Source organism: Malus domestica, chromosome 10 (assembly GCF_042453785.1).
Source record: "Malus domestica chromosome 10, GDT2T_hap1".
Lineage (NCBI taxonomy): Eukaryota > Viridiplantae > Streptophyta > Magnoliopsida > Rosales > Rosaceae > Malus > Malus domestica.
In genome coordinates this window covers 32,671,542-32,743,630 of record NC_091670.1, presented here as the reverse complement: position 1 = coordinate 32,743,630, position 72,089 = coordinate 32,671,542, and the positions used below count along the sequence as shown (strand labels likewise).

The 72,089-nt window shown below is 39.1% G+C and overlaps 2 protein-coding genes, 1 long non-coding RNA gene and 1 pseudogene across 8 annotated transcripts in view; 3 read left to right on the top strand and 1 right to left on the bottom strand.

The window, feature by feature from the left end:
* The window catches only part of LOC103445907 (G-type lectin S-receptor-like serine/threonine-protein kinase CES101), a 16,472-nt gene extending 14,317 nt beyond the window's left edge, over nt 1-2,155 (bottom strand). For 2 of the 6 annotated variants that reach the window (XM_070807133.1, XM_070807136.1), the window contains exons 1-4: nt 873-2,155; nt 663-794; nt 385-587; nt 85-295 (exon numbers count right to left, since the gene is read on the bottom strand). In XM_070807133.1, the coding sequence (XP_070663234.1) occupies nt 85-295; nt 385-587; nt 663-794; nt 873-2,079 (1,753 nt within the window). In that variant the 5' untranslated portion in view covers nt 2,080-2,155. The remainder of the gene's footprint in view (nt 1-84; nt 296-384; nt 588-662; nt 795-872) is intronic. The other 4 variants (XM_029110056.2, XM_029110059.2, XM_070807135.1 and 1 more) reach the window with 3 other exon arrangements.
* A 40,534-nt stretch (nt 2,156-42,689) lies between these two features.
* Nucleotides 42,690-43,961, top strand: LOC103412279 (large ribosomal subunit protein P2y-like). The gene is made up of 3 exons (XM_008350868.4): nt 42,690-42,849; nt 43,414-43,652; nt 43,804-43,961. Exons 1-3 carry the CDS (start codon nt 42,762-42,764, stop codon nt 43,828-43,830), a joined length of 354 nt encoding a protein of 117 aa, XP_008349090.1. The 5' UTR covers nt 42,690-42,761; the 3' UTR covers nt 43,831-43,961.
* Nucleotides 43,962-46,248: 2,287 nt separating this feature from the next.
* LOC139188965 (uncharacterized) lies at nt 46,249-50,999 on the top strand. The gene is made up of 2 exons (XR_011572411.1): nt 46,249-46,389; nt 50,926-50,999. It is a non-coding gene; the product is annotated as an uncharacterized lncRNA (long non-coding RNA).
* Nucleotides 51,000-51,882: 883 nt separating this feature from the next.
* Nucleotides 51,883-55,301, top strand: LOC103445905 (G-type lectin S-receptor-like serine/threonine-protein kinase At1g67520; annotated as a pseudogene).
* Nucleotides 55,302-72,089: the final 16,788 nt, after the last annotated feature.

Genomic DNA, 72,089 nt, shown 5'->3' with positions numbered 1-72,089 from the left:
TAATTATCTGTGTATTTTTGATATATCACATAAACCCAAAACAAAATTAAATCAAGCAGTAGGATTAAAGGGAGTGTTACCAACCGAATAAAAAGTAGTCCAAACTTTTGTTTGGCATATACTCGTATATAAGCATCCTCTCTTCACCATGAATGCAAAATCCAAAAAGTTTGACAAGGTTTTTATGTTGGAGTTCATATATGAGTATCAATTCATTCTTAAACTCCAACGTTCCTTGCCCTGAACACTTTGAAAGCCTCTTAACTGCTACTTCTTGTCCTGTCACCAATTTTCCCTGAATTAATGATGCACAACAACTCACCTGATCAGCTTTAAGTTTGTGCATCAGTGGACGAAATAACACTTTATGATTTAAAACCTTACCTTATAAACCGGACCAAATCCCCCTTGTCCGAGCTTGTTTTCTTGTGAGAAATTACATGTGGCAGCCATTACAGATGCATAACTAAAGACACTTAAATCATGTCTCATATTTCCATCATTTTGACGTGCATTGGCATCAGTAGGCCGATCAGATCTCATTAAGTCAAGCAATTCATCCTCAATGATATTTGTCTCTTTCTCGCCTATTTAAATTAAGATAGAAAATTAATTTTACATTCATGACAAAAAATTTCATTGACGTGAATAAGTTTGTGTACCTGAAAGTGCAAATTTTCTTCTTCGTACTACATAGCAGGCGATGCAGGGGACCATTAGTAGTAGAGTAGCAACTGTGATACCAGTGCCAATAAATATCCGCTTTTTTGTACCTGCATTGATGAGTAAATGTACTTTCCATTTAATTGCATATACTAGTGTGCGTTTGTGTGTGTGAGGAAGGTATGATATAGAGACATATAGAAATTTACCATTACTGTGAGGTGACTTTGTTTTCAACATATTGAAATTTTGTGTACTATCACCGGTGAAGTCTTGTATGAACTCCCAGTTTATTCCGGTATAATATTGACATCCAGACTCATCATCTGCATTTAGAAAGGTGTATCCGAGGCACTCGCAATTTTTCCAACAAGAATCTTTACAATCACTAATACTTAGACTTTCATTAGAATCACTAGGGAAGGTTGAATCTGGGGTGGAATTTGTGGTGGTTGGTTTAAAGAAACCAGTTTTTAGCTCAAATATGTCACCAACATGTCTGCAAGTTGGCTTCTCCGCCCATCTCTGGCACCCTCCATCTGTGTTATAGCCATAACAGTTATCTGCTCTTGCAATATCAACTCCTCCATAGTCAAATAGCAGTCCACTTGAGGTTAAATACCATTCTGATGCAGAAGTCTGGCTTAGAGAGTAGTAAAAGAAGTAGTCTTCGTTTTTGTTCGAAACAATGCTAAAATTATACCTCCTCCTCAGCAGCTTAAATCTCTTATTTGTGAGGGCTCCACTAGTCCAGTAAACCACTCCGCGTCGCTTAATCTGCAATTCTTGCGTTTTGTAGTCCCATTCAAGAGTGAAAGGCTCCGGCTTTGGGTTGTAGTCGCTTGACCATGAAGTAAGTGACAACATGTGCCCGTTTCTATGGTTAACACCTAACATCATGCCTGGATAAAGGGTATCTGTTGGATGATCAAAACTTTGCCACAAAATCCGATTTTTCGATCCATGGATAGTGTTCACTTCTTGTAGGATAAAATTGCCAGAATCCAGTAGAGTAGCCACCACAGTACTAGTGTTAGTATTTGCAGTTTCTCTACTAGCAGAGTAAAGCTCCAACCGTGTCCTGCCTTGGTCCATAATTTTCAATGTTTTGTTCTTGTCCAAGGTAAGAACTCCTGTTGGGTATAAAACAGGTTTGTCTCGGCTAGCAATCCACCCTGTGTTACTAGTATCACGTGCCCATATGCACAACTGGCTGGAATTCGATTTGTCATATACACAGAAACCTAAGCAGAAGGTTCCCATTGCAGAACATAACCAAGTTGTGGAGTTGAGAGACTCACCTGGTTTGAGTGTGTCACCTGGTTTGTGTGTCACCTGTGCACTTGCAGCAGTATAATAATAAGTCCACACCACTAAGCTTGAAAATATGAGCAAGCAAGTTCTGCAGCTACCCATGAATGACTATAGAAAAGTATTATCTGCCTAACCTTTGTTCTTTGTTGGTTGTAACTGAGTGAGAAGCCCTAAATCTAAAGCAAATTATTAGGTCTGAAGTCATTTAAACTTTAAAGTTCAAGTGGCCGACAAAACTTTTAAGAAGATAACCAATCAACAAAATAGATGTAGAACAAGACAGAAGGACCACTTGTACCACTGAAACATACACGCACACAACTTTGGGTAAGGTTTCTTAAGATTGGAGGTACGCATGTTTCACGCACGTAAATATGTTGTTTGACAAACTAGCTAATTTTAGCTATATGTATTGTCTTGCTTATGTGAATTAAATTGGTTAGTAAACAAGACTGCATCAACTTTAAAGGAAATAAACTGTTGCGTTTGTACTGTGCAGAAACTCGATTCTTTTGCAGAGCCACTGTTGTGCAAGAGAAACTGGTGGTCTTGGAGATGAATATATATTAGTGAGTGGCGTTTATTATCATTATTAATGGTCACATGTTTACCTTTCTTTGCTCTCCGATTTGCTAGGTCTTTCTAACTGGATGATCGAACTAGATTCGAATAACATATTTTCAGAGGTATGCAATCACCAAAACTTGATTCTTGTTCTAAATTCATACATATGTTGGCATATCTATTTTCAATATCTGGTTACAAGTCATAATGTATTAGGATTTTACGTAGTTGGTATTTTTATGTTGAGTGACCTTAGTGGCATGTCTATTTACAATCTCTGCTTCTTGTTTAAATAACTCTTGGAGTTTTGTTCTGGTTGTTTCCCTTTTAATTCAACTTTCGTTGAGCGGAACATGTCTGTTTATGTTGATTATGTGTGGTCTATTTGAGGTATTTTCATCATTGGATAACTTTTGATTTATATTATTACGCAAGATGAAAATGGAGCTGTTGCAATGGTTAAAAGGGCTGATATGAATATTTGAGTATATGGTTATATTCGTTTAGTTCAATTCTCTTTGTATAAAAATTTGAGATATCGTATGGTTGTAATTGCTTGAATGATGTTATGACATTGGTGATTTGTAATAAAAGAAAAAGTTCTTGGTCTAGTTAGTGTTTTCAAAGTGATATTTGATCGTATAACAATGTATGTCATAAATGTAATAGACGTTTCCTATATATGTCGCCAAATGCTATGAAAAACATTTCATAGCAATTTCTTTATGGCAGTTGAAAAATGCTATTGCAGGTGGAAAACTTGAATAAAATGCTATTTGACCCCTTGAAATTGGCCTCCTGAACTATTTTTTTCAGTAAATTAACCCCTTGAACTATAAAAAATTAGCCAATTGACACCTTATCGGTAGATTTCCCACTATTTTGTCAAATTCAAAGGAAATTTAGTCTTTTCTTCATTAATTCTTACTTCTCAATTATAATCACTAATGAAATTATGACATGTGAAGACAAAATAATGTGTAATGACAATGTGAGATGGTCCGTTATGTAACTATTCGGTTTTTATTTTTTTTTATTTTTTTTATTTTTATGTTTTCTCATTATGCTATATGTTTTTGAATTATTCTGTGTCCATATGTCAAAATTTTATTGGTGGTTATAATTGACAAGTAATAATTGATGATGAAATGACTAATTTGTCATTGAATTTGACGGAATTGATTCTACAATCTAATGGCAAGGGATTAATTGGCCGATTTTAAATAGTTTAAGGGGTTAATTTACCAAAAAAATAGTTTAAGGGATCAATTTCAACTAAAATGATAGTTCAAGAGATCAAACATCAATTTACCAGTAAAGCTTTCTATAGCATGGCCTACTATAGGCCTACTATAGCATTTGAGAAAATGATATAGAACACTTTTTATAGCATTTATTGAATGCTACAAAAAGTGGTTTGTAGTGCAGTGAAAAAGATCCAGATCGTTCAATTTTTTTTTATTTTTGTGAAGTGGACCAGTAGATTGAGCTAATGAAAAAAATAAAAATAAAATTGAGTAATTTGCAAACTCGAACACAAATCTGAAGTGGATTTCAATCCTTCTAAAAGCAATATAGCCACACGCTAATAAAGTTATTGGACGCAACCTCAATTCCATGTATAATGGTAGAGCTCAACTCAGCTCATTTAGAAATTTTCGAGCAAAAATCGCAGCCATGGCCGGTGATGGCTGGGTCTATGGGTCTTCTTCGACGCGATTCGAATTCGATTTGGGGACGTTGGGAAGGAGCAGGACAGTGCCAATCCTAGTTTTCTCCCCTTCTTTCGATATGGGGCTCTGTGCAAGTGTCCCGTCTCTTTTCCCCTTTTTCTCTATTGGCCGTCGTCCCCTTTTATTTTTTGGACTTGGATTGTCTGCCCTCCCATTTCGATGCCCTCCTCGTGCCCTTCTGTTTTGTGTGGTCACGGTTAAGCCACGTCAACATTTTATATTGTTTTTTTATAAAAATAATAAAACAAAAAGAAATAGTAATATAAAATGTTGACGTGGCTTAACCGTAACCACACAAACAGGAGGGCACAAGGAGGGCACCGAAATAGGAGGGTAGACAATCCAAGTCCTTATTTTTTTCCCCTTCTTTTTCTCTTTTGGCTGTCCTCCCTTTTTCTTTCTATCCACCTCCTTTTTCTCTTTTCTGTTCTTTTCTCCTTTTTGCTCCCGTTTTCCCCCGTTCCTTCAAGAGCATCCTAGCACTTTTTTTTTTTTTTTTTTCTCTCGCTTTTAATGCAGACAGATCAAGTTTCTTAGCTCAAAGAAGATGATGTCGACGAGAATTTTCGTTCTCTTCTGGGTAAAGTGAATAAGTGAAAAAGAAAAGGACAACGAGGTACACGTGATTAACGATATCAATAAAAAATATGTTTGACAAAATTAAATCATTGAGGGAAAATAAAATAAAAAACCTTAATTATGGCTTATTATATTTACACCTCACATATGGTTGAATAAATCTCACATACTTAATAAATCTCATATTTACTTTTTCAATTAAAATTTATCTTAATACACCTCATTTACTTTCCCATATTACCCTCTCAACCCCATTCTCAACATACACCTTACATTTTATATATACAGTCCACATTCTTTATACACCCTACATTCTTCACGTCTTATAATACTCAGTCACAATCAAGATTGGAGGAAGATGTGGCTGCTGAGACTCTGTTGAAGGTGGCAGACGAGGTAATACGCTGAGGTTTAATGACAAAAATTCGAGGGTAAAAGCAGCAAGGGAAATGAGAACAATCAGATGGTCTCTTGTAATGTGAATGGCACTAGGACTTTGCCCAGATTGCCAAAAACGTAGCTAAATGTTGATGTAGTTTCCTTGCATTTTCAGATGTATGAAGAAAAAAAACATATTTATTTATTGGTGTTGAATTGCAGAACAAAGATTATGTTTACCTATTTTATTACTATTATCATATCATTAAATTGGGGTTATGCCGTGAGACGACATACATAAGAGAAAGTTCACCCATGGACATTGCTCGGGGGACAGGGGAGAGGAAAGGGCCCAAGGCCCTGTTAACTAGCTCCAGCCAGGAAGAGCCCGAGCTGTTGAGAAGGCCCGAGCTCCAGGCCTGTCAACTTTTCACAGCCCGAGAGCCCGAGTGGGTGTGACGCCAGCGTTGGCGTCAGCCTGGTGTTTGCCCCTTTTTTTATTTTTTTCTGCCAGGCACGTGCACCCCACTTGAGCGTGGGGGTGCGTCGCCTGACAACTTTTCAGAATTTTCAGCGCCTTTTGCAAAAGTCAATGTTACCGTTGGGAAGCCACGTGGCTTCCCACGGTGCGTTCGATCCCAATGGCTCTTTAATACGAGCCGTCCGATTTCCAACGGTAATAAAAAAAAGCCTGATTTAATATCAACCGTTCGATCTGAGATCAACGGTTGATGTTAATCTGCTTTATAAATTAAAAAAATAGTTTTAAAATTTGGAAAAGTTATTGTTGTGATACGTGGCACAATCTGGAGTGTTGGAATTCAATTTTTTAAAATCCAACGGCAGAGATTAATTATTTGAATAAAAAATTTTAAAAAATTGTAAAAAATCCGAAAAAATATCTAAAATAACGCTCCACATCCTTCTTGCACCAAATAAAATTACATAAACAAACCAAATAATAAAAACCTCACTAATGAACTAAAATAAAACACACCAAATAAAATTACATAAACAAACCAAATAATAAAAACAAACCAAATAATAAAAACCTCACTAAATGAACTAAAATAAACCACACCAAATAAAATTACATAAACACACCAAATAATAAAAAACACACTAAATGAACTTAATTATCTTCAGCTTGTTTCAATGCCCACTGGTGCTCTATCAAGTCATTTTGCGGGGCATTGTGCATGTCTGGCCTTTGAAATGCAGTATATCGTTGAATGACCCTTTCATTGTAACGTCTATCCCTTTCTAATGGTTCATGTTGCACGGGCTCATCGGTAGCGTCATGAGCACAATATATACGTGTTTTTGAATTGTTCATCGTGTCTGGCTTATATTCATCAATGGCTTCATAATCTTACTCATATTCCACAATCATGTTGTGAAGAATGATGCACGTCATCATAATGGATTGAAGCGACTCTACATCAAACAATCTGGCAGCACTTCTGATGATCGCCCAGCGAGCTTGGAGGATACCGAAACAACGCTCCACATCCTTCCTGCACCCCTCTTGACATCTTGCAAATTGTTTTTCCTTTGCACTTCGCGGACATGGCACTGTTTTGACAAATGTTGACCACCTTGGGTAAATGCCATCAGCTAGGTAGTATGGCCCATCGTACATACGTCCGTTGACCTCATACGTGACTTTTGGTGCCTTTCCTTGCAGGACATCGTTGAACTCTAAGGATTGGGCAAGGACGTTGAGGTCATTTTGAACTCCCGGAACCCCGAAAAAGGCATGCCAAATCCATGTATCAAAAGATGCCACCGCCTCCAAAATGATACTTTTTGCTCATTTTCTGTCTCCATAAGCGCCTTGCCATGCACTTGGACAATTTTTCCACGTCCAATGCATACAATCTATGGTCCAAATCATCCTAGGAAAACCTCCCATCTTGGCCTTCTTCAAAAGCCTTTCCAAGTCCATGTGAGTAGGTTTCCGGAAGTACTTTACGATGTAGATAAATTCGATTGCTCCGCAAAACCTCATCATGGACTCAAGAATGGTTGATTTCCCCATCCTCATTATCTCATCCACTTGGTCTGCAGATGCTCCATACGCAAGCATCCGCAGTGCAACAGTAATTTTTTACTCGAGAAGGAGACCCATAACACCACAAGCATCATTCTTTTGCACAAAGTAAGAATCATGGTTGTAAACAGAAATCATGATTTTGTTGAACAAATGTCGTTCCATTCTAAAACGACGTCTGAAGTACGTATCAAGAAATGCACTATTATGGACAAAATAATCATCCAACAGCTCCTTACCTCGTTGTTGCCTGCTTCTATCAAAGTTTCTGGAACTGGTGGGCCTGCATATCTGAGCCATAACTTGGATGACTCGACGGGAATGTGAGTCTCTGGCCATTCTTGCTTCGTTATCTCTCCTTCTCCGCTCCTCATCCTCTTCCTTCTCATTTTGGGTTATATGGAAATTGAACATTCCTTCAGATTGGTTAAACAATTCTTCCTCTTCTTGATCGATTTCCCACATCATGCTTGAAGAAGAAGACATTGTAAGTAGAAACTATGAATAATGATACAGATTTTGATTTGGTGAAGAAGGAATCAGAAACTATGAATAATGATAGAGATATTGAGAAAATTGGTGTGAGATTTAAAAGGATGGATGATGGATTATATGGAGGATTCTGAAATGATTAGGTTGTAGATAGTGCCACGTGGCATGCCGTCATTCGTTAAAAATCTGATCGAAATCTATCCTAAAAGATTATGAAAATATAACGACACGTGGCACGATGGCATTGGATAAAAATCTTATCGAAATCCATCACCAATAATTATCTTTTCGGATAATGACACATGGTGCAACGAGAACGATTTAAAATCTGATCGAAATGTTTCCTCAAAGATTCTGAAAAGATAACGACACGTGGCACGATGACATTGGATAAAAATCTTATCGAAATCTATGACCAAAACACGTGGCCCAACGAGAACGATTTAAAATATCTTATCTGAAATTACAAATAAATTTATTTAGTATTTATTTGTAAAAAAAATTAATAATATTTTATTGCCTATTGCCAAGGCTATTCAAGTGCAAGGGTGAAGATGCAAAAGACAGTTACTGTTCATTAGGACAGTTACTGTTCACAAGGTGGATTGAATAGTGGATTGCCTGGGGGGAAGGCTCCAAGGGTAGAGTTGCTCTAAGGAAATATCGTTAATTTCTGCGCACTCCATTCAAGTTCTAATCCGGCAGTTTCATCATTTTGCTTGCATTTGTTGGGAAGACAAAAAAAGTACATAAATAATACATTAAAAGTGATTTGAGGTTTATTTAGAAATTAAAAAAAAAAAAAAACCTAATAAGGTCAAAATTGGCATTGCATAGTAGAGTGTATAAGTCATTTAATATCAAATTTGAATGTGGGGTGTATTCAACAGTACGTGGGGCGCTAATAAAAAAAGCCTTAATTATTGTAAGGCTTTTTAACTAATTGAAATGGTCTTTAAAATTGGCATAACTCATGACTTTGGTCCCTAAGATTTGAAACTAATAAAGGTGGTCCTAAGTTTGTCCACCCTTAATTATTTTGGTCATTCCATGAAAAATGTCCATTAAATAAGGATAAAATGACAAAAATATCATCAATTTTTGTCAAATTATTTTGTCTCATTATTTGTTAAATGACAGTATTTTTGTCATTTTGGTTCTTATTTAACAAAAATGTTCACCAAATGACCAAAATGATTGATGGTGAACAAATTCAAGGACCACTTCTATTGATTTCAAATCTTAGAGATCTAAGTGAAGAATCATGCCAATCTCATAGACAATTTTGACTAAAAAAATCTTAATGTAATAGCAATCATATGGATGCCCGCACATTGATAAGAGAAGAAGAAACAAGTGGTAGATGACAAAACCACCAACAATTTACTTACAACAAATCACTAACAAAGTGGTGATTAGTGAATTACAAAACCATTAACAATTCACCTACAATAAATCACTAGCAAGTGGTGGATGACAAAGATGTTTGGTGCAAAGAACGTTGAATCGTTTAAAACTAAATTGATACTCATATCTGAAATTTGACATACAAACCTTGTTCAACTTTTGTGGTTTGGACCTGTTTATAAGGTAAGGTTTCAAAGCTAGTAGCATACTACTTGATGAAAATATTAACCCTAAAATTTCTGACTTTGGTGTGGCAACAATTTCACGCATAATGAACTCGAAGGAAACACAAATAGGATTTTTGGGACATAATAATTAGTTATAAATAAGAAGTGCATTCTCATTACTAATCATGCATTTATGTATTTACAAACTAAATCATGCCTTCTTTTATATTTGCAGTGGTTACATGTGTAGACATCAAAATTTCGGTAAATAAATGTTGACCAATAAATCAAAGTTTCAACGTTCATGTATTACATAAATTTTACACGTAGCGTGTGTCTAAACAAAAAATCGAGAATCATCGGAAAAGTCATCAAACAGGACACGTGTCAACACCTGGCAGAAACGACTTATTTCATCTGGAATATTATATTCAAAATTAGGCATTGGAAAATTCTATAAATAGAAGCCAAATTCATTCATTCATTTCATTTCACCAATTCATATTACACCTTGAAGCTCTGAAGCTCTGAAACTCTGAAGCTCTCAAGCATCCAGGTTCCCGAAGAATCAAGAAAGCCTTCTTCGTTCTTCGTTCATCGTTCTTCCAAGATCAAGCCCCGACGGCCCCTTTGAAGAACTTCCACCAATTCAAGATCAAGCCCTAAAGGCCCTTGAAAAACTTCCACCAATTCAAGATCAAACCCCAAAAGCCCTTGAAGATCCGTTCATCACTGTTCTTCAAGATCAAACCCCAAAAGCCCCTTGAAGATTCGTCATCACCGTTATTCAAGATCAAGCCTCAACGGCCCTTGAAGAAACGCTCATCCTTAAAATCAAGCCCCAACGGCTCCTTGAAGATCCGCTCAAATCCACCTTCAAGATCAAGCCCATGGCCCTTGAAGAACGTTCATCCTTAGATCAAGCCCAACGGCCATTTGGATCAATCGCACATCCACAAATCAACACCTTACGGAGATCAAATCATAGGATCAAATTTGAGAGAGATTGTAACCCAAAATCATCAAATACAAATATTATTTTGTGCACGTTGTTCTTGTCTCTTTCCTTTCAGGAAATTTTCATGTTCACTAATTTGGCACGCTCAGTGGGACTATCTTTAGCTCTCATCTCTTTCTCCGTTCAAGAAATTTAAGCACACTTCCAAAATTAATGGCATCAAGGAAGGCTCAAATTGTTCCCTCAACTGGCGTAAAGAACAAGAGCGTCCTCGTCGCAAGTGGTGTCACTTTGGGCATCACGACTCGAAGCAAGACAAGAGCTACTTCTGCCGCCTCTTTCACCTCTGCATCAACTCTGCCAAGGGAACAAGAGCACCCAAGGCACGAGCCTGTGATCACCTTAGCCTCACTAAGGGCACCAAGGGGGGAAAGCCCAAGGAAATACTCCGAATCCATGCTCTCTGATGCCGATTCAAGCGGTAGTTCAACCATGCAAGTCATGACTACTGGAGCAACTTCAATCGATGAGTAGCTGGCTCAAATGAATGAAGCAATCGCAAGGCTAACCCTAACTGTGAAAGAAAAAGACTTGCAAATTGCAGCACAAGTCAACCGATTGGAGGTGCAGGACGGCGAGAAACCCGACCCAGAGGATGATCTACTAAAGGGAGGAGTTGGCGGAAAAGATGAGCCTTCAGCGAAGAAAATCGATGTGAAGCCGGAGCCAGACCAAGCAGCGGCACTCATGGGATCTCTTTCTATCCAGCAACTGCAAGAGATGATCACCAACACCATCAAGGCACAGTACGAAGGGAGCTCTCATGCCTTCACGTTGTACTCGAAGCCTTATTCTAGGAAGATCGACGCCTTAAGGATGCCGATGGGCTATCAATCGCCGAAGTTTATGCAATTTGACGAAAAAGGAAACCTGAAGCAACATGTCGCACATTTCGTCGAAACTTGCAACAATGCAGGGACGGAAGGAGATTACCTCGCCAAGCAGTTTGTGCGTTCGTTAAAAGGAAACGCCTTTGAGTGGTACACGGACCTGGAACCCGAGTCCATCAACAGTTGGGAACAGTTAGAAAGGGAATTCCTCAACTGCTTCTACAGTACATGCCGTACTGTGAGCATGCTAGAGCTGACGAGCACGAAGCAATGGAGGGAAGAACCAGTCATGGACTACATCAACCAATGGCGTAATCTAAGCCTCGACTGTAAGGACAGGCTCTCCGAGATTTCTTTAATCGAGATGTGCATCCAGGGCATGCAATGGGGTTTACAATACATCCTTCAAGGTATCAAACCACGAACTTTTGAAGAATTAGCCACCCGTGCCCATGACATGGAACTGAGCATCGCCCATCATGGAAAGAATGAGCCAATCACCGATTTCAAAATGGATAAGGTGTTTACTTTAAGAACAGACAATCATGGGAAAAAGCCCGCCAATGAAGCTTTTACCACCAATACCACCCCTATCAAGACCTCGTCCACACCCGTCAAAATCTCCTTCAATAACAAAGCAAAGGAGATAAAAAGAAGAGAGCATTCCCACACCCAAGATAGGTACAAAAACACCTTGAGGGAACTGGAGCAGAAGGTATATCTTTTTCCGGACTCCGGCATGGACGCAATGCTGGACGACCTGCTGGAGAAGAAGGTGATTGAGTTGCCTGAATGCAAACGCCCCGAAGAGATGAATCACGTTAACGATCCCAAGTACTGCAAGTACCATCGTATCGTGGGTCATCATGTGGGCAAATGTTTCATCTTAAAAGAACTTATCATGAAGTTGGCACAGCAAGGGCGGATTGAGCTCGACCTAGAAGACACAGCCGTAACACACACCACTACGATCGTGTTCGGATCCTTTGATCCCGTGCCTCTTCAAGAAATGCCCGACCATTCCTATCATTGCACAAGCTACACGGCACCTTCTACACAACCATCATTAGGGGCAAATGACTAGGATGCACGTATCGATAATGAAGAAGGGTGGACATTGGTGACCTATAAGAAGACGAGGAAGCCAAGACCACAAGCTATAAGGCCAAAGGGGGAGCAAGCGAGAAAGCACCGCCGCCGCAACCATAGGAAGCCTAAAAGAAACATAAGAACTGCTAAGCCAACATATGTTGGGGAACCTATGGAGCAAGAGCCACGTATTCCTGTCTCCTTGCATGAATACTTCCCGGAGGACTTCTTTCAACAATACACTATCACTGCATGTCACATGGTCGAAGCAGAAATGGAAGAACCCTCAAAAGGCAAAACTGTCATCGCTGAGGGGGAAAAGACTTTTACAACTGAAGAAGGTCTGCCAACACGCTTTAGCATCGAGGGAGCGGTTCAGTTGCCAAAAAAGATGCGAAGTGCACTAGCAGCGGTCTTGACAAGTTCCGACGACCATGAAGTGCAAGAAAGCAAGAACGCAAGCTTGAAGCTTCGGCCACATGAATGTGCCACATGTTATGCCGCCGAGGACACAATCCACTTCACCAACGAAGACTTGCTACTAGGATCCAAGCCTCATAACCGTCATCTCTTCGTCTCTGGGTACGTAAAGGAGCATAAAGTCAACCGCATGTTTGTGGATGGCGGATCAGCCATAAATATCATGCCAAAGTCAACAATGACCACAATCGGCATCAAGGTGGATGAACTATCCCTAAGTCGTCTACTAATCCAAGGTTTTAACTAAGGAGGACAAAGAGCGATGGGCATGATCCGAGTAGAGATGACCATTGGTGAACTCAAGTCAAGCACAATATTTCACGTGATTGATGTAAGAACTTCCTACGGTTTGCTCTTAGGAAGACCTTGGATCCATGTGAATGGAGTAGTACCGTCCACCTTTCACCAATGCTTAAAATTTTACCGAGAAGGAGTGAAGGTGATCTATGGCGACACCAAACCATTCACCGAAGCCGAATCACATTTCACAGACGCCAAGTTCTACATGGATGAAGACATGGTGCCCGAAACTCTTCCAAAAGAGATCAAATCCATGGGCAAAGCAACACCTAAAAAGCAGGAGTGGCAAGCCATGCCCAAGAAGCAAGAAGAAGAAACTATGCCATATTCAAGCAAAAACGACGATGAGCTTGCTAAACCTGCAACAACCAGAGGGAGTAGGATGCCATCAAATGGACCAAACATACCCGTTTTTCGATACATCCCGACGTCGAGAAGAAAGAATGGTCAATCCTCGTTTGAAACTGCAGCAAGCAAAGTCGATGCACAGCGGCACATGGATAATGTAAAGTTGCTCAAAATGAATGCAGTTTTGCCTCTGACACAGCTAGGCGACACTAAGGTTGCAAGACCACCACAAGGCTTCATAAAAGGCCTACTAAAAGGGGTAGAACCAAGCTTTCTCCCAACCAAGAGGACCGAAGAAGGTTTTGATCCAAACGCCTACAAACTCATGTCGAAAGCTGGGTACAACTTCATCTCCTCTGCAAATTTGGGAAAGAAGGATTTGAACACCGTCAAAGACAACGAACGTGATCTCATTAAAACTCAGAAGAAGTTGGAGGAGTATGGTTACGGGGTTAACAACAACAAAGCTGGACTTGGCTTCACACCAAATGCACCGGTGAAGATCTCCAGCAAGGTAAAAAATGCTAGCGCTCAGCACATCAGTGTGAGCATTATACAAGATAAAGAGAAGCCTCAACCTGCCCCCTAGACGTCAGTATTCGATAGAATAAATCGTTCAAAGCCTAGAGTTTCGGCACCTAAACTCATTGGCGGTCAAAACAGAACTTCCGTCTTCAAAAGGCTTAACACATCAGCATCTCAAAGCTCTGTTTTCAAAAGGTTGTCGAAACCTAAGAAGCAAAGCAATACGACCAACTTTCCTCCACGACAGTCAGTTATGAAAAGACTTGAAGAAGCCAAAGAGCCTTCCAGAAGGAGAAATACGACACCAGAAGTAGAAAAGATCAATTGTCTGGCAGAAAATGATGACGTTCGAAGTTCCATTCCTTCAAGAATGAAGCGTCAAGCAATTTTGAAGGTTAACACAGTTAGATCACTGAAAGTAAAAAGGCGCACCATCATCCACACTGGATAATCTTCATGCCAACAAGCTCAAGAGGTCAACACCAAAGAAGAGGCCCAAGACGTTTTCCACATCACAATCCAATTAGGTGAAGAAGATGAAATCCTCGAGGAATATGTCATTGCAGCACCATCACAACTCGAAGATGGGGGGCAAGCCACAGTTGACAATCTCAAAGAACTCAACTTAGGCACAAGTGAGGAACCGAAGCCTATCTTCGTGAGTGCATTACTAAGTGCAGACGAGATAGAGAAGTATTACCAGCTGCTATTAAAGTACAAGGACATCTTTGCTTGGACCTACAAGGAAATGCCCGGCCTCGACCCTATCATTGCTGTGCATCATCTTGCAGTCAAGCCTGGAACGCGACCATTAAAGCAAACTCAAAGACGCTATCGATCCGAGCTCATCCCACAAATCAAGGCCAAGATTGACAAGTTGATCGAAGAAGGCTTCATTCGAGAGGTGCAATACCCCAAATGGATCTCCAACATCGTCATAGTCCTTAAGAAATCTGGACAAATACGTGTTTGCGTAGACTTCCGAGACCTCAATAATGCTTGCCCAAATGATGACTTCCCTTTACCAATCATTGAAATCATGGTGGACGCAACCACTGGCCATGAGGCACTATCATTCATGGGTGGCTCTTCTGGATACAATCAAATTCGTATGGCTCTTGAAGATGAAGAACTAATAGCCTTCCACACTCCAAAAGGTATCTAGTGCTACAAGGTAATGCCCTTTGGTCTGAAGAATGCTGGAGCTACATATCAACGCGCAATGCAGAAGATCTTCAATGACATGCTACACAAGAACGTAGAATGCTATGTAGACGATGTGGTGGTCAAGACAAAGAAAAGATCAGATCACTTGAAGGATTTGTGAGTAGTGTTCGAAAGGTTGCAAAAATACAACCTCAAGATGAACCCGTTAAAGTGTGCATTTGGCGTCACATCTGGAAAGTTCCTCGGCTTCATTGTTAAACATCGTGGCATTGAAGTGGATCAATCAAAGATCAAGGCCATTCAAAGCATGCCCGAGCCAAGAAACCTGCACGAGTTGAAAAGTCTACAAGGACGGCTAGCCTTCATCAGACGCTTCATCTCCAACCTTGCAGGGCGTTGTCAACCGTTCAGTCGACTCATGAAGAAAGATGTTCCGTTCGTATGGGACAACGCATGCAACAATGCTTTTGAAAGCATAAAGAAGTATTTGTCAAGTCCACCTATCCTGGGGGCACCTGTACCAGGGAAATCGCTCATATTATACATTACTACTCAGGAAAGTTCAGTTGGAGCACTCTTGGCACAGGAAAACGAATCCCAGAAAGAAGGAGCGCTCTACTACCTCAGTCGAACGCTCACCGGCGCTGAGTTGAACTACTCCCCAATAGAAAAAATGTGCCTTGCCTTGATGTTTGCCATCCAGAAGCTCAGACATTACATGCATGCTTACACCATCCACTTGGTTGCTAAAGCTGACCCGGTCAAATACGTCATGTCCAAGCCAGTTTTGACAGGGCGACTAGCTAAATGGGCATTGCTTCTCAATCAATACGAGATCATCTACGTCCCAGCTAAAGCCGTTAAGGGACAAACGCTAGCAGACTTCCTTGCCGACCATCCAATCCCAGCCGATTGGAAAATCTCAAACGACTTGCCCGACGAGGAGGTGTTCTACGTCGACATATTCCCGACATGGACGATGTTCTTCGATGGATCTGCACGAGCAGACGGAGCGGGGGCAGGACTAGTATTCATGTCGCCACAAAGGCAAATACTACCTTATTCATTCCAACTAAGCGAATTATGCTCCAACAACGTCGTTGAGTACCAAGCACTGATCATCGAGCTTTAAATGGCAATCAACATGGAAATCCCAACCCTTGAGATATATGGCGACTCCAAGTTCATAATCAATCAACTCCTGACTGAATATGAGGTGAGGAAAAATGATCTCGTCCCATACTTCCGGCTGGCAACGCAATTGCTACAAAGGTTTAAGGCTGTAACACTAGAACACGTGCCAAGAAAAGAGAATCAAATGGCAGACGCTCTCACCAACCTAGCCTCGAGCATGATATTAGGAGAAGACGAAGCTGCAAACGTGCCAATCTGCCAAAGATGGGTAATCCCGCTTATTACTGAAATGGTACTCAGTGATACAAACGTTATTTCAATACTTCCGGTCAACGTTGAAGAATGGAGACAGCCTCTGATCAGCTACTTGGAGCATGGAATACTTCCAGATGATCCAAAACACCGCTCTGAAGTATGTCGACGAGCACATCGCTTCCTCTATTACAAAGGGACACTCTACCGGCGATCTTTTGAAGGAGTACTTCTGAGATGCCTAGGCGAGGAAGAAGCCAATCAAGCCATGGAAGAAGCACACTCAAGAATATGTGGAGCGTATCAGTTCGGACCGAGGCTTCATTTCCAGCTCAAAAGAATGGGTTTCTATTGGCCAAACATGGTAAAGGACTGCCTAGAACACGCCAAAAGGTGCCAAACCTGCCAATTTCATGCCAACTTCATACATCAACCGCCTGAACCATTACACCTCACAGCTACTTCATGGCCATTCGATGCATGGGGATTGGACGTCGTAGGACCAATTGCGCCTAAGTCATCTGCAAGAGAAGCTTACATCCTGGCTGCAACAGATTACTTCTCCAAGTGGGCTGAAGCCATACCCCTGAAGGAAGTCAAGAAGGAAACTGTCGTCTGTTTCATCAAGGAACATATCATCCACCGATATGGTGTGCCTCACTACATTGTCACTAACAACGGAAAACAGTTCTCCAACCAACTCGTGGACGAGCTCTGCGAGAAATACAAGTTCAAGCAGCACAAATCCTCCATGTATCATGCTCCGGCCAATGGTCTCGCAAAAGCATTCAACAAGACATTGTGCAACCTCCTGAAGAAGGTAATCGGTAGAACAAAGAAAGACTGGCATGAAAGAATAGGCGAAGCACTTTGGGCATACAGGACGACATATAGAACGCCTACCCAAGCTACACCTTATTCTCTCGTATATGGCATAGAAGCTGTTCTACCGCTCGAAAGTCAAATCCCCTTGCTAAGGATGGTTATACAAGAAGGCTTGACTGATGAAGAGAATGCAAAGTTGCGCCTTCAAGAGCTGGAAGCCCTGGATGAGAAAAGACTCGAAGCCCAACAACACTTGGAGTGTTATCAAGCACGACTCTCCAAGGCCTTCAACAAGAAAGTTCTCCCTCGTTCTTTTGAAATGGGAGATCTCGTCCTTTCATTGCGTAGACCTATCATCACAACTCACAAGACAAAGAGCAAGTTCACGTCAAAGTGGGATGGACCATACGTAATACAAGAAGTCTACACCAATGACGCCTACTTAATCATGGCGGAAGACGGCTTGAAGATCGGCCCTATCAATGGCAGATTCTTGAAACGCTACTACCCCTAAAAAAAACGACAACTCCTGCTCTTTGTTCGCACAAGCCTAAACTGCATGAACCAAAGCTCCTGGCCCTCAAGAGCATAAATTGTGCACGGCAAAACCATCATCAAGATCACCATCAAAACCATCATCAAGATCATCCATCATTCATTTGCATTACGTCATGACTTGATCCCTCCTCAACCGAGGGTACGTAGGCAACTTGAAACTTCAAAACTTCAAGTACAGTCACATCATCAACAAAAAAAAAACATAAACGCTTGGAAGAATAAAGAGCAAATTCAAAATACGAATACTTTATTTCTTTAAAGGAATGAGTTGGCAGGCGACATGGTCGGTATGCACGGCGACGTCACCTCCAAGGAAAGTTGTAACAAAAAGCACTACACAGTAAATCTCCGTTGCAGTCTTTTGCACAACCCCACACGGTAAAAGTGACGTACTGGAACGAGCTCCAAGCAACAACAGCAGTGCATTCTGGCTACCATGATCAAAATTGACGAAGAACTTCAATAACCGCCGTTAAACGACTAGCCGATCATGAAGTTCGACGCCTTACATTCTGCCTCAAGCTCCAGTGACTCCGCCATCTCTGCAACAAATCCCCGCTACAGTCTCTAGCTCAACACTGGAACGAGCTCCAAGTAACAACAGCAGTGCATTCTAGCCACCATGATCAAAATCGACGAAGAACTTCAATAACCGCCGTCAAACGACTAGCCAATCATGAAGCTCGACGCCTTACATTCTGCCTCAAGCTCCAGTGACTCCGCCATCTCTGCAGCAAATCCCCGCTGCAGTATCTAGCACAGCACCACACGGCAAAGGCACCACCGAGGGAAAACTGTGATCAAAGGCACTACACAACAAATCCCCGCTGCAGTCTCTATCACAGCACCACACGGCAAAGGCACCACCAAGGGAAAACTGTGATCAAAGGCACTACACAGCAAATCCCCGCTGCAGTCTCTATCACAGCACCACACGGTAAAGGCACCACCGAGGGAAAACTGTGATCAAAGGCACTACACAGCAAATCCCCGCTGCCCCGCTGCAGTCTCTATCATAGCATCACACGGCAAAGGCACCACCGAGGGAAAACTGTGGTCAAAGGCACTACACAGTAAATCCTCGTTGCAGTCTCTATCACAGCACCACACGGCAAAGGCACCACCGAGGGAAAACTGTGGTCAAAGGCATTACACAGCAAAGCCTCGCTGCAGTCTCTCACACAAACCCTAGGCAGCAGAAAGCACAGATATGCCCACGTCCTGCTCACTCCGAATACCACGTCTCTGAAAGCTTCGTGAGGGTCCTGGCACCATGCTATGTCTTCTCAAAATTAAAGGTTCCTAACATTTACAAAAAATCACCAAAAAAAAAGAAGAAAAAGGGAATCAAGGTTAGCAGGTGGAACTCAAGGCCCGAGACATAATTTCTTGTACATTGGGCTTTGGCGATGGCCTCTATTCCACCACTTCAATCCTCAAAGTTCAAGAAAAGCAGAAACCCAAATCCAGGCTCTGGCCCAGGTCTCAAAGCCCAATCCGGGTTTTCTCCTCCAACCGTGCCTTGGACTTGCAGCTCACTACACGCCACGGGACGACCCAATGCCATCATCGATTCCACTCCCGTAGCAACACTTCGCCAAATTCCTCACCGCCATCATCATCCCCAGCTTGATCAGAGCTCGCAGTACAGTTAGAGTAGCCACAACCGTTTCTCTCTTTTCCCTACAAACTCCTCAAAGTCTCTACCTTTCTCTCCCCCCGTCACTCCCGTCGTAATTCGTCTCAAGCCCTTCCTTCTCGACCTGCAGCTCCAACGATTCGAACAGCACAGTCTAGTACTTCAAATGAGCTCTTGAACCAGCTGGCGAATTCGGCCTGGTTCAAATTCGCTTTGTGTTAGCCCAAAGTCACGATCTGCAATTTCAGAGATTTGGCCAGCTTCAGACTATAATTAACCGTTGTTGGTTTCTCATCAAATAGGTTGTATAATTGGAGCATGAAATTCACGGCCAAGGCCTAATCCGGTTCAAATCGGAAGCACAACTCGTCAAGCTCGTTTGTCGGAGTCAGAATCAGTTCGAACCTGAAGTTCAGCTCCAGAAACTTTGCGAACTCTCGGAGCCAGACCAGAAATTCGGTCCTGCCCGCCTTCTTTTTCTCCGCCGTGAGAACAACAGCCGCAACAACTCAACGCCCTACAGCAACCTTCTTCCTCCTCTGCAAGCCTTCTCCTTCTGCCCATCAGCTTCAGCAACAAGTACAGCCCCTCCTCCTTCATCTTTTCTTGGACTCGGCTTGGGTTTTCACCCACGAACCCAGCTTGCAGAGAGCACCATATAAAGAAAAAAAATATAAAAAGAAAGGAAGGTGTTGGCCGACAAAAACAAAAAATATATATATATATAAAGGTTCCAGGAATGGTGCACGGCACCATGACAAAAGAAAAAAAAAACAACAATAAATTTTTTTTTAAAGGTTGCAGGAATGGTGCATGATAGAAATAAAAGAAAATATCTATATATAATATAAAGTGTTTTGGGGTGGTGGATCAACACCATTCTGAAAAGAAGAAAAAAAATATAGGGTGGAATCTGGGTGCATCAGGCACCATCCAAAAGAGATAATAAACAAAAAAAAAAGAAAATGATTAGCCATCATTTGTTAAGGAATGATTGTAAGCACCGCTGAAAGCAAAAAAAAAAAAAAAAGAGCAAACAGGAGGGAGCCTTCACAAAGGTTGCTCGTGTGAAGCCTCACCACTCGGCGAAGCTCCAGGAAGAAGAGGCGCAGGAGGTTGACTGTTTGGCGCATCATCACTCGGCGGAACCCCAGGAGGAGGAGGCACCAAAGGTTGATAATTTGGAGTTTCATTACACGGTACAGCTCTAGAAGACGAAGGCAAATGCTATTGGAACAAACCCACGAACCTCTGATGATCAAGTAAAATCTGACCATCAGATTCCTGCATCTGGTCAATCTTTCTCTTCATGTTTGTGGCATAGTTATGTGCGAGCCTGTGCAACTGTTTATTCTCATGCTTGAGCCCTCTAATCTCCTGTTTGAGACTCATAACTTCAGCCGCCAATGATTCAACTTGACGGGTTCGAGCAAATAGATGTTGTGCCATATTAGACATAGAACCTGCACACTACACACTGAGAGCCAGAGAATCCTTAACAGCCAACTCATCAGACCGTTTGGAAAGCAGTCTGTTATCTTTGGGAGTGACAAGTTTCTAGGCCACCACCGCAGTGGTCATATCATTCTTCATCACCGAATCCCCAACGGTAAGAGGACCCGTAGGGGATATCAAGGATGGGCGCCATATGTTGTCTGGAGAAGGCGGGACTGCCTCTTCACCAAGGTTCAAGTCAAAACGATAGTCGGAGGGTCCAGACATTTTCAAAGGTGTTAAAGAAAGAAAAGGTTGGACAAATCAAGATCTTAGAAGTGCAAGAAGGGAGTTTCTACAGGCAGAAATTCAAGTGTGCTTTAAAACGAACTGCGTGCTTCTATAAAAATCAACACTCGATGGGATTTCAGAGATCGAAGAGGCGAGCTCAGAATTCGAAGAGGCCAATTCAAAAATCGAAGAGGTGCTAGCTTTCTCAAAAGCTGGGCTTGCTCGGAAACCATGGGCCAATCTTCTTTTCCAGACTTGTCTGCACTTGTCACATGCAACCTCTGCACTCGACGGAGCTCAGAAATCGAAGAGGCCAATTAAAAAATCGAAGAGGCAAGCTCAGAAATCGGAGAGGCATCTTGCTTTTCCAGACTCAATAGCACCCATCACACGCAAACTCAGCTTTGCGGAAATCACGGGTAATTTGTCGAAGCGCTGATCCCAGATATCGAAGAGGCACCAGTCTTTTTCAGCCTCGTCAACACCTGTCACATGCACACTCAGCTTGGCGGAAATTACGGACAATTTATCGAAGATTTCTGATGAAGAAGAAAGCACGTGAAGCCATACTGATCAATCACTCAATGGTTGCCGACACAAGTGAAAGAATAGTACCTCTACAGGTATTAAAGAACTTCCTATAACTGTTCACCTTCACCCTCCATAGCAAGGCAGACATACAAAACATTTCTTCATCTCCGAGAATGCCTTCCCAACGAAGCCTCTCGAGTCGCTCAGTGTTCCTTATTCTTTGGGGTACCTCTGCAAACAAATGACACCAAAGTAAAAGTATCTCATATCACCAGGGTAGAAAGCAAGAGTATCTCATATCATGCTTTCTCTTTGTCCTTTCCTTTGTCCTTGTTCTTACCTACAAAGACAAGGATAAAGAAAGCAATATGCCAGAACCTCCACTCAAACTCGGGTAAGGAACCGACTGCTTGGAACCCTTCCCTGATTACTTACCTAGCCGTGCTCTCGAATACTCATTTTCAACATCTTATGCTTCCTCTTCGTCTACCACATCTGCCTAAGGAATAGACAAGGGAAGTGAAAATGATACATTGAAGCATGTGGAGACAAGCACAACAAAGCACGTGCCAATTCATCCGCTACTTCTTCAAAATCAAAAGTATCTCATATCATCAAGGTTGCAATCACTCTGGGTGGAGGACTCGTTTTGACCTTCAAATTCTTGAGTCGACTTGCTAGGCGTTGTGGGCTGCACGTGCCAATTCACCACCCTTGAATCAAATCCTTAAAGATCAAGTCACCGACTGGAAGAAGAGCCCATCAATCTTGAAGATCATACCGTTGATCAAACTGCTCAGGTGTGAATTAGAAAGATTGAACAAAGCAACAAGTTGTCACCTTCACCTCGTGCCTGCTTGCCATGTGTTCAAGTCAACCTTCAAGAATCAAGCCTCAACGGCCCTAGAAGAAAGCCTCCAGCCAAATTCAAGATCAAGTGTCTACCACTCTTGAATCAAATCCAGTTCAAGAATAAGCCTGTAATGTTGTTTTGCGTATGATTTTTGAATGAAATGTATTATATTTAATTTTTCAATGTTAATTTTGTCTATAACATTTTGTACCTTTATTAATGGGACCCCCCAAATTTAAAATCCTGGATCCGCCACTAGATTCATGTATCAAAGATCAATTGTTAAGATACGTTCATGTTGGTCTACTATGCGTGGAAGAAAATGCAGCTGATCGGCCTACCAAGTCAGATGTCGTATCTATGTTGACAAATCAAAGCACACCGTTGCCATTACCTGCAAAGGCAGCATTTTTAAATATGGTTGAAGATGGTTCGAGTGGAAAAAAATCAGAAATTCTTTCATCAAATGAGTTATCCAATTCCATTGCTGTACCGCGATCAAGTTGCATACTATTACGTTTATGGTTTGCCTGATCTTTTACTTGCTTTTGTATGTATGGTGGAACTAATTTAGTTCGAAAATTACTTTTTCCAGACAAACTAATGTACCTGTGGAAAGATCAACTATAATAGCTGCTGGCATTGTGTGCCTTCTATTATCTGCTGTAAAACGTTCATTTATATATAATTCAACAGGTGAAATATCGAGACGAGCAGTACTTCATTCAAGACGAGCAATACCTTTATGTGTTTAAACAATCTAACTGATCAAGATGAGCAATACTTTTATGTGTTTAAAGAATCTAACTGATCAAGACGAGCAATACTTCATTCAAGACGAGCAATACCTTTTGGAAAGTACATAGATTTACCAAAAATACTGACATCAGTTGAAATATCAGGTGAAATATCGATGATGTCACAGAAAAAATAAATTTACATCAAGGAATTATGGAGTGCATAAACTGAACTGAGAACTTCTATTACAAAAACGTAACAAACTTTTTACAGGGAACCCAAAGTTACGTTGAACATCAGATAATTGTAGTTGATGTGCCCCTGAGAAAACAGCTTAGTGACTAGTGAGCTAGCTAGCTACCTTCTTCCCAGGCACAAGGTCTTAAATCAAAATTTATTTTCCAGATCAAGTATCTTTACACCTATGGAAGCAAGGATATTGAGGACACCAGACATGTTGGTATTTGGTAAAATATATTTTCATTTCACACTTTAATAAAGTTACAGTTTAGGTGTATATATACAACAAACTAACATAGTATCTTAACCACTAAGCTAACAGCTAAGAAGATACATTTACAATATTACCCTTTATATCCCCCCGCAAACTGAACTTAGGTTGTCGAAGTTGAAGTTTGTCACGAAGGAAGAGGAAACGAAGCTTGGACAGAGACTTGGTGCAGATATCGGCTACTTGGTCTTGAGTGCAGACAAAATGGACAGAGATCTGCTTAGCAAGGACCTTTTCCCGAATGTAATGATAGTCGATTTCGACATGCTTTGTCCGAGCATGAAAGACAGGATTTTTAGCTAGAGATATAGCGGAAATATTGTCACACCAAAGATGAGGAGTGGTAGGTAAGCAGTAGCCAATATCCGATAGTAATTGACAGAGCCAGGTGATTTCAGATGCAGTATTAGCAAGAGAGCGGTACTCTGCTTCGGTGGAAGAGCGAGCAACAGTCGGTTGCTTCTTAGCACTCCAGCTAATCAAAGAGTTACCAAAATAGACACAGTAACCTCCAGTGGACCGGCGGTCAAGAGCACAGCCAGCCCAATCAGCGTCCGAGAAGGCAGTGAGAGTAGGAGGAGTGGAACACTTGGAGAACCAGAGACCAATATCAAGACATCCCTTTAGGTATCTTAGAATACGCTTTACAGCCTGAAGATGTGAAAGTTTGGGAGTGTGCATATATTGGCATACAAGATTAACTGCAAAACTGAGATCAGGACGAGTCCAGGTGAGATATTGCAGAGCACCAACCAGGGAACGATACTCAGAAGCATTGTCACATAAGGGAGAATCATGATCAAGTTTGGAGGTGCTGAGAGGAGTATTGCAAGGTTTGGCGCCAGTCATGTTGGCCTTGGATAACAAATCCAATATGTATTTAGTCTGAGATAGAAAGATACCAGCAGAAGATCTTTTGACCTCAAGACCAAGAAAGTAGTGCAGCGGACCCAAATCCTTGATAGGAAACAGGGAACTCAGTTGCTGAATAACATGGTTACAGGCAGCAGAGTTTGGACCAGTAACTAAAATGTCGTCGACATAAACCAGAATGAAAATCATAGCTGAACCCTTTTTGATAAACAAGGAATGGTCGCTGGGAGAGCCAACAAAACCGAGAGAAGTGAGAGCACCATGAAGCTTGTCATACCAAGCCCGCGGAGCTTGTTTTAAACCATACAACGAACGATGCAAGTGACAGACATGAGATGGGTGAGCGGAATCTTCAAATCCAGGAGGTTGCTGTATAAAAACGGATTCATTGAGTGTCCCATGTAAGAAAGCATTGCTGACATCTAGTTGATTCAAGAACCAATCGAACTGAACAGCAAGAGTGAGGATGAGGCGAATGGTGACTGGCTTGGCTACCGGACTGAAGGTTTCGGTATAATCTAAACCTTCTTGCTGATTGAAGCCCTTGGCAACAAGCCGAGCTTTGTACCTGTCTATAGTGCCATCGGGCTTACGTTTGATGCGGAAGACCCATTTACAGCCAACAATATTCTGTGAGGGAGACGGGGGAATGAGAGACCAAGTTCCAGTTTTGATGAAAGCAGTAACCTCTTCTTGCATAGCTTGGGACCAATGAGGATATTTGGAAGCTTGGAGATAGGTGTTAGGGATGTAATCCACTGAGAGATGAGAAAGAAGAGGGTGCTTAGTAGCAGTGAGAGCTTTGGGTTTGAAAATACCAGATTTGGACCGAGTTTGCATTGGATGGGTGTTAGAAGGTTGAAGAGAAGTGGAAGAAACGGAATCTGGAACAGTCAGTACAGGACTGGAGGGAATAGGTGGGGAAGGGTGATGGGAGAAGGAGGATGGGAAAATGGAAGGGGAACGAGGGAAAGAGGGGGGAATACTAGAGGAAGAAGAAAGAGGAAAAGTAAAAGTAAGGGTTGATGGAAGAGAAGAGGGAGACCTAGGAGGCAGGGATGAGGGTGAAGGTGGTATGTTGGAGATATGATGGAAAGGAAAACTTGATTCATTGAAGATGACATGTCGGGAAATGTATACTCGGTGAGTGGCAGGGTCAAGACATCTATAGCCCTTATGATTTAAACTGTATCCAAGAAAGACACAGGCTCTGCTTTTAGGATCCAGCTTCGAGGAAGTATAAGGCTTAAGCCAGGGGAAGCAAGCACAACCAAAAACCTTGAGAAGGTCATAATTCGGAGCTCGATGATATAGAGATTCCCAAGGAGACTGTCTGGATGCAGTAGGCAATCGGTTGATAAGATAGATGGCAGTGTTGAAAGCCTCTACCCAATAGATGTGGGGTACTTTGGAAGCGGTCAAAAGAGTGCGAGCAGTTTCAACCAAGTGACGATGTTTGCGCTCGGCACACCCATTTTGTTCGGGTGTGTGGGGGCAGGTAAGTTGATGATGAATGCCATGAGTAGCCAGGAATTGAGAGAAACTAGTGCTCAAGTACTCTCCTCCGGAATCAGATCTCAAAGTAACAATTTTGGTACACAGAGAATTTTCAACCAGAGATTTGTATTCCATAAAAGTGGACAGTACATCAGAGTTGCATTTCAAAGGATAAAACCAGGAGTACCTAGTAAAGTCATCCACAAAAATGATGTAATACCGAAAACCTTGAGAAGAAGTTTGAGGAGAGGGTCCCCAAACATCCGTGTGGACAAGTTCTAGAGGTTTGCTAGTTGTACAAGAAGAGAATACAAAAGGAAGCTTGGAGCTTTTAGCCAATGCACAATCTGAGCAGAATGACTTAGTTACATGAGCTAAAACAGGAATACAAGATTGAGAAGCAAGTTTATGAAGAATCTTGACAGATGGGTGACCCAATCTTTGATGCCAAACATCCGTAGAAGCTTTGGCAGTGGCGGTGAGAGCCTTATGATTGCCAGTTGCAGATGAGGAAAAATGGAAAGGATAGAACCCTTGCTGAACAGGTCATTTAAAACGCATCCTCCCCGAAGAAAGATCCTTCACAGTGAAGTGAGAGGGATAAAGATGCAAGGAACAGTGATTATCAAGTAAAAATTGATTTGCAGAGAGAAGGTTATGTTTCAAAGCAGGCACATAAAGAACTTTATGGAGATTGAAAGCACTAGTAGAAGTATGCAAAGTAGTAGAACCAGAATGAGTGATAGGCAAACCTTTGCCATCACCAATATACACTTGTTCTGGACCTGTGTATGCTTCAGGATTTTGCAGAGTGGAATAGGAGTTGGTCATGTGGGATGTTGCTCCAGAATCGACAATCCAAGTAGGATTGGATGAAGAAGCAGTAGCAACCATCGCTGCAGGAGAGGATTTTCCACCATAAGCCATATTGAGGCGATGCGGACAATCACACGCTTCATGATCAAGTTGATGACAAATCTGACAGGGATGTTTCTTGGTGTAGGAAGAAAAATTGTTTCGACCGCCACGATTAGAACGTGAATTATTGCCACGATTGGGAAAAGATCTCGGATTGTTAGAGGATCGGTAATTGCCACGATTGAAAGAACCACGATTATGAGAGCGATCCACTCCACGACTTGGATGACTGAAGGTAGAAAGAGAATGAGCCACAAAAGCCTGAGAGTTAAGACTGGATACAGGAAGAGGAAGAATGCCAGCAGAAGTGTGAAGAGCCTGAAAAGAGGACATCTCAGAGATACTTTTCTTGCGAGTGGCTAATTGAATCTCCTTGCTAAGAAGCAAGCCATGTAATTCATCAATTGTTGTAGATCCGAGACGAAATTGAATAGCATCAACAAACGAATCATACTCAGGGGGAAGACCGTGGAGAGTGACAGAGATCAGATCGGAATCTTCAACCGGAGAGCCGGCACTGGCAAGAGCATCAGCAATTGCCTCAATTTGCTGGAGATACTGAGCAGCAGATGAAGTTCCTTTGGAAAGATTACGAAGTCGAGAGCGTAGCTCATGAATATGAGACTGAGAGGCCGTGGCAAGGCGAGATTCCAATTTCGCCCAAAGATCACGAGCCGAATTCACACCAACAGTGTAGGGAATGAGGGAATCCGAGAGCGTGGAGTTGAGCCAGATGAGAATATTCTGGTCATTTTCATACCAAGAAACATAAGCAGGATTAAGAATGCGATTTCCTGAGGAATCAAGAAGAAATTGAACCGGCGCCGCCATAGATCCATCAATGTGATCAGTCAGATTGTATCGGCGAAAAATTGGAGCAAAGAGAGCACTCCAAGTCAAGTAATTGGTGGTGGTGAGCTTGATTGGCACCATGGATCCAATATTTTGGATTGTGATGGAGGTAGAAGTTGAAGAATTAGGGTTCGAAGATCCAGTCGGAAGGGGGTGAACTGGAGAGGCCGATTCTGATGAAGGAGATGCCATTGGCAAAAAGATGAGGAAGAAAGGGAGCACGAACAACGATCTTCAACCACGATCTTCAACCACGAGCGAAGAATCGAGCAAGAACGCAGAAAGAAGAAGCAGGAGAAAGGAGGATCGAAGAACGAGAGTCGTTAGACAGAGAAGGCGATTGATACCATATTTGGTAAAATATATTTTCATTTCACACTTTAATAAAGTTACAGTTTAGGTGTATATATACAACAAACTAACATAGTATCTTAACCACTAAGCTAACAGCTAAGAAGATACATTTACAATATTACCCTTTATAGTTGGAACTGTACTTTCATCTTTAACTTACTTCAACCTCTTTTCTTCCTGTAAAAACTGCTGGCCTTGTTGGTACGGGTAATGGCGTGCTTTCATTTGTCAACATAGATATGACATCGGACATGGTGGGCCGATCAGCTGCATCTTCTTCCACGCATAGCAGATCAACATTGATGCATCTTATCAACTGATTTTCAGTACATGAATCGCCTACCACTGGATCCATTAATTGTAGCCATGCACCATCTTTCCATAACCCCCAAGCCTGAAATAAGCTTATATTCATTTAGGATATCAGATTCTCTAAGTCTCACTTCAAAGAGGAAACATTTTAATCATAGAAAGATTTTATTTGACATACATATCCTACTACACTAGTAAAAAAAAAACCATTGCGGGATGAAACACACACTGTCGCACAAAGTGACTTTACGTGACGAAATTTTAAACTTCATCGCGCAAAGTCTTGCGCAATGCAATTTTGTTCGACAACACACATATCGTCATGCAAAGTCACATTGCGCGACGAAACTTTAAACTTCATCGTGCAAAGTCTTTACAAAAATAAAAATAATTTTTTTTTTGTAAATCTTTGCACGACGTAATCCAAATATTTTGTTGCCTAAACAAATTTATTTTTGTTTTTTATTTAATTTTATAAAATTTAAAATATAGTTATTTTCATAAGTTTTTATTATTTTTTAAGAACTTTGCACGACGAATATTAATATTTCGTTGCCTAAACCTTGTTTACTTATTTTTTATTATTTTCTTTGCGCGACGAATACACATTTGGTCGCCTAAACCTTATTAATATTTTAAATTGTAAAATAAAATTATTTTCTTTTTTATTATTTATAAAAATTATTTTTATAAATTTTGCGTGACGAACCAATATTTCATTGCACAAAATCCTTAAATTTGGGTGGGGAGGCAAAAATGGTACGCGGGATTTTTTTTAAGACTTTGCGCAACCAATCCTTCGTCATGCAAAACTCTAAAAATTTGGGCGGGCGCCAAAAATGGGATGCGGGAAATTTTTTTTCAGACTTTACGCGATCAACATTTCATCGCGCAAACTCGTATCCTTCGTTGCGCAAAGTGATACGGTTTTTAAAACCAAAATAACTCCTCCACAATTTCTCAATGTCTTTCTCTATTCTCTTACCTCTCCTTTCTCTTTCCATCTCCCAAAATCCGACCCTCTCTCTCACGCTCACTCTTCTCACTTGATCTCTCTTCTCTCTCTTTTCACTATCTCTCACTCTCACTCATTCTCTCATCTCTCTCTCACTATCTCCTCTAATTCCTCACACTCACTCCTCCCTCTCATTCTCACTCACTCTCAATATTGTCAAAAGGTATATTCTCCCCAAATTTTAATTTTTTTTTCATTAATATGTGTTTTTGTAGTTAATTTTGAGTTTGATGAAGGGTTTGGGGTCGAGTATAGGGTGAGGGGTGGAGTTTGGGGTATACCAATTTTAGGGGAGATTATGCAAATATTTTTGGTATTATTTTATGTTGTTTTTGGTTATTTGACCATGTTTTTTTTTGTAGGGAATCGTCGAGACTTTGACAACTAAAGTTGAGGATTAGGATGCTATCAAACCATATACCCCTCCACTACCACCACAATAGAATTATATTAGGATTTTATTATTGTACTTTGTTAATTTATGTGTACATTTTGAATATATATATATATAGAGGATAATTTGATCACTATTTTTCATGTGTAATTTTATTTTGAATATGTCAATTTAAATTAAAGTAATTAAAATAATAAAATCATACACTTAAATTAAATTTAAAAAAAAAGTAAAAATTAGAAAAATCTTGCGCTACCAAATATTTTGTCACACAAACAATTAATATAAGATAAATAATAAAAAAAAGTCAAAAACCTTGCGTGACAAAATATATCATCGTGCAAAATATAAATTAAATTAAATTAATTAAAATTTTTAAAAATAAAAATCTTTGTGCGACAAAGATTAATTTTCGTCGCGCAAACCCTATCTTCACGAACCATGCACGACCAAAATTTTGTCGCACAAGGTTTTGCGCAACGCAATTGTACTTTGCGCAACAAATTTATTTCGTTGCACAAAATGTTTTTTGTAGTAGTGTACGTTGAGCATGCGATCGGCATTGTAGAAACTATTATTTTTCATTTGAGTTGTAATCCCAAGCATTAAAATTCCAAAGCTATAGAAGTCGGATTTTGTAGGAAGGTTTCCCCTATGGCATACTCATGAAACATGTTGTGAACACGAAAATTTCCTGAAAGGAAAGAGACAAGAACAACGTGCACAAAATAATATTTGTATTTGATGATTTTGGGTTACAATATCTCTCAAATTTGATCCTCTGATTCAATCTCCGTAAGGTGTTGATTTGTGGATGTGCGATTGATCCAAATGGCCGTTGGGCTTGATCTAAGGATGAACATTCTTCAAGGGCCGTGGGCTTGATCTTGAAGGTGGATTTGAGCGGATCTTCAAGGAGCCGTTGGGACTTGAACTTGAGGATGAGCGTTTCTTCAAGGGCCGTTGAGGCTTGATCTTGAATAACGGTGATGAACGGATCTTCAAGGGGCTTTTGGGGTTTGATCTTGAAGAACAGTGATGAACGGATCTTCAAGGGCTTTTGGGGTTTGATCTTGAATTGGTGGAAGTTCTTCAAGGGCCTTTAGGGCTTGATCTTGAATTGGTGGAAGTTCTTCAAAGGGGCCGTCGGGGCTTGATCTTGAAGGTGGAAGTTCTTCAAAAGGGCCGTCGGGGCTTGATCTTGGAAGAACGATGAACGAAGAACGAAGAAGGCTTTCTTGATTCTTTGGGATGAACGAATGATGAACGATGAACACTTTCTTTAAGGGCCATCGGGGCTTGATCTTGAATTGGTGGAAGTTCTTCAAGGGCCTTTGGGGCTTGATCTTGAATTGGATGACTGTTGATCCAAGGGCCGTCAGGGCTTAATCTTGGAAGAACGATGAATGAAGAACGAAGAAAGCTTTCTTGATTCTTCGGGATGAACGGATGATGAACGATGAACACTTTCTTCAAGGGCCGTCGGGGCTTGATCTTGAATTGGTGGATGATTGTTGATCCAAGGGCCACCGGGGCTTAATCTTGGAAAAACGATGAACGAAGAACGAAGAAGGCTTTCTTGATTCTTCGGGGCTTAATATTTTTTAATTTGTACCAATTTTCTTTTCATTTTTAATTTGTACCCATATATTAGTTTCTTTTTGTGCCCAATATTTTAAAGTTTTATTTGTGTTTGTACCCATGTGTATACCGTCACGTGACATTGTATATTTAATCAATGATAGAAAAATTACATATGGTATATTTATGTTTTATGCCTAAACTTTGTATCATATATTTATATTTTTAATTTGTACCCACTTTTAATTTGCAACATTTTTTTAAAATTTGTAGTATTTTCTTTTTAGTTTTATTTTGTACCCATGTATTAATTTCTTTTAGCACCTATATTTTAAAAAAATTCATTTGTACTCATAATTTTTTAATATTTTATCTGTACCCTAATTTATTTATAATGCACCCATTCTTCTTTATTAATGTACCACTTTGTATATGTGAAATGTACCTATTTTTTTTTGTAAAATGTACCTATTTTTTTAACACTATGGATACATTCTTTTTCCATTTATTATTTCTTATTTTTACATAGTTTTTATCCATTTATTAAATCAAAATGTTTGAATTTTTTTTATTGTAACCGTTTCTAATAGTATTATAATGAGGGATTTTAAATTTATAGGATTATAAATCTCATAAAATATCAAACAATTAATGTCAAAACTATAAAAATATAAATATTAATAGTAATATAATGAGGTGTACAAAGTCAAGAGACTTTAATCAAACTTTGAATACTATTAAGGTTTTAATCAAAGAATGTCAAGGATTAGGGACCGCATCCAAAGTATCCATTTTTACGTCACAATTAAGATTGGAATGACATACATATCCTACTATATTAAGCGGGCGAACAGCATTGTAGAAGCTATTGTTTCTCCTACAGCTTACAATTTCAAGCATTAACACTCCAAAACTATAAACATAAGATTTTATGGAAAAGAGGTCCTCCATGACTTACTCAGGAGACATATATGCATGTTACCAAATAGAAAAAAAGTGTTGGAAATTTTGAGTAGAAATTTCATTGTCCCACATTGGTCACTACCAAAAGGTTCCCTCACTTTATAAGGCTTTGTCATTTATAGATAGTGATTGGAGTGATGGACCATAGAGGAAATTCGGCTCAACCTTAGGGTTAGACTTTGGGGTGTACTAATTAATTGATAATTAATAAATAATTGCCACAAAGTCTGGCTCCTCGATCCATCCATAGAGTTGACTTCTTGTAGGATAAAATTGCCAGAATCCAGTAGAGTAGCCACCACGGTACTAGTGTTAGTATTTGCAGTTTCTCTACTGGCAGAGTAAAGCTCCAACTGCGTCCAGCCTTGGTCCATAATTTTCAACGTTTTGTTCTTGTCCTAGGTAAGAACTCCTGAAGGGTATAAAATAGGTTTGTCTCGGCTGTTAATCCATCCTTTGTTATAACTGTCACTGCCCACTATGAACAACTGGCTGGAATTCGATTGTCATATGTAAAGAAACCCAAGCAGAAGGCCCCATTTGCAGAACATAAAAAAGTTGTGGAGTTGAGAGACTCACCTGGTTTGAGTGTGTCCCTTGCACTTGCAGCAATATAATAAGAAGTCCACACTAAGCTTGAAAATATGAGCAAGCAAGTTATGCAGCTAGCCATAAATGACTTCACAAACGTATTATCTGCCTGACCTTTGTTCTTTGTTGGTGTTAACTGAGTCATAATCTAAACCAAATTATTGTGTGGGAAGTGTTTTGTCCTTCCAATAGTTGTCTGCCCAATCATTCCTTTTTTCAACTAGCATGGCTTTTATCCTTCGAATGTGCAACTGTTTTGTTTGATTTTCAACAGCAGCTATATTTGAGTTTTTACATTTAGTGATATGATATAGAGTGTCTTGTAAAATCTCTAATAAAAAGAAAGGAATTTTAACGAAAAGTTCCCGATACTGTTTATTTTAACGAAAAACCACATTTTTACACTAAAAAATTAATCATGATAATATTCACTTTACTCTTTATTTTGTCGTTTTCGTTAAAACTCAAAGTTTTCAAGCCATTTTTATTAGTTTTCCTAAAAAGAATATGTGTGTACTTTTTTAATCATCTCATTCCAAGCTGAGCAGGTTCAGCAATAACTCTTCAATGTCTCAGAGTGTTTGTTTCATAAAATATTTACTATTATTTATCTGGTCCAATTTTTAAGAGTTTTAGGGAGAGGTGTGATATAATTTGTAAACTTACCACCCACATTTATTTGGTATTAGTTCATAAATTGAATACCAACAATCTATATTGTTGTTTGATAAATTTTCATCAAGAGAGATTTGAACTTAAGTGCATAGAGAGCACACTACTCTAGTCAACTTGGATATGCACATATACATGTTTAATTAATCTTTCAAATGCATATTCTTGATTTTGTAATCAGTACTATAACTTGGTACATTTTTTGCTTAGGTGGAGTCTCATTTTTTAACAAAAAGGAGTTGAGAAGCCCAAGATTAGGAGATCCAGATCGTTTAAGAGACATAGAAAAGTGAGAGGTCTTAGGTTCGATTCTTGCCAAAGGCGAATTCGAACCACATTAGCGTCCATTGTGAGGCTTAGCCCATCCCCTCTCCCTTAGTGTAGATAATATCGTTTGTTAAAAAAAAAAAAAAAGACATGGAAAAGAGATCTAGACATTTCAAGTTTTTGGTCAACTTTTTTTTTTTTTTAACAAACAATATTATTTACACTAAGAGGGGCTTAGCCTCACAATGGACTAGCAATAATGTGGTTCAAATTTACCTTTGACCATTTGGCGAGAATTAAATCTAAGACCACTCACTTACAAGTGAAGAGGAATATCACTAAACCGTAGTACTAATAATATTACTTTTAGGATAATTAATAATTCGCTTATCAACAATCATATCATTTGGTTTGCAAATTTGATTTAAAAATTTAGTCTCCCTAGCATTATCAAATTCCACCCTTCTGTCGATAAAGAGCTCTGTGTTCCTTTTTTTTTCTTTTGGTTGTCCTCTCCTTTCCCCTTAGGCCATCTCCAACCGATTTGGCTAGAGGGCTATAGGGTCAAAAATAGCTCGAAATGACACGAAAACCGTCTCCAACTGAGGGCTAAGCCAAAGGGCTCGTGGGCCCTACCAGGCCAAAAATACCAAATCAAGCCAACCGATTGGCCCAATCCAACCAGCTAGCCTGGGCCTGCCCAAACCATTCAATAACATTAAAAAAATCTAATTTTTTGGGACAAAATAAAAAAAAAATCTAATTTTTTTTCCTATAACCACCTAGGCCATTAAATAACATTAAACAACATTAAACAATATTAAACAACCTTAAATAACATTAAAATTAAACAACATTAAAGAACACAATCTCCACCATAGTACTACTTGGGAAAGTTATTCAAACTTAAACAACATGAAACTTAAATAACATTAAAAAAAATTAATTAACAACATAAAACTTAAATGTCTACTCAATGCTTCTTTTGGTCCAAATATGTGCTACAAGATTCTGTTGTAGGTACTTGTTTGTGGCACGTGAACGTATCATCCTATGGCTGCCATATATGATGTGTTGCGTCATGCTTCATCTTCTTCATCGAACTCTTCATCTTCTCGTCTCATCTGTGCTCATTTATCTTCCAATTCAGAATTGGATGAAGAGCCCCAGTTGGAATCCAAAGAGGATCCAAAGTTGGAATTCATTGGAAACTTGAATTGAAAGAGATAATGGAGAAGGCAAAGCTGAAGGTGTGTGAATTATAGCCCAATATCCACCCTATTTATGGACATTGAAAACTGAAGATAAGAAGTGCCACGTAAATAAAAAGCTTATCTAAAATTCCCACAACCAATTACATTTCGACACGTGGCACTCAAAATCCTATCTGAAAAATTATTGAGATTACATATTGACAAGAAATCTGGAGAGTTACTCACATATTAACACGTGGCACTCAAAATCCGAGACGTAAAATTATTGAGATTCCATATCGACAAGAAATCTGGTGAGTTACTCACATATAGACACGTGGCACTTGAAATTCGAGATGTAAAATTATTGAGATTCCATATCGACAAGAAACCTGGATAATTACTCACATATCGACACGTGGCACTCGAAATCTGAAACATAAAATTATTGAGATTACATATCGACAAGAAATCTGCAAAGTTACTCATATATTGACATGTGGCACTTGAAATTTGAGACATAAAATTATTGAGATTCCATATCGACAAGAAATCTGCAAAGTTACTCACATATCGACACGTAACACTTGAAATCCGAGACGTAAAATTATTGAGATTTCATCTTGAAAAATTATTGAGGTTGTTTAATTTAAGTAACCATATTAATTCAATTAAAATAATAAATTATGTTTGGCTTATGACCCTTTGACCCCCTCGGTTGGAGATAGTTTTTTTGTTACAGGGCTATGTTTGGCCTATGACCCTTTGGCCCATCGGTTGGAGATGGTAAGAAATATGGCGCGACACTTTTCATTAACATATTAATTTATTGGAGAGCTATAGGGTTAAAAGGAGCCATCTGACCCTCATTCGGTTGGAGATGGCCTTAGAGAGCATCCTCCTTAGAATGTTCTCTCTCTTTAATGTAGACTCTACTCAAAAAAGGATAACATCGATGAGAATTTTTGTTATTTTCTTGGTAAAGTAAATAAGTAGAAAAGAAAAGGACATGAAAAAAAAAAGAGGAAACATAAAGCTACTTATATCAATAGAAAAATATGTTTGACAAGATTAATTTATTGGGGGAAAAGTAAAAACAAACTCTCAATTATTGTAATAATATATGGTTGCACACATATTAAAAGTTGAAGAAGAAACTAGTGGTGGATGACAAAACTACCCATAATTCACTTACAACAAATTACTAACAAAGTGGTGGATGTTGTGTTGAAGCGTCAAATATGAATAGGCATAAGCCTACATCCATTTGGAGATGGCCATAATATTTCACTAATAATCAAAATGAAGATTACAAATAGAGTTTTAAACTCTTAAGTCCTAAATCTCACATACATCCTATAGCTCTCACTCAAACCAAAAACAAATGAGAAGATGAAAATACATACTAAACTCCTTCTCTCCCAAAAACCACGAAGGTAACATCAGTACCTTTGAATGAGTGATTACCAACATAGGGGGATCGGCGCTCGTTCTTTTTTTCCTATATAGCTGTTGGCTGCTCTCCGCTAAAAACAAAAGGCATCAAGCCTTACATAAGGCTGCTGCCAATCAAACCATCAGCAACCCTATCCACTCTTTCACATGGACAATTGAGGCCTAAACAATTTGGGCTGTTGGGCTTACAAAATACAAAGACCTACTACATGAGCCACAAATTCAACAGTAAATGACAAAATCACAACCAATTAGCTTAAAACAAATCACTAATAAAGTGGTGGACAACAAAGATGTTATGTGCAAGGAACGTTGGAGTTTAAGAATGAATTGATACTCATATCTGAACTTCAACATACGAACCTTGTTCGACTTTTGGGGTTTGGATATGTTTATAAGGTAAGGTTTCAAAGCTAGTAACCTACGACTTGATGAAAATAAAAATAGAAAACTTCATTTTAATCCTTGGCAAATATGACTTTTTGACTAAAACCATAAGTAAGATCAAAATATAATTTTAGTCCCTTGATACATTAATAGCCTCATTTATTAATTACATTTGCATTTTTTAATTATTTCTCTTTTTCTTCCTAATTTTAATGTATTAATATTATTTCATTATAATTTTCATTTTCATTTCATTTATTGTAATATATTTTGTTGAAAACATTTAGATAAACTAATTTTTGTTATACACTATATTTTGATGTACTTTGTCTTCTTCATTTAGGTACATTAAATTCATTATAACACATTTCGGTGCATACATTTAGGTACATACATTTCGGTACATACATTTCCATACAAACATTTAGGTACATTAATTCAATATACTACATTTCTGTATATACAGTTCGGTATCGGTGCATACATTTCAATACACACATTTAAGTACATTAATTTAATATAATACATTTTGGTGCATATATTTCAGTACATACATTTCAGTACTAACATTTAAATACATTAGTTCAATATAATACATTTTGATACATACATTTATGTACATTAATTGAGTCTTTCAAGTTTGAAGAATGTTAAATAAAATTAATAAATTAAAAAAAAAAAAACTTTTTTTGGTCAAAAAAAAAAAATTAAAATTTGTATATTAATAAATTTAAATATTTAATGGGAGACATTAAATAAGATGCACATTAATTATTTTGAATTAAGGACAAATCAAAGAACCATAATCAATATGTAATCTAATACCAAGTTTATTTTAAATTTCAATCTTCTTGAAGGATTAAAGTTAAAAACCCCAAAATTTCTCACTTTGGTATGGCAAGGATTTTCACGCATCACGAATAGGATTGTTGGGACATAATAAGTTATAAATAAGAAGTGCATTATTATCACATCATTCACTTTTGGTTACTAATCATGCATTTATGTATGTATAAGCTAAATCGTGCCTTTAGCGGTTACTTGTCTTCTGAGTATGGTCGTGGGGGGAAACTTTTCTACAAGATCTGACGTTGAGATTATACTGGAAGGACAAATAATAGCTTCTACAATGCCGATGGCGAGCTCAATATATATAGAGTAGGATATGTATGTCAGATAAAATCTTTCTATGATTAAAATGTTTCCTCTTTGAATTGAGACTTAGAGAATCTGATATCCTAAATGAATATGAGCTTATTTCAGGCTTGGGGGTTATGGAAAGAAGGTGCAAGGCTTAGAATAATGGATCCAACATTAGAAGGTTCATGTATTGAAGAGCAATTGTTAAGATGCATCCATGTTGATCTGCTACGCGTGGAAGAAAAATGCAACTGACGGCCAACCATGTCCGAAGTCATGATATCTTTGTTGACAAATGAAAACGTGTCATTGGCCTTTCCTAAAAGGCTAGCATTTTTAACTAGTAAAGCGGTGATGCTTGTATTAGAGGAAAGGAAATAGAAATTGTATCACCAAATGGCTTGTCCTTTTCCAGTTTTGAAGCACGATGAAAGTACTTAATTAGTTAGATACGGTCGGGTGGCTCAACCTCAATTAAACTTATTTGGAAGATTGTCATTTCTGATCAACTAGTTAAGAAATATCACTTGAGCTTGGACTTGGTAGTTTCCTGCTGAAGATGGATCGACCTGTCGTGGCAAAGGCGCTATGACTATAATTAGCTAATGGCCTCTGTGAGCTCTGCTCCTGAAGAAAAGATATTCAGTTAGTAACACATCTTCTGTAGATTATATTTTTGTAATGTGCCAGCTTTCTTCCTTACCCTAATTTATCAATCTGTTGCAATACTGAGTAATGCATTAATTAATGAAAAGTAATGTAATATGCTCATTTATCAATGTATCATACGAAAGTTCAGCAAGTTTTCGTTATAACTATTAATAAAAAAAATTCTCATATGCTTATAGATTTTTTTTTTTGTCATTCTGCAGGTTAGATTTTTATGGTTTCTTATTGTTTCTGCAGAGAGGACGTTCATTCTGAACTTCTATATGTATATGGTAACAAATCAAATGACGAGAAAAGAAAGAAACAAAATGTGATATTTTTCAATGATTCGAACCGTCAATATTTTTAGTACATTATCCATAGGTCATTCTTCTAAAAAATTAGACAAATTCAAAATCATTAAGATATTCATTTGTTGTTAAGAAAATTGACAAATACTGTTCCACAAAGAAACACTAAATTTAATCCAACAATCATCAGTTGGATCCTTGAGATTGTTAGATCTCACATCGCCCAGGGGTGATGATCATCTATGCCTTATTTGTATATGCTCACCCCTTTAGCACGAGGCATTTTAGGAGCCCATTGGCTTTGGAGTTCATTAGAACTCCGAAGTTAAGCGAGTTCGCGCAAGAGCAATCCTAGGATGGGTGACCCACTGGAAAGTTCTTATATGAGTTCCTAGAAAAAAAAATCGTGAGGGCGTGGTCGGGGCCCAAAGCGAACAATATCAGGTTATGACGGAGGCGGGGCCGAGATGTGACAATTTGGTATCAGAGGCAATTCATGACAGGAAGTGTGCTGACGAGGACGTCGGGCCCTTAAGGGGGTGGATTGTTAGATCTCACATTGCCCAGGGGTGAGGAACCTCTATGCCTTATATGTACATACTCACCTCCTTTAGCACGAGGCCTTTTGGGAGCTCACTGGCTTCGGAGTTAAGCGAGTTCGCGTGAGAGCAAGCCCAAGATGGGTGACCCACTGGGAAGTTCTCTTGTGAGTTCCCAGAAACAAAACCGTGAGGGCATGGTTGGGGCCCAAAGCGAACAATATCGTACTACGACGGAGTCGAGCTCAGAGTGTGGTGGAGCCCAGTAGGTATGTGACAAAGATCATCATAGAGGGCCCCATAAAAATGTGTGTAGATTTGTGTTAAAATCGTGTAGCCCCGAATCCTAACATGTATATATATGAGGTGAAGTTTAGTCTTCACCCCTTATTTTCATGTCTTTCTTTAATTTTTTGGATATTTCTATGAAAATATCGACCGTATTGAAGAAATTGTAAACATTGTGACTAACAATATATATGAACGGTATTCACCATTTCATTGTATGAGATGGTGCCTATAAGGGGTTGTATGGAGTTAGATGAATTTTTATAGTTATGAATACATAATGGAATTTACCTTTCATACAATTTATATGAGTTATGATTGCATTTTACATTAATTTAATGGAGCTTTTGGAGTTTCGGATGAATATGATAACTGTTGGATATAAGTCAACAATCTGTGATTTAAATATATATGTTAATAAATAATAAATGCAAATATAAAAATTAACAGAGTATCAATAAACAAAAATATAAAACAAACAACTTGAAGATCGAGGCTTGCGTACCGCAATGTCCTTGAAACAAAAATTTCGTCCCTATTCAGTGCTTGTAGTTCTACGAACGTCTGCTTCACCAGGATTCAAAGATCTAAGTTAGAATTCCAGCACCGGAAAACTTAACTTCTGGCGAATTTCCTTGTGGTACTCTTAGTAAGAATGCTATGGATTATAGAAGGAGATTTTTGTTTTTCTCAGTGTTCTAAATGCCATGCAGACGGATGTATATATAGAGGGATTAAGCCTGTTCACAACAGGTATGGAGAAGAGATGCATTTGTTGGAAAGCATCTTCTCTGAAGGGGTGCATTGCTCTGAGTTCTTTCTGAACTCTCAGACTTCATCTGAAAGGATGAGTCTTTTCATAAAAATTAAGTTAATTAAATTCAAATTAATTAAACAATTTAATATATATTAAATATATATTAATTATATATATATTAAATATAATTAATTATATATTAATTACTAATTAATTAGTGCACCCCAAAAGTGCACCCCAAAGCCTAACCTCAAGGGTGAGCCCAATTTTATTCTCCAAGGCCTATTACTCCAATTACTTTCTATAAAGGACAAAGCCTTATTAAGTGATGAAAGCTTTTGAGAATGGTCAATGTGGAACAATGAAATTTCTACTCAAACTCAAATTTCCAACAATAATTGCCTACCATGAAATACGTGCTCTTTGTGGTGTTCTCTCATTGGACATTGTTTTTATGGAGATATTTTTTCAAGTATTGAGTATCCAAGTAGTAGTTTACGTGTCATAATATATTTGAAAAAAAATTTCTCTTTTGTTGAGATCGGTGATATCATTTGCTATCACACATAATATATATATATTTATTTATTTACAACTAATATTAATGGCTATTGTCAAGTAGCTCTCTTATATATTACAATATTATCACAATTAATCTTCCAATCTTTCATAATCATAAAAACTATTGAGGTAACAAGCAATTGGTTCTATCTCAAGCTGGTGAGTTTGCTTGACTGTGACCACGGGCATGATAAAATTCCTCGTATATGGCCTCTCCGAGCAAAAAAGGGATGGATATATAACCGTGACTTGTCACTGATTGTCCCCCTTTTGAAGAATGGAACAAACAATTGGTCCAATCATATTTCTTTTCCACAATGTCTGAAAGGGAGGTTAAATGATCTTTACACTCATTTTTTCTTCCCGGCACTCCCTAGCCTGTTTTTGCTCATTGATTAATTCTGCTTTGATTTTCTCAATATTATACAAGTTGGAGGTAAAGGTGCATTAGAAGAAAGCAGCAGTGTGAAATTCATTTTCTTGCATGAAATAGGTCTCAATTATTGTGTGTTCTAATTCCATCACTTTTGGGTATATTCTTTGATAATTGTTGTCGGTATTTCAAATTTTAATTGTGCATCCCAACTTTCCTGTATTTAGAAAGAAATTACTGGAGGAGTTGGAGTAACAATAATAATTCATTATTCTTTTTACCAATGAATAAAATTGTTTATTACATGTCACTTAGTACTACGGTATAGTAATATTGTAAGTAAGAGGTTTTAGGTTTGATTTTCGCCAAATGAAAATTTAAACAACATTGGGCTCGTTTGGATATGTTTTTAAAATAACTGAAAACACTTTTGGTGAAAATATTTTTGGAACCAATTCTTAGTAAAAATGCAAATAAATCCTCAAAAAGCACTTAAAGTGCTTCCTGGAAGAAGTAGATAACTGGTGTTTCTTGTATAAAACACTTAAAGTGCTTTTGGAATCCAAAAACATTTTCTCTACAAGCGCTTTCAACCATTTTAAAAGCACATCCAAACGAAACCATTATTGCTAGTCCATTGTAAGACTTAGTGTAGATAATATATTTTGCTCAAAAAAAATGTTTATTACGTTCCCAAAATAATTTGTGAATCTGTGACACATCAGATATTTGATGCTAAATTATTGGGATTTTCATTGGTCATTGGTCTTTTTGCGGTTTCAAATATGCGGCACCAGATTTTGAGAGAGTCGTTTAACAAAAACAAAAGTAAATAAAAATAAATAAAAAAAAAAACTAAATTCATAAAACTAGCCAAGTCTTGTATATATAAGTAGTAGAGATTCATAGGTATTGTTATTGATAAATTTTGAGGTTGTCAGGCAGAAATGAAGGTGATAGCTGCATACTTGTTGGCTGTTTTGGGGGGCAAGAACACCCCTTCTGCCAATGATCTGAAGGACATCCTTGCCTCCGGTAATCTTTGCTTTTCCCTATCTATAATTTGTTTATAAACCCATTTGTTGTATTATTTATGCGGGCTTTGAGTCTCAGAAATTGGCTAAAATGATCTGAAATCAAACCTTAATTGTTAAATTAATTAAAAATCGACATCCTAATGGTAAAAAGATCAATCAAATATTGATGACATAGCTATCATATATCAACGATACTGATCATTTACAAAAAGTTGATATTTGAGAAATAATCATTTCAACAGTTCAATATTTGATAGTAAATGTCGTCGATACAAAAACTGATTGTCATCTCGGTAATTGGGAATGACAAGTAATAGGGTCACATGGATATATGCTATTTTTCGGTGTTGAACATTAATGTTTGAAAATGACAAGGAGTTGGTTCTCAGGGATATGTTTTTGTGGGGCTTGAATCGTTAAGATATTGGCTCCCTTTTCCCTAATATTATGCGAATTTGGGTTGTTCGACTCTAAAATTTACATTATTTCCAACATTCGATTTCATAGGTCTGTCTGTGAAGGATCGTTTTTATTATTGAAATTTTTTTGACCTTGTTCACAGTTGGAGCCGAGGCCGATGATGACAGGATTCAACTTCTGTTTTCTGAAATCGAGGGTAAGGACATCACAAAGCTAATTGCGTCTGGGCGGGAAAAGTTGGCCTCCGTACCGGCTGGTGGTGGTGCTGCTGTTGCAGTGGCTGCCACTGCTGTTGGTGGTGGTGGTGGTGGTGCCGCTGCTCCTGCTGCAGCTGAGGCCAAGAAAGAGGCAAAGGTCGAGGAGAAAGAGGAATCCGATGAGGTAAGTTATTTGGATCATCACATTAAGATCAGTATGTGTGCATGTTGAGGCCATATACTGAGATTGCAAAACCAAACACACTAACAGACATCAGACATTTTTGCATCCTTTGATTATCGTCTCTTATACTTCCCCTTTTTCTGTGTTGCAGGACATGGGCTTGAGTCTCTTCGATTAGAGTGGTCGGAGAGCTTACATCCCGGGAAAACTGTTTTTCTTATTCTAGTTAAGTAGTGATTTTCCCTGAATGTATAGCTGGTAGAAGATTTGATCGATGACAATCTAATAATTAAGTGGTTGGTTATGGAATCGTGGAGGATTTGAATCTTTTCTATCAAAGTTTTTATGAATCTTTTATCGTAACGGAAACTGATTTTTGGTGCCTGAAATATTTCCAAGTTTTTACCTGGATGACATGGAAACTGATTGCTCTTGTAATTGATGATTTATGGGCATTAATCTTGATTTATAGTTACCAGTAGATGGCCCTTTTCCAGCGTAGCCTTCGACTAATTAGAGTTCTTCTATTTAAACACCACATTTCATCTAAGTTCACCTCAGTACTTAATGCGGTCTCGCTGTTTGCTATGGCTTTATGTGAGAATTCCGGTGAGTATGTTGCGTCCATCGTCTTTGTGACAATTCTGCTTCCGGACTTCTACTTCGATTGGTGCGGTATGTGGTAGCCGTATTAGGGTTTAAAATTATTTGTGCTTTGTGCAAATTATCTCCAGGTCAAGGAATTGGTCACTGAAGAATATGTGGCACCTCTTGTAATTAGTCGTTCTTGGTAATGAAACACTATTGCTTCAGTTTTTTTTTTTTTTTTTTTTTTTTTTTTTTTTTTTTTTTTTTTTTTTTTAACAAAACAACAGCCAAAACACATGAAATATACAAAAGTAGAATTCACCATGTACTTCTACCATCAAACGAATTGTAGCCTTTATATTTTTATTGAATTATTACTCATTAACATATTAATATGGCTAAAGCTAGTTGTTTGTTGCTCAATGCAAGACAAGGGCAGTTAACAATGCAGATACAAACAAGCAGAACATAGAGATTGACACACTTCCATTGCCGCTGCTTTATTCTCTTTGTTGGAAATATCCGACGATATGGATGCTATTTCTCCTACAACAAATCACATAAGATAAATATCAGTAATATGATAATTTTCATTACCACAATTAATTAAATAAAATAAACAAAATAAGATAAAATACTTATCTTTGGTAGGTAGAGAACGCTCTTTGTCGATCCTTGATTAGGACAAGATTTTAGGTTGAGGTGTGTAAGTTCACTGTCCTTAAGAGTAGATTTCGCCCCTCAAAGACAATATCTCGGTGTAGCAGGTTATGGCACTCTACCCTCCAGGATACAACAACCTATGATCCTTGTAAGCATACCCTCGCAATACTTAAATCGAGTGAACAGCTCAATTCTTTTCTTTGGTATAGAAGTGAACAATGAAGTAGAAGGATTGAAGACGTGGAGAAGTGAAGAAGACTTCACTGGAACTACCTTTCTCGTTTTGATTTATGCATAGTAATTTATAACGCTAGTCACATAGAAAAACGTTTGGCCAAATAATGGGAATCAAGTAGCATTATTCCATAGTCAAATAATAACATTATACACCCCCTTTAATGCATCAGTTTTGGTTTTACAAATAAAATTGAAATTAGGACTTAAAAACAAATTGAATAATATTAAAGTTACTAATGAAGAGTTGTATTTTGAAATACCCAATTAAAATTCCAACACTCTGTTCTCATGTTAGGCGACGAAAATCCTGCAACTTGTTATATGTCATAGCACTTACTGCAGTTGCATATGCTCTTGCATCCATGGATGGGACGTAAACTTGGCCTCGTACTAACTGGCTCTTGGTTTTCCTCGGTATCGGAGTAAACTGCATATATACAAGCTAATTTTGCAGCATAGTAATGCCAAAACATCAACCATATTAATTCCCTCCAACCCCTTTCTTCATATGTTTCTCTCAGCCCTTCTGTGAGCTGAACGGTATATTCCTCACCTTCAAGTTAGCCGAGATGTATTTTCCTCGGTTTCTACTTCCAGGACATTTTCAATTTGGATCAATGTTATCGAATATCGAATTTTTCCGGAGATTATTTGTCTCCAATTTTTTTTTCAAGAAAATATAGGTTCCAGCTTGAGAATTATTTGTAGAACTTCGTATTTTAGTCTGCATGTCAAGACAATAAGTGATAGAATTTGTTTGTTTTGTGTTTTTGATTGAGTGTTTGAATCGGTTTCTTGGGAGAATTGAAAAACAAGAAAAGGAAAAAATTGGAGATTGATTTCTGCTGTGTAATAATGCAGCAGACTTGATTGAATAAGTAGAGTGAACATTACACAAGAGTATGGTGCATTTCCATCACCCATACTTATCTAAAAAGGTGATTGACAAGAGGCTTTAACAACCATTAAGCCTTACTACTCCAGATTACATCCTAACCCTTCATTTGGGGTTAAGTGATTTAATCTGGAGTGTACACTTGTCACTCACACACTTACACAAACATTTAAAAAACAAAACTAGCCGTTGGAGACTAGAGCCCTTCATTTTCTTTCTTCTTCTTCGATGCAGATGACATCCTTTTGCTCGGGAGTATCTTGCTGCCTTCGACTCCCCGACTCCAGGAGCTGGTTAGCTTCCAACACTCCCTTCTAAACTGCTTCTGGGAGTCAATCCGAGCAAACCCCTCAGGTAATTGAATCTCTCCTTCGGTAGTGCTTTTGTGAATATGTCTGCGATCTGATCTTCTGTGCTGCAATAGATTAGCTTGATTGTGTTGTCCTGCAATGTTTCTCTGATGAAATGATATCTTCTCTTGATGTGTTTTGTTCTCTGATGAAATACTGGGTTTTTAGTCATGGCAATTGCAGAGGTGTTGTCACACAGAAGTGGTGTGGCTTCAACTTGCAATTCGCCAAAATCTTTAAGTATGAACCTTAGCCAAATAGCTTGAGCTGTAGCTTCTGATGCACTCACATACTCTGCCTCGGCTGTGGACAGTGCAACACTTTGTTGCTTCACAGAGGCCCATGAAAATACCCCTGATCCGAAAGTGAAAGCATAGCCCGATGTGCTTCTACTATCATCCTCACTGCCACCCCAGTCACTGTCACAGAATCCAATTAGAATAGATGACTTTCCCATCTCATATTTGATACCATAATCAAGAGTTCCTTGTACATATCTTAGCACTCTCTTAGCTGTGCCCATATGTATCTTGCTAGGATTCTGCATAAACCTAGAAAGTAGGCTTGCTGAGAACATCAGATCCGGCCTTGTTGCAGTTAGATACAATAGACTGCCAACAATGCTTTTATAGAGACTAGCATCTGCAGGTTCACTTCCATCCTCCTTCTTGAGCTTCTCATTTGCAATTAAGGGTGTAGAAACTGGTTTGCAGCCCTTCAAACCAAACTTCTCAAGCAAAGTTTCAGCATACTTCTTTTGATGAATAAAGATGCTACTTGTTTTTTGAATTACCCCAATGCCAAGAAAATGATGCAAGAGGCCTAGGTCAGTCATCTCATACCTCTTCATCATTTCTTCCTTGAACTCTTCCATCATTGCAGCATCATTTCCAGTGTAGACAACATCATCTACATAGATTGAGACAATGAGTGTCTTGTTGTTGCTTTCTGTCTTGGTGTAGAGTGTAGCTTCACTAGGACTTTTCTGAAATCCTTTCTCAATGAAATAGGAATCAATCTCACTGTACCAAGCTCTTGGAGCTTGTTTTAGGCCATAAAGAGCCTTCCTTAACTTGTACACTTTTTCTGGAAACTCTTGACTTGTGAACCCTTGAGGTTGTTCCACAAACACCTCCTCCTCTAGCACTCCATTTAGAAATGCAGATTTAACATCCAATTGATGCAGCTTCCAACCCTTCTTGGCTGCTAGTGCTATCAAAGTCCTTATGGTGTCTAACCTTGCTACTGGAGCAAAGGTTTCATTGAAGTCTACACCAGGTTTCTGTGAGTAACCTTTGGCCACTAACCTGGCCTTGTTCTTTTGCACAGAACCATCTAGATTTAGCTTCACTTTGTACACCCATTTTACTCCAATCACAGGCTTCTCACTTGGTCGATTTACAAGTTCCCAAGTGTCATTCTTTTCTATCATTTCAAGCTCTTCCTTCATTGCTTTCTTCCAAGCTTTATCTTTCTCAGCTTCTTCATACGTTTCTGGTTCTACTACACAGTAATTACATGTAGCATAAATCTCATCCAGATTTCTCAATCTTACTGGAGTTGAACTAGGAGTTGTTGTCTGTGATTGACTTGATTGTGGACTCATAGTAGCTTGCTGTGGAGTCCCTTGTATGTCACCATTATCTGTGACTTCTTCTTGAACTGAGGTCTCTATAGGCTCCCTTGTTTGCCTTTTGTTTAGGTCAATTTGTAGAGAGACACTGTCCTTTTCCTCTACCATTGTATCCCAGTTCCACATTGAGTCTTCATCAAAGATAACATCCCTTGATAGGATTATCTTTTGAGTCAACACATTATAAACTCTGTATCCTTTCTCACTAGTACCATAGCCTACAAAAACACCCTTGTTACTTGATTTCTCCAACTTGTGCCTTAGTTGATGAGGGATGAGATTGTAGCACACTGAGCCAAACACTCTCAGATGCTTCACAGAAGGCTTCCTTCCACTGAACACTTCAAATGGAGTCTTCTTCTCCAATGCCTTAGTAGGACACCTATTCAATAGATACACTGAGGTGTTCACAGCTTCACCCCAAAATTTATAAGGCATGTTCTTCTCATGCATCATAGACTTAGCCATTTCGACTATAGTCCTATTCTTCCTTTCTGCAATCCCATTCTGTTGTGGTGAATATGCCACAGTGAGTTGCTTCTCCAACCCTACATCTTCACAGAATACATTGAACTCATGTGAGGTGTACTCACCTCCCCTATCACTTCTTAGTCTTTTGATTTGGTATCCACTTTGTAATTCCACCAATGCCTTAAACTTCTTGAATATTGTGAATACCTCAGACTTGAACCTCATGAAATACACCCAACACATCCGTGAATAATCATCAATGAAGGTTAGGAAATACATGTTTCCACTGATTGTTGTTGTTCTCATTGGTCCACACACATCTGAGTGAATCAATTCGAGTGGCTTTGTTGCCCTCCAAGCCTTTCCAGCTTCAAATGAATCTCTGTGATGCTTGCCAAACACACACCCTTCACAGATTTCATTGCATTGATCCATTTTTGGTATACCTTGCACCATTTCATCCTTTTGCAGATTTTGTAAGCTTGTCATGTTTAAATGACCAAGTCTCTTGTGCCATAGTTTCATAGAACTTGTCACACTTGCTTTCTTTGCCACTTCTTCTAAGTACTTCAGTACAAGTGGAAAGCTTCTGTTTTTCACTTCCACTTTGGTCACCAAGTTTGATAGGGATCTGTCATCATAGATTTCAACCACAGTTCCCCCAAAGAGTAGGAAATAGCCATGCTCCATCATTTGACCCACACTAAGTAGATTCTCATCCAATCCAGGCACTAGCATCACCTCCCTTATACATCTTCTTCCTTTCTTGGTGTTGATAACCAGAGTTCCTCTTCCAGTGGCTTTGACAATGTTTCCATCTCCCATTTTCACTTTTCCATTGAAGTTGGTGTCGATGTCAATAAGTAAAGACTCATGTGCAGTCATGTGGTTGCTGCAGCCACTGTCAATGTACCACACTTCATTGTTTCTCTCCATTTTTGCATTGAAAGCACAAAACACATTTGCTTCTTCTTCCACTTGATTTGCACAGTTTACTTGTTGCACATTCTTTGATCTGCAGTCCTTCATAATGTGCCCAAACCTGTTGCATTTGTGGCATCTAGGCTTGTCCTTGAACCAACACTCTCCAAGGTGGAATTTATCACAGTGCTTGCATTGTTGCTTGGTTCTTGGACCTACATTTGTATTGCTGCCTTGGTTAGGTTTTGAGTTGTGATACCCTTTTCCTTCCCATTTCTTGCTTTTGCCCTTCCACTGTGGTTTCTGATTGCTTGCACTGGCTTGACTACTAGATCCAACATTGAGTGTTTGAAAGGCTTTCTCAGGTGCAGAGTCAGCATGCCTCTCGAGCCTTTGATCAAAAGCTCTTAAGGATGCCATCACTTCTTGTACACTGAGAGTTTCAGTGTCTTTGGTTTCTTCTATAACACTCACTATTGAATCATAGGGTTTAGTCAAACTAATCAACAGTTTTTGGACAATTCTTTCATTAGGCAGTTCCTCACCATATGTTTTCATCTTGTTTACAACATCAAACAGCCTAGTGAAGTAGTCTTTTAGCAGCTCATTTTCCCTCATTCTTGTATAATCAAAATCTCTTCTAAGGGACTGAAGTTTTACCTTTCTAACTTTGGTGTCTCCTCTGTATTCTTGCTGTAAAACTTCCCAAGCTCCCTTTGCAGTCTCTTCATTTGCTATCCTCAGAAAAATGGTGTCTGAGACAGCACCTTGAATGATTCCAAGTGCTCTAGCATCCTCCATCCGATTCTGCTTCAGTGTTTTGAGTTGTGTTTCTGTGAGATCCTCCTCTAGAGCATCGATCTCCATCTCAGGTAGTTCATACCCATGTTGAACCATATCCCATAGATCATAGGATTTGAAAATGGTTGTCATTCTTATTCTCCAAAAATCATAATTTTCCCCATCAAAGACTGGAGCTTTTAGCTCACTGCTACTGCTGGATCCTTTCATTTCCAGAATTGTTTGTTGATTGTTGTTATAGAAGACACTACGTTGGTGCTCCCAAAGATCTTATCTTGCACAGATTACGCCCCAAAAGTTGTAAGATCAGTAACAAAGCTTTGAGGCCATGATAGAATTTGTTTGTTTTGTGTTTTTGATTGAGTGTTTGAATCGGTTTCTTGGGAGAATTGAAAAACAAGAAAAGGAAAAAATTGGAGATTGATTTCTGCTGTGTAATAATGCAGCAGACTTGATTGAATAAGTAGAGTGAACATTACACAAGAGTATGGTGCATTTCCATCACCCATACTTATCTAAAAAGGTGATTGACAAGAGGCTTTAACAACCATTAAGCCTTACTACTCCAGATTACATCCTAACCCTTCATTTGGGGTTAAGTGATTTAATCTGGAGTGTACACTTGTCACTCACACACTTACACAAACATTTAAAAAACAAAACTAGCCGTTGGAGACTAGAGCCCTTCATTTTCTTTCTTCTTCTTCGATGCAGATGACATCCTTTTGCTCGGGAGTATCTTGCTGCCTTCGACTCCCCGACTCCAGGAGCTGGTTAGCTTCCAACAATAAGTTTCTTCTTCCCGGCCCGTTTCGGTTTTCTTTGTATTTCACATTTTTCATTGATGGCTGCAGCCGCAACTTAGTTCATGCCAGCAGCTTTGGACTTATGTACTCATCAAGCTGCAAGACGGCAGTGACAACTCAAACCAGGTAACTCTGCATGTTACTCAAGTTATTAATTAACAGTCTGCGAACAGGAGTTCAGTTTCGGTTTCAGAAAAGCTGCACACTTGATGGCTGGATTACCAACCCAAGTACACCTATCTTAAAACATTACAATTACAGGCCTTGTTGCAATTCGGCAAAGAAGAAAAAACATCAACTAAATAATGTTATTTTATGCGTGCCACATATAATCATTCACTTTCTCGTTAAAAAGTTGCATTTTCTTGACCTGCTTAAAGTATCATGTAAGGATTTTTCAGACGTCACTAGACCAATCAAAAGGTGGCACATTGCGACAAAATACTAATGGATGTGGGAATGTGATTCAATTTTCTTTTCAGGTTGCCATCTTTGACATCATCCATATTGGATAACATTTAGCACAATAAAACAATGAAAATTGCGCAGAAACTATCCATTTCTTTCTAAGAAGAGGATGAGCGCCCGTGCGTATGAAGGAAGAAACCAATTGAAAGACAAAGACCCATGGCATGGACGGCTATAGTGTATATCGATAAATATAAATGAGTGAGCCAAAGTCTCTCTTTCTGTAATATTTAAACAAAAGAAAGAAGTCTCCTTGTAAATGCAAGAACTTTATTTATTTCTGAAGTATTGCCGGCCTCTTATTGCTAATTTGTTTATTTTTGTCAACAGAAAACTAATAAAATGAGAGGCAGCCACAGAGGGAGAAATACAAGTTTTCAAGATTATCGGAAGAAATTAAAGTAGCCTTGTGGTGATTATTCATGGCTATAGGTTCAGTGATCAAGTACGCAATTATCTTGTTTTGTTTTGCAACCTTGTGGACTTGTCATGATGCAATGGACACGTTGAAACCAGGGGACACTCTCAACTCCACAAGCTCCCTACTTTCGGCATCTGGATCGTTCACTCTGAATTTCGTTGAACTTGGTAGTCCCGATAACAGTTTTCTTGCTATCCTGCGTGTTAAAAGTAAAGCAAACAGAGCATGGATTGCCAACCGAGACACACCTTTTTCATCCTCTTCATCCCCAATTCTTACGTTGGACTTGAATAACGTACTGAAGATTACTCGCCAAGATGGAGATCCTGTTGTCCTTTCAGCCGCTCCATATATTAATGACACTAGAACTAGTGTTGCGGCTACCCTTTTGGATTCCGGCAATTTTGTACTACAAGAAGTGAACTCTGTCAGTGGATCAACGATCCGTATTTTGTGGCAAAGTTTTGATTATCCATTCGACACATTTTTACCAGGCATGAAATTGGGTGTTGATCATAGAAATGGCCTCTATTGGTCTCTTTCATCATGGGGATCTACGAACAATCCCATGCCACCAGGGCCTTACAGCCTTTTTTGGGACACCAATGGTCACCAACTGAATATCAAGCGAAATGGGATTGTGTATTGGAAAAGCGGGGTGTTTGCAGATGGGAGATTTGAATTTATTTTCCCTGATGTGTCCAAGCAAAGGTACAATTTCAGCATTGTTTCAAATCAAGATGAAGACTACCTCACATATACTAGTTTAAATGATCCTAGTGATTCTGAGCCAGAATGGGTGCTATTCACCAGGGGGGCGCTTTTTGAGTATGGTGCATCAGTTGCCATCGTAGAAGCGCAGACCTGTGATGGCTATAATGTCATCAGAGGATGCGTGAGGAGGGACCGACATTGTATTGGGGAAGCTGGTGATGACTTTCAGCTCAAAAGCGGTTACTTCAAGGTAATCAACTCTAGTACTTCAAGACCTCCCAACTGGATTGGTACTGGCAGTGAGGATTGTAAACTTACTTGCTGGCAAGATTGTGACTGCCTTGGATTCGACTTTCCATCTGGTAATCCGACTACTGGTGCAGGAAGCCGATTTTGGAGCGTGGACTGTGCATTCATTGAAGACTTCACTGCAAATACCAGTTTCGTTTTGCTGTCACCACAATCACCAGATTCACCACCTCCGGAAAAGATTCGTTAGTCTAGCTCTATGTACTAATCTTGCTAAATATTTAACTTTGACCACATGTTACATCTCCTACGAGTACTTCACAGTAATTATGAGAATTAATCTGCACACAACTAACAAATATCAACTCGCTAGAAATCAAATGAGCTTTAAGTATATCAAAAGAATAAATATCGAAAAAATGATTTTGGGTTATATAGAACGATATACAAATGGAAATATATACACCATAAATTTAGTTAGTTAAGTAGCCAGACATTTGAAGTATATATTCTTTTAACTGTTCGCTTGTGTTAATTAGAACATCTATTGTAACTACTAACTCATAACTAAATACTAGCTAATCCTTAAATTAATTGTTACTATCACTAGATGCAACACAGAGGTGGTTCTGGATTGGCACTTCTATTGCTGCTGCTTTACTCGTAATGGGGTTTTGCATCTTGGGCTATCGCCTGAGAAGAACAGAATTTATGGTTTCACACTTTTTCTGCCTAGTTTGAAATTTTTACTTTTACTAATTTAAATAGGCAAGAAGGGGAAAAAGATTCTAAGAAAATTGCCTAGCTTCATCAAAGCTACGATGCCTACAGATCAGGCAATCATGCTAAACCCTGAGTTACGCGCATTTACCTATGAATTGGTCTTGCTGCCACAAGCGACTTCTCTGAAGCAAACAAGGTCGGACAAGGGGGCTTTGGAACAGTTTATAAGGTGAGATTTTAATAATAATATTGGGGAGTAGTTTTCATAATCTCGTTTTCTCCTTCTACACTCATTCCATTGTTTTGTCTCTTAATATTTTGATTTATTCAACCCAAGAGAGAGAGAAAGAGTGTGGAAATCATTTCCCAATATAAAGTGTGCATGTTTTCTATTAACCTCAGTAGCCGTCACACAAATATCGCAGTTTCTATTTTCTTTTTGGACTAAGTGAAAAATATTGTGGCTTATGATTTCAGGGAAATTTGGCAACGGGACAAGAAGTAGTTGTGAAGAAGCTTTCAAAGTGTTCTGAACAAGGCAAAGAGGATTTTAAGAATGAATTAATACTCATCTATCAACTCCAACATATAAACCTTGTACAGCTCGTTGGATTTTGCATTCATGAAGAGGAAAGGATGCTGATATACGAGTACAAGGGCTTGGACTCCTTTTTATTTGGTGGGGAATTAACACTATATTATATATAATGATAGCTCTTGATGATTTCTTTCATCATTTGTTCAGCATAAAGTTTAAAACATTCTCACTTGACTCCCTATGTTGGACAGATTCCACCAGAGGTCAGCAACTAGATTGGACAAAGCGCTTTACAATAATTGAAGGAATTGCTCAAGGAATGCTTTACTTGCACAAATACTCGAGGAAGAAAGTGATTCATAGAGATTTGAAAGCCAGTAATATACTACTTGACGATCATATGAACCCCAAAATTTCAGATTTTGGTATGGCAAGGATTTTCACTCAGGAACTGTGAGCTAATACTAAGAGGATTGTCGGGACACAGTAATAATTTAAACAATGCACACATGCATTCGTTTCACACATTTTTCTTTCAATTGAGAAACACGCATTACGTATGCAGAGATTTACTAACCATATTCTCTTTCTACATTCGTTATAGTGGTTATATGCCTCCTGAGTATGCCATGGGAGGAAACTTCTCCGTTAAGTCTGATGTCTACAGCTACGGAGTGTTGCTGCTTGAAATTATAAGCGGTAGGAAATACAATAGCTCCTCCAATGAAGATCGAGAGCTCAACTTAGTAGGACATGTATGTCAAACAAATCACTACCGTTATAGTTATTTGAGTAATGTTATTTAGTACACAAAATTAACACTTTCTAATACATGTGGGTCTCATGTACAAGAGTAAGGTCAACCACTTTTAGGGTTTGTCCAAGTGTGTCTATTTTGTGTCTAAATAGAATTATTTTTAAGTTTTTTTTATCATCTTTTACAGTTTGATCGATATTGATCAAGGATTTTTAATATTTGCTTCATCAGGCATGGGAGTTATGGAAAGCAGGTAGAGGGGAAGAACTAAGGGATCCAACACTAATCGAAACATCCATTAGAGGTCAATTGTTAAGATGTATCCAAGTCGGTCTACTATGCGTGGAGGAAAATGCAGCCGGTCGGCCAGACATGTCGAAGGCTGTATCCATGTTAACAAACGACCTTTTTTGATACAATTTTTTACAGACGTTTTGTGAGGATTAATGTTACACTCACCTCCAATTTAATTTGTATTTTCACTAAGGTTGAGGTTATCTTGCTTTTAAAATGATTTTGCCCAAAGGCCCACCCCTGATTTTTGTTCCCCCGAGTCTCTCTTATCCTTTTAATCTCAATCCTCTCTTTCTTCCCTTTCCCCGTGCTCTCTCTCTCTGCACTCTTCTTCTGCCTGAGCTCCACACACACTCACACACACACACAAACATACATACACACGCTGCTGAAACACCACAATCCTCCGTTTCCCTTCCTGCATCCTTAAAAATCGACGAAGACGCAAGAATCATTTAGTGTCGGTTCGAATGAGGAACTCCGGCGAGGTTTCTTGTCCCTTCGATTTGGGTAAGCCTCGGGACACTTGAACTCTTCTCATTTTCGTCCTTGTGGCCTAAATCTAACCTGAGATATGTTTGTGGATCGAGGATATAGCATAGAAGTAACTCGGGAAAGTGTTTTCTAGATTTTCCGGCGAGCACCGCCACTTTCAAGGCAATTTCCGGCCAAACTACGGCGATTTGACCTGCGTAAAAGGTATCAATCTCTTCCTCTCGCTGAGTACTACAACTTTCCTTTTTGTTTCACCCAATTTCGTTGAGTATTGAAGAAGTTATATCCATTTCGGCGAGTCCGACGGCTTTCGAGGCGTTTTCCGGCAAAACCACGATGCGTTAGACGTCGTGCAGGTACCATTCTCTTCGTCTCTTCGAGGGCTACAACTTTCGTTTTTTTCTTGCTTGATTTCGTTAAGTATTGACAAAGTTATGAGCGTATAAAGTTAGAGAACTTTCCGGTCGAATTCCGGCCTTCTTCTTCCTTGGGTCCGGCGACCCACCAAACCTAGGCCCTTTGGGCCTTTCCTGCCGAGCCCAACCCAAACCCATTTCTGTTTTCTTATTTATTTGGTTTTATTAAATTGTTTTAAGTTAATGGCCCTTTGGGCCGTTTGTGTTGAAGCCCCAAAGACCTAAGCCTTTAAAGGCTTAAAGCCTTCGGGCTGTCTCTCTCTCCCTTAGGCCCTTGGCCTTGGGGCCGGGCTTTAAGCCCATTTCCTTAAAATCCTAATCCTAATTCCCTGAAGCCCTAAACCCTTTTAGTTTAAAAACCTTAAACTCAAATATTTACTCTAGGCCTTTTATCAACCTAATTCCCTAACCCATTAGCCTAAACCCATTAACCCTTTAACCTAAACCTAAACCTTAACCGGTCCAAACCCTTTTTAGGGTAATTCGACGTTCTGAATCCGTTTCCAATGTCCGTTTTCCCAATTCAATTTCTATTATATAGTTTTATTTATTGGACTATTTATGTGCTTAGGGGCAATTATTGTGACGTTTCCGTCTTAGCTAGTGGCGCAGCTTTTGGCAACTAAGTTCTGTGAGTGGACCTCTTCTAAAATTTCATGATTTGATAATTTAATTGCATAAATGATTAGCATGCCTACGAATTTATGATTTGATTTATGTGAAGCCTGTTGATTTAATATATTGATTATCGTTTCGTGTTTTGGTGAGGAATTAATTGTTAGCCTATATTGAGCTATATTTTAATATATCGTATTTTCTATAAAAACCATGAACTGGTAGACTATCTGATAGATGACGATAGGATGCTAGAACATGTTTTTGAACCCCTCTTTATAGTGTAGACGATGATCGGTAACCTACGCTATGAAGTGGTATTTACGAGAGGCGTACCATTTTGTGCGTACCTAGTAGACACTATGCCGCCTGGGGCGAGGATCTGGTGTTGGCATTTAGGCCGGGAGAAATAATCCCTAGCTACGGGCTGAGGGACATGAAGAGGCATTGGGCCGGGTGGTAGTTATCTCTGGCTACGGGCGCAGAGACTTAGGTGCAGGCATTGGGCCGGGAGTTATTTTTATTCGGTGATCTTACTAGCAGCACACCGCGTTTACGAGATGATTTATGAGACGTTTACTGTTTTGATTTTCGCGATGAGTTTCCGCGATATGGCTTTTGAGATATTTTTGGCATGCTAGGATTTTGTTAAATCCATCACTTATTATGCTAGTAGTTTTCATTTATATAAACTTTGGGGGTTAGTATCTTGATAACTGTTTTATTATTATTGTATATATAAACTTGGTCCACTCACCTTTGTTTTGCGCCCCCATTCAGGACTTAAAATCAAGGCACCTAATCCCGACGTGAAGACACTTCCGCAGCAGCATCTTCGGATCCTCTCAAATGTAGGACTCACTCCTTTATTCATTAAATTTTATCCTAATTCTTCGTAGTGATTAGGTTTAGTTGTATGCTCTGAGCACGTTCCTAAAACTTTTAACTCATTGTATTTCAAATTTCTAACCCTTATTTATTTCTTATTCTTAGCTTTTGTATCAATTAATGGCTTTCGTCACCCCCGGGTGTCGGCCAGCACGTGTCGGTCCTGGTATTCGAGGAATATCAGGGTCGGGGCGTGTCAGCTAGTTTGCGTGGCTCTTCGGCGGCTAAGTACTGTGAGTGAACCCCTTCTAAAAATGCATGTTTTGATAGTAGAAATACATACATGAAAAGCATGATTTGATGATTACGTTTTATGAAACATTTTGTGAGATAACATGCTTACTAAGGCTATTTTGAATTATTACTATTTTTCCTATAACTCATGTTCTAATAGAATATCCGATTGATGACGATATGATATTTAGAACATGTTTCGAACACCTCTTTATAGTATAGATGATAGATGACTTTATACTATGAAGTTGCTTTTCAATATATATATGTTCAATGGTTTTGTACTTACCTAGTGGTCCTTTCCGCTACGGGACGTAGGGATAGATTCCGGTCCGTCCCGGGCGACGGTTTGGTGTTGGCATAGGGCCTGGAGTGTGTTTCCTCTGACTATTTAGCACAGGGACGGGGAGCCGGCATGGGGCCTGAAGTATATTTCCTCTGACTGTCTGCTCAGAGACGGGGAGCCGGCATGGGGCCTGGAGGTTATCGGACAATTCACTAGTGATTATTATATATGAGTTATGATTTAAGACATTGCACGGCATGCTAGGTTTCGGAAAATCTATGTTTAACATTATATATGTGTTTTCATAAAACCTGGGGGTTAGTACGTTAATAACTGTTTTATTATATCTATATCAAATTGGTCCACTCATGTTTGTTTTGCGCCCCTTTCAGGACTTAGAATCGAGGCATACAATCCCGGCATCCAGGCACTTCCGTATCGGTATCTTCGAGTCCTTTTGGTGTAGGATCCATCATTTGGTTCACTCAATTTTATATTATTTCTTTTAGTATTCTAATTAGTTGTATGCTCTGAACACGTTCCTTAAATACATATTCATTATTCTTTTACAATTATAAGTTTTATCTATTCCTTGTTTTCAGCATTTGCACTCAATAAATGGCTTTCGTCACCCTCGAGTGTTGGCCAGCACGTGCTTATCCGGGTATTCGGGGAATATCGGGATCGGGACGTGTCACTCAATTCATAACGTATTTTAACGATCTAAGCCATCTATTTTTTAGGTCTCCCATCAATGATCACGTTTACTAAAAATCACACATCTCATACCAAATTAACCTTGTGAACCTAAAGAAAAATAACCAAAATAAAAATTATGGGCACTATAGTAAATTAAACATAAAATAATTTTACGGTTTTTTTTTTTAAAGCCTTACATCAAGGTAACCATATCAGTTGCTCATATTTTCTCTTCCACATTTTTCTCCCGAATAAATAAACTTTTAGTGAGAAATAGTTGTACAGAAACAATGAATTTTATTTTTCTCTCTTTGTAAATTTTATTTCAAAATTTTGATATGCACTAGCAAGAATGTGTACAATTGCTAGTATTTTTTTAGGAGAACGCAAGCCAATATATTAACCCGGTATTTTATTAAAACACAATAAATTTTGAGGCGTATGTTTAGTAAAATTAAACCCTTGGTTTGGCTAGCTGTTGTTTTTGGGTCCCCTGTGGTCTGTGCAACTTTCCTAAAATTGTTTTGTAAATGTGATATCAATTGATAGCCATAATTTTGTCTCTTTTTTTCTTTTACTGTCCACAATGTTAAGCATGTTTCTCACGCTACTCCTTCGTAGAAGAACAACTTATATGGTATAGCCACATCGTCATTATATCGTATCTTATCAATGATATAAAGATATATATAAATTTTTGTCCAAATAGCGTTGTATCATTGGCAAAGAATACTAGAATGACAGCGTTTCCTCTTGTACCCGAAGTCTCGAATTCAATTCACTACTCTCCGAATATCGTTGTATAAAAAGGTAACAATATTTCCCAAAAACTCAATGAATTACTTAATGGAATATAAATACGGCTAAGGCTAGTTATTTGTTGCTCATTTGAAGACAAGGGCAATTAACAATGTAGATACAAACAAGCAGAACATAAAGATTGACACACTTCCATCGCTGATTCGCTGCTGTTTTACTCTCTTCACTGGGGTCGTGGTACCCAAGACCAAGAGTAGTTGACTGCTCATTGCCATTGTCGTCCTCCCCAGCCGGCTCTTGGATTAATCTCCTCGGTTTTGGAGTTTATAAATCATTGGTCTGGTCACTGCCTACCCAATCGTACGTAATCAACTTTCAAGTTCCAACCTCTCGAATTGGTTTCCTCCAACCCTTCTCTTCTGTCTTTTTCTTTCAGCCGTATCAGTGAGCTCATTTCAGTTTCAGGTTAAGCGAAAGGTATTTCCTCAGCTTCTACATAGCTCAATTTTTTTTGCCCATACTTTTAGTGGCCAAACAATATCCGCACACGTTTTTTCTCCATATGTGCACCTCTTTCTTTATTTGCACACCTTCACAATTTGATGGGTAAAATTCCAGATATTTAATTTACGTGTCAAATGGATAAGTTTCTCCTTGACGTTTTGATTGTCTTTGTGTTTCACATTTATCATGGCTAGATGTGATAGAGATATTATGTATAGAGATTGTGACACTTGGCATAAGATTAGCTAGGTAGTTAGATTAGTTATAATCTTGTGTTCTCTATAAATACCCTGTAAGATTGCTTACTCACTAAGAAAATAATACTGAAGAATTACATTCAATCTCTCTCTCTCTCTCTCTAAACTTCTCTTTCTGTAAAATCTCTATCCTTCTCTCTAGATTAATATGGTATCACTCACCGCCATGGCTACCGCCTCTTCGATCCTTAATCAGCTTCCGCTATTGTTCATGCTAATTGACGCATTGTCGTGTCACAGCTGAATTGTGCTGTGTTCTTCTCGGCTCTCTTCTTCTTCAAGATTCTAGGGTTTCGACGCTCTGCAATTTCTGATCGGAACTCTCTTCTCGTTGTCTTTTGTGTTTTTGCACTCCAGGTGTTTGTGATTTTGCCGCTGAGATGTATCTTTCTTTCTACCAGATTTTGATGAGTATTTGATTTGGATGATGCATGATCGAGCTCTTATGCAGTTGATCACTGCCACTTTATCTCCAGTAGCTATGTCATGTGCTATCGGTAGTGTTAGTTCTCGTGATCTTTGGACTCGATTAAGGGAACAATTCTCTACTGTTTCTCGCACTAGTATCTTTCAATTGAAGTCCAACTTACAAAACATTAAGAAAGGAACTGATACTGTGGCTCATTACCTCCAAAAGATAAAAGTTGCCAGGGATTATCTTACTGCTGCTGGTGTTTCCTTTGTTGATGAAGATATCGTGATTTTGGCTTTGAATGGGTTGCCTCATGAGTGTATAATACCTTCCGAACTGTTATTCGAGGCCGAGAACAAGTTATTTCTCTCAAAGAATTTCGGTCTCAGTTGCTTGCAGAAAAGGCTATTGTTGATTCCAGTACAGCTGCACCATTTTTAGCTGCAATGGTTGCTACAAATTCCTCACTGGCACCTAAAGGCTTATCTCCGTCTTTTTCCAATGGCTCCGGACAGTCTCATTTTGTTCCAAGGGGATTTAAGCAGTTCAATCAGTATAAGAACAAAGGAAAGGGCAAGTTTAATCCAGGTTCTAGAAACTTTAATCACAGACCATTTTCTCAACCTTAAACTCATGTGTTTCCAACTTCAGCTCCGGGAGTCCTTGGTCAGGCTCCACACTCTTCTTATGCTCCTTCTGCTCCATCACTTGTTACATGTCAGCTATGTAATAGTGACGGTCATACAGCCCCATTTTGTGATTCTCCGCCTCCTACCAGATCGCAATGTCACATCTGTGGCAAAACCAATCATGTCACCTGGTTTTGTTTTTACAATGAGAAAGGACCGAACTACATTGGTTCTGCCTCTCACTATTCTCTTATGCCTGGACAGCAATATGGTTCACATCCTGGACAGCAATATGGCTATTCTCAGAGTTCCGGTCCTGCTTATCCTGTGCCACAATACTTGCAGCCATCTCTGCAAGCTATGCATATGGCCCTGGCTCCACCATCACAACCTTCTGCTTCACCGACCACTCCTCAAGTGTGGCTTACTGATTCAGGCGCCACCAATCACATGACTGCAGATTTAAACAACTTGTCATTGGCTTCACCGTATCCATTCAATGAAACAATTCAAACTGCTAATGGTGAAGGTTTGAAAGCATCCCATATTGGTAATACTGTGTTTAACACTTCTGTGCAGCCTATCCAGTTAAATTCTGTGTTATATGTTCCTAAACTATCACAGAATCTACTTTCTGTTCACAAGCTCTGTCTAGATAACAACTGCTATCTTATCTTCGATGCTTTTTGCTTCTGGATACAGGACAAAGCCACATGGAGGATCCCCTTCCGAGGGCTTTGCAGTAATGGACTTTATCCCATTCATTCCTTCGCTCATACCACTCTTGGTGTACCTCATCCAAAGCTACAAGCTAAAGCTTTTCTTGGACAACTTGTCAATTCTACTATATGTCATCATAGATTGGGTCATCCTTCTAATTCCATTGTTTCTTTAATGTTGCATAAGTCCAACATTCCTTGTGCCAAAGATTCTATCCCTATTGTGTGTCAAAGTTGTTTAGAAGGTAAATTTTGTAAGCTGCCATTTCCCACATCTGTCAATAAGTCTGTCATTCCTTTTCAGGTTGTGCATAGTGACCTTTGTGGTCCTGCACCTTGTACATCAGTTGATGGATATCGGTATTATGTTACCTTTATCGATGAATGTACTTGATACACATGGATATTTCCACTCATCAATAAATCTGACCTTTGTGCCACCTTTATTGCTTTCTATGCCTATGTGTTGAATCAGTTTTCTGCTACTGTGAAGATTTTCCAAGTGATGGGGGAGGTGAGTTTTGTAGTAATAAATTTCAGTCTTTTCTAGTTGACAAAGGCATTTCACATCAAAAATCTTGTCAATATACCCCGGAACAAAATGGCTTGGCTGAGCGAAAACATCGGCATATCATTGAAACCACCATTACTTTACTTAGCAATGCTCAGATTCCTTTTTCTTTCTGGAGCTTTGCTTGTCAAACAGCCACTTATCTTATCAATAGAATGCCTACTCCTTTACTATCCAATAAGTCTCCTTTTGAGTTACTATATGGGAGTGTTCCAGTTCTTTCTCACTTGAAAATTTTTGGGTGTACCTGTTATCCTCTCCTTAAACCTTACAATACCACCAAATTACAACCCAAAACTACTAAGTGTGTCTTTTTAGGGTATGCTTCCAAGTTCAAAGGCTTTCTGTGTTATGAGGTGGCTAGACAGCGAATCTATGTATCAAGGCATGTATTTTTCTGTGAACAAGAGTTTCCTTTTACAGAATTATTGACAGCATCGAAACTGGAGAGTATTTCATTGCCCTCATCCTCGGTGTCTTTCCCACTTCCCGTTGTTACATCAAACAACGTGATTGTTTCACCTGTTTCTACACTATCTTCTTCATCTCCACATGTCACAGAGTCCATTTCATCTTCCATGCATTCCATACCATCTTCATTGTCACTCTCATCTAGTTCCAATTTACCTGTTCCCCCTCAGTCTATTACTGCTGCAGACAGTGCCAGCCCTGCGATCCCTGTGGCACCTGTCCATTATCCTGAGACTCTTCAAGTGATATTGTCTGTTCCGCCTTTGAACATACATTCCATGCAAACAAGGAGTAAAAGTGGGATAATCAAACGGAAGGCATTTTTCTCTGCTTTACAGTCATCTCATACCACAGATTTGTCTCTGGTTGAACCTACTTCTCACAAGTCAGCTCTTAAATGTCCAGTTTGGTTGACTGCTATGACAGAAGAGATTGATGCTCTTCATACTCAGAAGACTTGGAGCTTGGTGTCTTTGCCTTCCAACAAGAATTTGGTTGGTTGTAAATGGGTGTTCAAAATTAAGAAATACTCTGATGGTACTATAGCTCGACATAAGGCTCGGTTGGTAGCTAAAGGGTTTAGTCAAGAACCTGGGATTGATTATACTAAGACTTTCAGTCCTGTTGTTAAACCTACAACAGTGCGGATAGTGTTGGCCTTAGCTGCTCATTTCAATTGGTCTCTCCGGCAGTTGGATGTCAAAAATGCCTTTTTACATGGCATTTTGCAAGATGAAGTCTATATGGTGCAACCTCCAGGTTTTGAAGACCCTACTTATCCTAATTTGGTCTGCAAACTCCATAAATCTCTCTATGGTTTGAAACAGGCTCCCCGAGCCTGGAATGAGCGATTCACTACATTTCTTCCTCAGTTGGGGTTCACCACTACGTATTCTGATTCTTCCTTGTTTGTGAAGGCTGTTGGATCCACATTGGTTATTTTGTTGCTCTATGTGGATGACATTATCATCACTGGCAATGACTTCCTGGCTATTCAACAGGTTATTCAATCCTTGACTTCTGAATTTGATATCAAAGACCTCGGTTCTTTGCACTGTTTTTTGGGTATTCAAATTTCTCGCACTGCAAATGGGTTGTTTCTTTCACAGCAAAAGTATGTCCATGATCTGTTGGTTAAAACAGAAATGGTTGACTCTAAGCCCTGTGATACACCCTGCCTGCCTTATCATCGGCTTCTCAAAGATGATGGTGAACCGTATAACAATCCTACACATTATCGGAGTGTTGTGGGTGCTCTGCAATATTTAACCTTTACCAGACCCGATATTGCCTTCTCTGTTCATCAGGTGTGTCAGTTTATGCAGTGCCCTATGGTTTCACACTATACTGCAGTAAAAAGGATTCTTAGGTATCTTAAAGGTACCATGACATATGGCTTGTCTTATTCTAGTTCTGCTTTAGATATTAAAGCTTTTAGTGATGCTGATTGGGCTGGGGATCCCAATGATAGGCGTTCCACAACTGGGCTCGTTGTTTACCTCGGAAGTAATCCCATTTCTTGGTCTTCTAAGAAGCAACAAACTGTCTCCAAATCGTCCACAGAGGCAGAATATAGGGCCTTATCTTCCACGGCTGCAGAGCTTGATTGGATTAAGCAACTCCTGAGTTTTTTGCAGATTCCAATATCTTCTGTTCCTGTGTTGTTCTGTGATAATATGTCGGCCATTGCTTTATCTTTCAATCCAGTTCAACATCAACGCACCAAGCATATCGAAGTTGATGTTCACTTTGTTCGAGAACGCGTTGCTCAGCATCAGCTTCATGTTCAGTTTGTCTCTTCCCAGGAACAGTTTGCCGACATTTTGACTAAGGGGTTGAGTGCTCCATTGTTTCACACACATTGTAACAATCTCATGCTAGGATCCTCCAAGCATGAGTTTGCGGGGGGATGATAGAGATATTATGTATAGAGATTGTGACACTTGGCATAAGATTAGCTAGGTAGTTAGATTAGTTATAATCTTGTGTTCTCTATAAATACCCTGTAAGATTGCTTACTCACTAAGAAAATAATATTGAAGAATTACATTCAATCTCTCTCTATCTCTCTCTAAACTTCTCTTTCTGTAAAATCTCTATCCTTCTCTCTAGATTAACAAGATGCAGCCTCAAGTCTCAATTTAATTCTAATGCTCAATTTTCATGCCTGAAGCTTTGGACCTGTGTAATTATGCTGAAAGCAGGCCGGGACACACTCAAACCAGGTGAATCTCAGTTACTCAAGCTATGTATAAATACTAATTTATCTAAAAGGGAACTTCAATCGGTTTCCTAAAAAGCTGCACTTGATGCATTGCCCACCCAAATCCTTGTTGCAATTCGGCACTAGAAGGGGGAAAAAGTTGATAGTCCTTGACTTTCGAAAACTACCATATAAAGATTATTTTTCGGACGTCAAAATACCATTCAAAAGGTAGCGTGCAAATTTTTGAACCGAAAACGGATGGAATTACACACTATAGGTGGCACATTGCAATAAAATTTTAATTGACTTTGGAATGCGATTCAATATCTTCTATACCTGGATGACATGGAAACTGAATGCTCTTGTAATTGACGATTTATGGGCATTAATCTTGATTTATAGTTACCAGTAGATGGCCCTTTTCCAGCGTAGCCTTTGACTAATTAGAGTTCTTCTATTTAAACACCACATTTCATCTACGTTCACCTTAGTACTTATGCGGCCTTGCTGTTTGCAATGGCTTTATGTGCAAATTCCGGTGCTAAGTATGTTGTGTCTATCGTCTTTGTGACAATTATGCATTGGGACTTCTAGTTCCATTGGTGTGGTGTGTGGTGGCCGTATTAGGGTTTAAAATCATTTGTGTTTTATGCAAATTATCTCCAGATCAAGGAATTGGTTACTAAAGAATATGTACCTATATGGCACCTTTTGTAATTAGTCGTTCTTAGAATTCACCATGTACTTCTACCCAAGGTATTAAATATCGGTAATATCGGAAATATCGGTAGTCCAGAAACACGGAAATATCTATGGAAATATCGGGATATTATCTATATCGATAAAAATAATATGGAAACCACGGAAATTGTAAGAAAAACTTGGAAATTTTTATGGAAACTTTGCTGGATGTTTATTTAGTCAATTATCTATTAATTTATCACAAAAAAATTGGAAGGAAATGCATTGCATGATGGATTTAACTGATTTAAGTTGATTATATAGCGAGCTGGCAAACATTGTGAGTGTAGAAAATATGTAGTAATTAATGAAAGAAGTTTAAACACACAGTCACAGACTATCAAAACTTGTACATGTAAAAGCTGTAAAAGTTGAATTATTTAGATGCTTTTTTTTCTTACACGCCACACACACACACACACACATAGAGACTCTCACACGCCAACACACACGCACACACAGATCACACATGCATACACACATCACACACGCAGACAGAGACTGAGGTCTCTCTCTCTCGATCTTTCTCTCTTCTCTCTTGATCCTTCTCTCTTCTCTCCGACAGAGACTGAGGTCTCTCTCTCGATCCTTCTCTCTTCTCTCCCTTCTCCATTCTCCCACACACACACACACAGATCTCTCGATCTCTCTTCTCCCTTATCCCACACACACGCATAGAGACATCGCCCCTCGTCATTGTCATCGTCTCCCACACACACACACAGAGACCTCGCCCCTCGCCCCTCGTCATCGTCTCCACCGCAGATCTAGGTCTTTGAATGTCAAAGTTTCGAGCGCGCCTCAGATCTAGGCAATCTGATTCTGACGCCGTAGTCGTCGCCGCCGCCACCAACTTCCTAAGCCAAGAATGGAGAACCTAATCTCGTTGGTGAACAAAATCCAGAGAGCTTGTACTGCTCTAGGGGACTATGGCGAAGGTAGCACATTCGTCGTCGTTGCTGTCGCCATCGCCGTCGGTGGTCAAGTCAACTCCCGGTCCCTCACCTTCTTACCTCTTCAATTGATTCATGCATATGAATTGTGGTTGGGTTTTCAATCGCTCTGTAGCTTAGATCTTGATCTTAATCGTGTTTTTGCAAGGTTTTTGGGATGAAATCGGCTCGGGAATCGGCACACCCATTTCTGGCGTTCTTCTCCGAATAGCCCAGTTCCAAAAATATCGCGATAATTTTGGAAATATCGCGTTATTATCGATAATATCGTGATATTTTGACGAAAACTCTTTGGATACCTATTAAAATATCGGTCTGGCGAAAACCCGATAATATCGGCGATATATCGCCGATATTATCGGCATTTTGTTCCTTGCTTCTACCATCAAACGAATTGTAGCCTTTATATTTTTATTGAATTATTACTCATTAACATATTATTATGGCTAAAGCTATAGTTGTTTGTAGCTCAATGCAAGACAAGGGCAGTTAACAATGTAAATATAAAACAAGCAGAACATAGAGATTGACACACTTCCATTGCCGCTGCTTTATTCTATTTTTTCATGTTAGGGGACAAAAATCCTGCAACTTGGCCTCGTCCCAGCTGGCTCTTGGTTTTCCTCGGTATTTGAGTAAACTGCATATATACAAGCTGATTTTGCAGAATAGTAATGCCAAAAAATCATCCATATTAATTCCCTACAACCCCTTTCTTCATCTGTTTCTCTCAGCCCTTCTGTGAGCTGAACAGTATACTCCTCACCTTCAAGTTAGCCGAGATGTATTTTCCTCGGTTTCTACTCCTACATCATTTTTCAATTTGGATCGATGTTATCTAGTATCCAATTTTTTGTTGAATTATGGCCAAACAAACAACTTTCGGCTATTAAAAAAAGGAAAAGAAAAAAACTTTTGGTTATAAAATTATAAAGACATCATGATGAGGAGGCATCATGATGATGTTTTTCTTCTTTTGTGGTTTTTTATTAGCCGAAAGTGATGGCTTGTTTTGAATAATAATTCATTGTTTTGTTTCGGTAGAAGAGAAGAAAATGAGAGCTCAATTTTCAGATTAGAGCAGAAGAGAGAAGAGAGAAGAGAGCTGCAGAGAAAATGAGTGCAAGCTACAGAGCATCAGAAAATAGAAAGGGTGCAGCAACCCTTTGTTGAAAAGAAGAAGAATGTGCTCTTCTTTTTTGTTAGCAATCATCCATCATAGTTATTGTTGTAATAGCTTTGAGCTATATGTATAGAGAAGAAATTATTCATTATATTTCTTTCTCTATTTGTTTCTGTGGTGTGTGAGAGTTATTGGGTGTATTGGGTTATTTGGGTTGTGAGATTGCCAACACTTTGTAAACTCCCATTTGGTTGATAGTGGATTATTGGGTGAGCTCCTACTGCTCCGAGGACGTACTCCAGTTACACTGACTGTTGAGGAACCTCGTTAAAATCTTGGTGTCTTTAATATTTTGTTCTTGCATTTTTATTTGATAAATTTCCTGTGGGTTAGCTTGAGTTGGTTCTAAAAGGTTTGGTGCTATCCTAGCACAACAATTGGTATCAGAGCACTAGTTGCTCTTGGGTACTGTCTAGTTGCCAAAGATGTCAGACGGGCAAGATGAGAATCCTTTTGGAAGCACATCCGGGTTTGCAAGAACTACGGTGCAAAATGCAAAGTTCGAAGTGGAAAAGTTTGATGGCACAAACAACTTCGGGATGTGGCAATGTGAGGTCAAAGATGTGTTGGCTCAACAAGATCTACTTGCCGCTTTGGGAGAGAAGCCGGAAGCTATGTCGAAGCCGGAATGGGAGAAATTAAATTTATGGGCTTGCTCTTCAATTCGGTTGTGCCTTGCAAAAACTCAGAAGTATTTTGTGATGCGAGAGACGGTAGCAAGTGTGTTGTGGCAAAAATTGGAAGACAAGTATATGACGAAGAGTGCAGAGAACCGGCTACACTTGAAGAAAAAGCTCTACCGCTTCCAATACAAAGAAGGTACAAAAATGATTAGACACCTTGATGCTTTTAATAAGTTGATTGCCGACTTGTTAAATTTAGATGAGGATATTAAGGATGAAGATAAGGCCTTAATATTGTTGAATTCCTTGCCGGACTATTATGAGCATTTTGTTACCACTATTATGCATGGTAAAGAAACTGTGAAATTTGAAGATGTGTCAAATGCCTTGATGAATTATGAAATGAGGCATAGAGATAAAAATCATGATAGTACCTCTGAAGCTTTATTTGTTAGAGGTAGATCATCGGAGAGAAGATCATCTTCTAGCAGGAAAAAATCACAGTCTCGACCTAGAGGAAACTCTAAAGGTAGAAAACCTTTGGAAAGGGATGAATGTGCCTTTTGTCGTAATAAGGGCCATTGGAAGAAAGATTGTCCAAAATTGAAGACCAAAGGCAAAGAAAGTTCTGAAGCTAATGTTGCTGAGGTTGAAACAGATTTTTCTGATTTTGCTTTAACCACTTCCTCATCATTTAATTGTACTACTAAGTGGGTGTTGGATACGGGTTGTACTCATCATATGACTCCTCACAAGGATTGGTTTTCAAGCTTGAAAGAGTTTGATGGTGGTGTTGTGTTCATGGGAGATGACAATCCTTGCACAACAAAAGGGATTGGTACAGTTCGTTTGAAGTTGCATGATGGCATGGTTAAAGAGTTGACAGGTGTTCGGTATGTACCGAATTTGAAGAAAAATCTTATTTCTTTGGGTACTTTGGAATCCAAGGGTTTCAGGTTTCATTCAGATGGACAGACATTGAAAGTTACTTATGGTGCACTTGTTGTGATGAAAGCTCCTAGATGTGGTCATTTGTATTTATTGCAGGGAAGCACTGTGACAGGTGAAGCATCTGTAGTCTCTGAAAATATGGGCACATCTGATTCAGATACTACTAGATTGTGGCATATGAGATTAGGCCATGCCGGTGAGAAAGCTCTACAAGGGCTTGTGAAACAAGGTCTTCTAAAAGGTGCCACGACTTGTAAGCTTGATTTTTGTGAGCATTGTGTCTTGGGGAAGCAAACTAGAGTGAAGTTTGGTACTGCTGTACATCAGACGAAGGGCATTCTTGATTATGTGCATTCGGATGTTTGGGGTCCTACAAAGACTCCATCTTTGAGTGGTAGACATTGGTTCGTGACCTTTGTTGATGATTATTCAAGAAGGTCTTGGGTCTACACTATGAAGCACAAGAGTGAGGTGTTAAGCATTTTCTTGGGTTGGAAGAAAATGGTTGAGAACCAGACTGGGAAAAAGATTAAGATTTTGAGATCGGATAATGGTGGTGAATACACATCCGATCCTTTCTTTAAAGTTTGCAAAGAAGAAGGAATTGTGAGACATTTCAGTGTTCGGGGAACTCCACAACAAAATGGAGTTGCAGAAAGATTGAATCGAACCTTGCTTGAGAAGGTTAGATGTATGTTGTCTCAGTCGGGTTTAAGCAAGTCATTTTGGGCAGAAGCAGTTAATTATGCATGTCACATCATCAACCGGTTACCCTCAGTTGTTGTTCAGAGTAAGACACCAATGGAGGTATGGACTGGAAAACCTTCTTCTGATTATGACTATATCCATATTTTTGGTTCACCTGCTTATTTTCATGTGACTGAAAATAAACTTGATCCTAGAGCCAAAAAGGTTATCTTTCTTGGTTTTAGTAGTGGTGTCAAAGGTTACAGGTTGTGGTGCCCAGAGATGAAAAAAATTGTAATCAGCAGAGATGTGACATTTGATGAAGAACGTATGTACAAAGTCTCTGAGAAGAATGTGAAAGATGTCCAACATGTGGAGCTTGAGAAAGTTTCCTCTGGTACTTCAAATCCTATTTCCGCTGATGTCGAAGCCACTACAAGTGAAGAAGTGGGAGACCATGAGGATGTTGAAGAAGTTGAACTTGAAGATTCTATTCAAGTTGAAGAGCAAGTTTCACCTCAAGAGTCTATTGCCAAAAACAGAGGAAAGAGACAAATTACCAAGCCAGCTCGGTATAGTGACTATGTTTCTTTTGCTCTTCCTATTATCACTGATGATATTCCATCTAATTTCGAGGAAGCCATTGAGAGTGAGGAGAAGAAGAGGTGGTGCAATGCCATGGGTGATGAGATGAATTCTCTCTTGAAGAACAAGACTTGGGAGTTAGCTAAATTGCCTAAGGGCAAGAAAGCTATCGGTTGCAAATGGGTGTATGCCAAGAAGGAAGATGCTGATGAGAAAAGCAATGTGAGATTTAAAGCAAGATTAGTTGCTAAAGGGTATGCACAAAAGGAGGGCATTGACTACAATGAAATATTTTCTCCAGTTGTGAAGCACTCCTCAATTCGTATTATGTTAGCTCTTGTTGCACAATATGATCTTGAGCTTGTGCAACTTGATGTGAAGACGGCTTTCCTACATGGTGATTTGAATGAAGAGATTTATATGTGTCAACCGGATGGGTATATAGTGAAAGGGAAGGAAAATTTGTTTTGCAAATTGAAGAAATCACTTTATGGCTTGAAGCAATCTCCAAGGCAATGGTATTTGAGGTTTGATAAATTTATGAGAGGCCAAAATTATTCTAGAAGTCAATATGATCATTGTGTGTACTTCAAGAAGTTGCAAGATGGGTCTTTCATTTATTTGTTGATATATGTTGATGATATGTTGATTGCCTCAAAAAATGTTGAAGAGATTGAAAAATTGAAGAAGCAAATGAAGAATGAGTTTGAGATGAAGGATCTTGGTGAAGCAAAGAAGATCATTGGCATGGAGATCACTAGAGATAGAGAGAAGGGTTTGGTCAGTTTGAATCAAAGACAATACCTTGAGAAGTTGATTCGGAAGTTTGGAGTTCATGATTCAACCAAACCGGTTAGTACCCCTTTGGCTCCTCATTTTAAATTGAGTTCTCTACAGTGTCCTAAAACTGATAAAGAGAAGCTGCAAATGAAAAATATACCATATGCAAATTTGGTTGGTAGTTTGATGTATGCAATGGTATGCTCTAGACCGGATATTGCTCATGCAGTTGGCATGGTGAGTC

Excerpts from the sequence above, each read along its gene's own strand:
- LOC103412279 (XM_008350868.4), top strand. The coding sequence starts at position 42,762 with ATGAAGGTGATAGCTGCATACTTGTTGGCTGTTTTGGGGGGCAAGAAC. Across the intron at positions 42,850-43,413 it reads GAAGGACATCCTTGCCTCCG|TTGGAGCCGAGGCCGATGAT; the intron begins GTAATCTTTGCT and ends CCTTGTTCACAG. Across the intron at positions 43,653-43,803 it reads AGAAAGAGGAATCCGATGAG|GACATGGGCTTGAGTCTCTT; the intron begins GTAAGTTATTTG and ends TCTGTGTTGCAG.